We start from the raw sequence: 71642 nt of genomic DNA, 5'->3' as shown, positions 1-71642 counted from the left end.
GGTTAAGTACTTAATTCGTTCCTGAGGTCCGTTCTTAACCTGAAACTGTTCTTAATCTAAAGCACCACTTTAGCTAATGGGGCCTCCTGCTGCTGCCGCGCTGCCAGAGCCCAATTTCTGTTATTATCCTGAAGCAAAGTTCTTAACCTGAGGACTTACGGAGGCGGCACGAAACAGCAATGGCGGTCCTCTTCGCGCTGTGAAGAGGGGCTCCGCAGAAAAGGGTCGTCCGCTGCGGCAGAGTGGAGACCCATCAAGAAAAACCACAGGCAGAGTGAGCCTGTGGCCGTGGGACTCGGCGGGCACCAGAAGCCCCCCCGGAAACAAAGAAGGAACCCCGTAAGGGGCTCCGGAACGTGAAAGGGGGAGCGGTGCTGTGAGTTCATCGCTCTTTCTGCGGAAGCGAAGCCGCGCGGCTGCTGCTGATGAGCGCTGACCTTTCTTCTTGGAACAGCAGATCCTAAACTACAAACCCGTGAGTAGGGAACTTAAAATTACCGGGACTAAATTGCTTAAATTTGGCTGAAAACGGGAGACGCAACCAGGAAGTCCGTCTTCCGATCGTGCTTAAAAGATCAAAGCAAAACCTTTGACAAGCGGGAAGCGCTTTAAAAAAGACTATAAAAAGTTTGGATTATCGTGCAAATAACTGAGTTTATTTCTGAAAAGTTAAAAGAGACAATTCTGCTGTATTTATACTGGACTTTTGATTGGACTCTTCCTTTTCCTTTTGGATTTACAAATAATTAAGAAATCCTAAGCCTCGGACTGCCAGGCTAAAAAAGAACTGTCAAATTGCTGAAACTGTATTTAATTTTGAAAGTGTTACATGCAAGTGCTACAGATTGGATAGAAACAGAAACTGTTTCTTGCACCTTCTTTGAGACTTTGTTTTAATTTGGGGAAAGCTCTACATGCCAAAGGGAAGCTGAAGGTTCTTTTTAAACCTGTTTTGGACTGCAGGGACTTTAATGGCGGACAAACTTCTTTCTCTCTTCTGAATTACAGTTGTACTCCCCCTAGAGGATTTGGGATTTATAATTGTCTGGGAACTGCATTTTGTTTTGACTCTCTGCTGCCTTGCTGTTTACACTCTGGAACTGCCTTTCCCATGGGACTGTATATAATTTGACCTTGACACATAGACAGGTTTGGAATGAGTGGCACAGGCAAAACAAGAATGGCTAAAACGAAAGCAAGACACTTGGTACAAACAACCTTGACTTCTCAATCACGCAGATCATCTGTCCCAACTGTGTTAGGAATACAAGAAGGGGAAGCTGAGCTGACACCTTCAGAGGATATGGCTGCAGGAGGATCTGAAACTGTCTTAAATCAAATTTTGGAACAACTGGCAACTTTAAACAAAAAGGCGGATGAGCATTCGACAAAAATTGACCAAGCTACAGCCTCTATTAACAAACTGACTGATCAAGTTGCTCAGCATACACAAGCAATTGGGAATCTCCAAGTAGCAACTGCAGAAAATCATAAACTGGCTGAGGAAGCCAATCAGAAAGCAGAGGAAGCCAATAAGAAGGCCGAGGCAATCAAAGTAGAGGTGAAGCCACTGCACAAACAGATTGGTGAACAACAGGCCTACCTGTCTATGGTTGAATTGAGAAATCGGGAAAACAACCTTAGATTGAGAGCTATTCCAGAACTTGAACAGGAAGATTTGATTGGTTATTTGACATCAGAATTTTCAAAGTTCTGGGGTTTAGAAGAAGACAAAGACTTTAAAATTGTAACTGCGTTTAGATTGGGAAGAGTGGTGAGGAAGGACAGATCCAGAGACTGTTTGATCATTTTGAGATCTAAGCAAGAGAGAGATAAAATACTAGGCCTACATTTTGGAAAATCACTTGTTATTCAAGGCAAAAGAGCAGAAATCTACAGAGACATACCGAAACAACTTTTGGACCTTAGAGCCACATACACAGAACTAGCAAGACTACTGAGAGGCAACTCAATTCCTTACAGGTGGGAATTCCCCCAAGGATTATCCTTTAACTTCAAAGGAAAGAAAGTTAAAATTAAAACAACAGAAGACCAACAAAAGTTCTTGAACGAGCACGAAGAAGACCTTCAAAAGGGAGCAGCAGCATCTTGGCCACCATCTCTGCCTGCACCTGTTCTGACACCTGTACCCTCGGGACCAGAGGACCAAAAGGAAGAGACGCCACCACAGAACTAACAGATTGATCCAGGATGTCCCTGCAGCTTCTTAGCTGGAACATTAATGGCGGGAATTCCCCAGAAAAAAGAAGAAGAATCTTTCATATATTGAAAAAAGAACAATTGGACATTATCTGCTTGCAAGAAACACATGTGAATAGGCTCCATAGAAAGGTGCTAATTAATAAAAGATTAGGCCAAGAATTTATTTCATCGGATAGAGTTAAGAAAAGAGGAGTGGTGATCTACGCAAAGGAGAACCTGTCACCAAAGTTTTTATTCAAAAATGAGCAAGGAAGAATTTTGGCAATTGAGATACAGACACAAGGAGAAAAATTCCTAATATTAGGAATTTATGCACCGAATGAGGGGAAATCAGAATTTTATAAGAAGCTGCATGAGATAATGCTGGACTATCTGGACTATACTAACATCATCATGATGGGAGATATGAATGGGGTGGTATCTACAAACATGGATAAGTCACAAAATCAAAATTTAACAAAAGACGGCAGACTACCGAAAACTTTCTTTGAGCTAACTGACAATATGGATTTGATTGATATATGGAGGACAAAGAACCCCTTAGGTAAAGAAGGAACCTTCTTTTCTGAGGCCCATTTGTCATGGACAAGAATCGACCAAATATGGACAACTAGAGGGCTGGCACCTAAGACTAGAAAAGTGGAAATCTGCCCAAAAACTTGCTCCGACCATAACGCCATGAAAGTGGAATTGAGACTTACTCCAATCGGTTCCTTCAGATGGAAAATGAATGACACCCTATTAAGAGATCAGGAGATTGTGAAGAAGGCCCCAAAAACTTTAAAAGACTATTTTGAAATAAATTTGAACACTACGGTGGAAAAGAGAACAATCTGGGACGCAAGTAAAGCAGTCATGAGAGGGTTTCTGATACAACAGAATACGATTAAGAAAAGACTCTGGAATGGAAAAAAGGATAAGATCCTAGAGAGAATAAGAGATTGAGAGAAAAAATTGAGATCAAAACCAAAATCGAAAGAGGTTCTGAGAGAAATTAAATTCCATCAAGCACAATATGCGAAATTGATAAATCAAGAAGTTGAATGGAAAATTAAACAAATGAAACAAAGATCATTTGAATCAGCGAACAAGTGTGGGAAACTGCTAGCATGGCAGTTGAAAAAGAGACAAAAATTGAATACTGTTACTAATTTAGAGGTCGAAGGGAGAAACATTCAGAAACCAGAAGAAATTAGAAAGTGTTTCCAGAGATACTTCAAAAAACTCTATACGCAAGGGCCGCAGGAAGAGACTGAAATAGACAAATTTTTAAAAATTAATGGATTACCAAAACTAGCTCAGGAAAAGAGAGCAATCCTGAACTACAGAATAACACAACAAGAAATTGAGGGTGCCATTCAGAATATGCAACTAGGCAAATCTCCAGGCCCAGATGGACTTACCTCCAAGTACTACAAGATACTGAAAGACTTTTTGATACAACCATTAATGGAGGTATGCAATCAGATTATGGAGGGGAAGAAGGCACCGGAATCGTGGAAAGAAGCTTTCATCACATTGATACCTAAAGTGGAAACTGAAAAGACTCAACTTAAGAACTACCGTCCTATCTCACTTCTAAATGTGGATTACAAAATTTTTGCAGATATTTTGGCAAGTAGACTCAAAAAAGTACTAAATGAAATAATTCATAAAGACCAGGCAGGCTTTCTCCCAGGTAGACATCTGTTTGATAACACCAGGAATATTATTGACATTTTGGAACTTTTGCAAACTAACATCAATACAAAAGCAGTATTAATTTTTATAGACGCGGAGAAGGCCTTTGACAACATTTATTGGAATTTCATGAAAAAAAACTTGGAAGGGATGGGAGTGGGATGTGGGTTTGAAAATGGAATAGAGGCAATTTATTCAGAGCAAAAAGCTAAATTGATAGTTAACAATGTGGTGACAGAAGAGTTCAAAATTGAAAAAGGAACACGACAAGGTTGCCCCTTATCCCCTCTGTTATTTATTTCTGTCCTGGAGGTGCTTTTGAATATGATTAGGGAGGACCGGTTGGTGCAAGGAATACAGGTCGGAGAGAAACAATATAAATTGAAAGCTTTTGCAGATGATTTGGTTTTAACATTACAGGAGCCAGAATCTAGTACAAAGAGAGTTTTAGAATTAATTTATGAGTTTGGTCGGGTGGCGGGATTTAAATTGAACAAGCAAAAAACCAAGGTTTTGGAGAAAAGTTTGACACCATTAGAAACAGACGGGTTTCAGAAAGAGACAGAGTTAAATGTGGTTAAAAAGGTGAAATCCCTAGGGGTTAATTTGTCTGCTAAAAATTTGAATTTATTCAAAGATAATTATGAAAAATGTTGGTCAGAAATCAAAAAAGATTTAGAAACTTGGTCAAGATTGAAACTTTCCTTGTTGGGTCAAATTTCAGCTATAAAGATGAATGTATTGCCAAAGATGTTGTTTTTGTTTCAAACCCTACAGATCGTGGACAGAGTGGAATGTTTTGGAAAGTGGCAGAAAGATATCTCTAAGTTTGTTTGGCAGGGCAAAAAGCCCAGGATAAAATTTAAAATACTAACTGATGCAAAAGAAAGAGGGGGATTTGCCCTGCCGGACTTAAGGTTATATTATGAAGCTGCAGCTTTCTGCTGGATGAAGGATTGGTTACTTTTGGAGAACACTGATGTCCTAGATCTGGAAGGGTTTAATAATGCTTTTGGATGGCATGCATACTTGTGGTACGACAAGGTAAAGATTCATAAAATGTTCAAAAACCATATAGTCAGAAAAGCAATATTTATTGTCTGGACAAAATATAAAGACTTATTAGAAGGTAAGACCCCGAGATGGCTATCACCAATGGAGGCTAAGGCTCGAAAAAGACCCAATATGGAGGCTGGCTGGCCGAAATATTGGGAAATAATAGAAAAAATTGGAGACAATTGGAGGTTGCAGAGCTTTGAAAAATTAAAGAATAAGGTGCAAGATTGGTTTCATTACGCTCAAATTCAAGAGGTTTTTAAATTGGACAAAAAAACAGGATTCCAGGTTTAAAAATCGAAACTAGAGACAGAACTGTTAGAACCTAAGACTAAGGTACTTTCAAGAATGTACAACTTGTTGCTTAAATGGAACACTCAGGATGAGACAGTCAAATCAGCCATGATAAAATGGGCTCAGGATATTGGGTATAACATTATGTTTGAAGACTGGGAAAGGTTATGGACCACTGGAATGAAATTCACGGCATGTAATGCCTTGAAGGAAAATATTATGAAAATGATATATAGGTGGTACATGACCCCAGTCAAGCTTGCAAAAATATATCACCTGTCTGATAATAAATGTTGGAAATGTAGGGAAGCTGAAGGGACATTCTTTCACCTCTGGTGGACATGTCCAAAAGTGAAGGCCTTTTGGGAAATGATCTATAATGAGTTAAAAAAGGTATTTAAATATACCTTTACTAAGAAACCGGAGGCCTTCCTCTTGGGCATTGTCGGCCAGAGAGTGTCAAAGAAGGACAGAACTTTTTTATGTATGCGACTACAGCAGCAAGAATACTCATCGCAAAATATTGGAAGACACAAGATTTGCCCACACTGGAAGAATGGCAGAGGCAATTGATGGACTACATGGAACTGGCTGAAATGACTGGCAGAATCCGAGACCTGGGAGAAGAAACAATGGAAGAGGACTGGAAAAAATTTAAGGACTATTTACAAAAACAATATAAGTTATATGAATGTTAAAAATTTTCACGATTTGGAAACTATAGCTTCAGCAACTAAAGTTGGGAACTAGGAAATTACATTTCAAGTAAGAAAAGGTTAAATTTTAAGGTAATACTATGTTTAATTTATGATATAAATAATTGATGGAAAGTATGAAAAAATTGAGGCATAGTATTTGAAAAGTACAAAACAAGGTACGAAACAAGGTAATAATTTGCTGATAATTTTATTATAAAGAATGCAGGGTAGGGGAGATGGGAGGAAGTCCAGTTGGTTATTTGAAAAACGTGTTGGATGGTTGGTTTTTCTTTTTTATTTTCTTCTTCTTTTTTTTGTTTCTTTGTTTCTGACTTCGGTCTATGTCTATAATCTTTGTATCTGAAAACTGAATAAAATATTTTTTTTAAAAAAACAAACAAAGTTCTTAACCTGAAGCACTATTTCTGGGTTAGCGGAGTGTGTAACCTGAAGCGTATGTAACCTGTGGTACCATTGAAAGGCAATGATCACAAAGAGGCAGGATAATGCATACAGTAGATTATCTATTTTGAAACGTAAAATCAGCTGTCCTTACAACACCTTTCAATTATTACTGCTGAGTCTGGATCTATTTAATCTATTTATTTCTCCTACCATCCTGGTTTGCAATCTTCCCCTCTGCACATGGGATGCAATCGTAGCAGCAAGGTGGCTGTCCCTCCTTCACTTTCTTGCTGGATCCTGGAAGACATCTCTCAGTACAGACAGAAAGAGGCTGAGTCTATACCATAAATGAAAAAGCAGAAGGTAACTCTTTTTTAAACTTTAAGAAGATAACTCTTTTTTAAAGACTAATGTATCCATTCCTAATGCCCAGGCAGTTGCTCTTACACCTTTCTTCTCAGCTCTCTCCTTCACTCTCTCAATCTTCACCACTTCTCCTGCTTCCTCCCCTTCCACTTATGAACTTAGAAGACTAGCGGTCTCCTGTACCTGCTGCTGTCGGTTCCCATTTTCTTCCTCTGGTATTATTATACCTCCCTTTCCCAACCAGCTCATTCCTCCACCTTTTAGCAAGAAAGGTGAAATCTTGGGGCTTATCTATTAATGCATCCTCTTTAACTCAGTTTGAAATCAGTATTTTGTAAATGTAAAGATATCCTAATTCTTATGTTTATATTAATATAGATTTCTATTTTTACTTAAAATTCACATTGCAGTCTTCCAGAGGAAAGGAAAACCCATTAGTTACTCCAACTAACCATTTATGTGCACTCTCTGATGTAAGATTGTTTCAAGGTCAAACAGATCATCCACTTCATAGTTTCCTAGTCTTTTACCACGTACACCCTCTTGTGCAGGCAAAATAAATGCAGAGGCCCTGATTGGCTGGGGAAAAACCCTGCACTCCTATCTCCAGGCCTTTTCATAGAAAAACTGGTATTTGACCTAGATCAAAGCACCCATATTCACATGAAGGCGCTCTGTGTTCTGTTTTGTATCATCCTTAATAAAATATATTTCCTTAATAAAATATATTCTCCTGTAGTGGCTTGTAGCAGCAAGCTTTTGGCTCTTAATCTGGTACTTGGATGCATTCGTCATGTTCTACACAGTAACTTGCAGTTTAAAAGACAGTGAGTAGACCTGCAGGTGAATGATCATTGCTTATGCAAGATTGAATCTCTTTTGAATTAGCAAACAATGCAACCCTACCTGGTTAAACCAACTGTGCCATGTGATGGCATCTTCATCAAGGAGTAATGATTGGTTTGGAGGAGCCTGTGGATCTATCCTCCCAACTCTCACTCGGTGCAAACTTTGGTTGGCGAATATAATGTAATTGACAATATCCAAGCTAGATGCCGCCTCTCCGTTCTGGTTGATGAAGACCACATCTCCTGCCGTATTGTTAAATGAGATACTTCTCAGAAAGTGATGAATCTAGATTGAATACAGAAGAGGCAATTGTTTGGAAAAGACTGCAGTTCTAATACAAGACTGAGGTATCTTTTTTCCTGTGGGCAGGACCTAGAGCAAGAGGTGGGTGGTGATACAATCAACTGTGAGTAGAGTCAGGTCCAAGGATCGAGAGACCACCAATTTTCTCTCTCCCACATCCCTCTCTCTCCCTCTCCCCTTATTTACAACCTTTCTTTATCTCCCCTGCCCCACACCAATTTCCCTCTGTCCCTCTTCATCTCAGGAGACACAACAGTGGTATGTGACCACCTGCTCTGAGGGAGGATTTGGTGTATATGGGATAGAGAGAATGCTGATCATCTCTCTCGGCCATGACTACTGCTTGTTATCTGTGAATACAGTGGCATCTCAGTGACCTCCAAACTTCTGTCATACAAAACCTTTTTTTCTCTGAGAGGAATGAGCAACATTTTGGAAACCCATACTTTATCAGAGAATAACAGGTCTCTTCCAGTTGAGGATGTTCAGCCTATTACCTGCCAAAACTGTAGATTCGGATTCTTCCCTCTCCCTCCATACGCCATTCCTCTGTGCCTGAGTCTGGATGTGAACATGGCATGTAAAGCATGGGCCATGGCATAGACAGCACTGTGGATGCTGTAGCTGTGGCCTGTCATGCTCATTTCAAAAAATGATCCAGGAAGGCTCTCCAGCTTCTCTTCTCCGGTGCAAATATTCCCCTCCACCTTGTCTGAAGTCATATCTGGGAACACACATTCAAAGGCCTGTTGCCAGAAGTCCCTGATAAAACCGTCCCCATCTGTGCTGGAAGGGTTTCTGTGCACAACATACTGATAAAATCCTGGAGGGTTTCTAAAGTGAATTTCAAAGGATATAGCACCATTGAATACTCTTGAATCCCAGCTCCTTTGAAAGACAAATGAAGCAAACTCAATCTGGGCAGTTGTTATCCATACTTTACTTTTTATATTGTTTATCATGTCATCATGTTGTGATAGGTATGGAAGCCATCTAAAAGTTGCCATGGAATAAGATTCTCCATTTGCCACCATGACATTAGCTTTGCTGCTAAGAATTTTATGGTTTATAATTGCCCCCTGTTCTAGCATGCCATTAATTTCAGAAATAAAACTATAATTGGGGATTCTTTCTAGGAATGCAAAACACACACCACTCTTGGTAAACATTGGGAAAATGGTTTGCACAAATCTTTCTCCATTCTCATTGTCCATTGCAATGACTCCAATCCACGTCCACCTGAAATGCAGAAGCAAAGAGAGAATTCCCTCATACTGAAGGGCTTCTGAGGCTGCCATCTGGTAGAAGGGAAGTCCTGGGCTTTTATCATTCATCACTGGAGCAGAGCCATAAATGAGCTAAAAAGTAAATGGAGGAAGAGAAGAGACAAAGTAGATTCCTTTCACAGTATTCATAATCATTTTGTGGAGATCCCTGTTAATCAAATATGCCCTTTCCCAATGTTTCAGTGTTTGTTTGCCTCTCTCTCAGTTTTACAAAAAAGACCCATGCATATGGGCTGAAAACTGGGATCATCTCCCTTTTCTCATTTTTCAACCTTTCACTTGATGACTGGAGAGGGGACTGTGTATGTTTTAGTTTTGGAAATTTTGTTAACACTTTGATGACTGGAGAAGGGCATTGTGTCTATTTTACTTTTAAAAAACCAAACATTTTTTGAGTCGTTGCAAAATTTGGCAAGGACTTGTACAATGGATAAAACTGAATGGGGAACATACCATGCCCCAAGCAGCAGATTACCTAAACATTATCTGGCTTTGTCAAAATCGCAAGTTGGATCAGACACAGATTTCTTCTCTAGAGCTCTGCTGCACATAACCCACCCCACAGCAAAACTGTGCTGATTCGTCTCAGACTTTATTTATGAACATTTATTTCACTTGTAACTCAGCTGCTTTCTATTATTATTGTTCTTCTGCAGAACTGGATTGTATCTTCAATTTTCCATAATTTCTTTGGTGCAATAAATAATAATTATGGTACTGGCACCTACCTGTCAGTTGTTTTAGCTATAAGCAATTCCCCCCCTCTTCCCCAGTAGCTTTTTTGAGATGCCCTGATCACTAATTTTACTATTGGCACCTACCTGTCAACTTTTATCCTGTAAGCAATTTCCCCTATACCCCAGTTATTCAATTCAAATACCCTCCGCACTAAGCAGAAAGTACTGCTTAACCAAAAAGCAGCTGGTGAGGGAGAAGCCCACTTCCCCATCACTGGCCTTTGGGATAACAGTGTTTTAGATGTGTGTGTAAGACGGGGAAGGGGGTGACATATCTTTTCTGGTATTGCACATTTCCCCTTATTGATGTTTGCTTGTTTATATTAAAATTATGTACCACCTTTATTTTCAAAGGATCTCAAGGTGGTGTACATCGTTCTCCTTCCAATTTCATCTTCACCCTGAACTGATGCCGAGGAACCTGCCTCTTCCTCTGCGCAAGCTAATAGAGGTATTGTACATAGGTGTCCTACCTGCGGAATCTTATAGATATCCAAAACAGTAGCCACATAAAAGGAGATTTCAGAATCCAGTCCCCCAATGACCCCTGCCAGATTATTTTCAACATCACATATATAGTTAGGGACACATTTCTTCACCATGGATAAAAGCAGCAGTGTGGCGAGATATGTGCTCCTTGCATTCTTATAGCTGTCATATAAGTGGAAGCCCAAGGTGATATTGGGTAGGATGTGAGGGTCTTCGTTGACCTCCTTGACTGCAAATGCCAAGGCTAGGATGTGCTGGTAAATCTTAGGCACCACCCTAGAATGAGAGTTGCAAACGGTATCAGCAGAAACATCAGCAGATCTATCCTGTTACATAACAACACAGCAATTAATTATATTGTGTTCATTTGGATTAACTCACAGTCCATTCTACTATTCAACAGCTCTTATCAATGAAAAATTCTTCCTGATGTTTAGTTGAAATCTCCTCTCTTGTAACTTGAAGAAGCTAATTTGATTCCTAACCTCCGGAGCAAGAGAAAACAAGAGTGTTACATCTTCCTGGTGACAGCCCTTGAGATATTTGAAAATGACTATCATTCCTCCCCTCATTCTCATCATAAGTGTTCCTCATCTTAGATTTCTGCATTTGTCCCTATTGGAATTCTTGTGTCATTTTTGTCCCAGTTTTCCAATATTTTAAGGTGTATCTAGAGCAGGGGTTGCTAATGGGGGGCCCATGGGACATCTTCCCTTACATGACTGAGGTCTTTTTCTGACACTTACAAAGTCTCTGGTCTCTCCCTGCAGTGACTTCTTTTTCATGAGTCAGTGATGGTCGCTGGAATTCACTGAATTGTATACTTCATAATATACAAAGCTTAGTCTAAGTTCAGAAAATGAAAGCATAAGGATATTCAGCAACAGATCAGGTTTTTCAAAAATGCGTTCTTACTAACACTAGTTCAGATAAGGTCTATAAAAATTAGCTGATCAAATGGTTCTCCCAGACACATAAACATTCATACATTTCAATACACTTATATTTATTTTTCCTATTGAGAAATGGGAGCTTCTTCAGTATTCTCTTAATTCACAAGACATTCTTATGCATTTTTACATCAGCCTACGTCCCTCTGATTTGCAAAGTTGTTATTCCTAGGTAAATGGGCAGAAGTTTGCAGCCTTAGTCATTATTTTGAGGCTGCAACTCTAGGTTTGATCATTCCACGGATGTAATAAATGAGTGGCTTAGTTCTTACACAAGCTCTTCAGGCAGCGCTGGTGGGGGTTCCTCAGTGAATGTTGCTGGAGAGGCGATGAAGCCACCATGGGAAACAATGACACCAATGATGAAATCTCCTGGCTGATGATACGTGTGAAGTGGATCGTCTGGACCTTGGAGCCTACATTTTTCTATGTGAGCCTGACATACATTATAAGAAATCAGTTCCAGCAGCAAGAACACTAAAACAAGCATTCTAACTAAAAAACCAACTGTTTGTTCTACACAGAACCCATGATTTCTCAACCAATATTATAATTAGCTTATCCAGGATAAAATTGTATCATTTGAATGGTAGTAACGTTTCCTGAGACGATGCAATCTGGGAGTATGTAAGAACAGACTTGTGGATCCCACACCCTATTAAAATCATTCTGGTTAATTTTGGTTTCTTTTATGTTACTTTTGCAAGTGGCCACTGAAAGTCCACAGGGTTTTTTGAGAAGCAGCAGATTTAATTATAGCCCTGTTAATAACCAAGCTGGAATTTAGTTATTTATTCAATGCTTGTGAACCCCTGTGGAATTGCAGAAGAAAATGTGTTTGTCACATATTCGGAACTATTGTGTTAAATTCCCTTTCAGTGGATAATAAGGGGCCAGTAGTGTATTGCTGAAGTTAGAAGTTCATAATAGAAGACCTTGTAAACAATGGAGACTCCAATAATGTAGTACGGTGTTGTCAGCATCTTGAAATTTGACTGAGTGGACCTGGATCCACATCAACCATGTGGCAATGACCCCTCACCACTCTGGGGGGTGACTGTTACATTTCCTCACTCTCAGCTTCCTTCCCCGATGGCCTAGGCACACAAATTTGCTGGCCATTGGAGGGGACTTCTTCTTTGCCATTGGATCTCAAAGGCGAGGGGTCTTTCCAACCCAAAAGGCACCATAAATGGGCCAGTCAGTGGTGCCTCCTGGAGTGCAATGCCTTGCTGGCTGTGGCTATTGGCTGCTGCCTTGTCTGGCCTGGCAGTGAGGCTTAAAAGGGTGGTTGCAGGAGGCTGTGGCAGTGCTTCTGGGTGAAGAGTGACACCCTCGCACCCTCCCTTTTTATTTCCATTCACAATTCAGGCCAATTAATTATCATGCTTGTGAAATGTATTTTCCTTTTCAGGTCATGATCTAACATAGCTTTTCTCCCTAAGGGTCATTCCATCTAACCATTTCATTTTTCTTGTACCTGCTGACCTTGCTATGGTTGATAACGGTTGCCGTATTTGGAGCTGGGAAGGTATTTGCCTGTAGACAAATTGGCTGGCCTTGAAGTTTAGACTCCCTAATAGCAAAACATCAAAACTTTTGGTGGTTAAGCCATTGGGTGGAATCTCAGTCTTCAAGCACTGGGTGAAGTAGCGCCTCACCCAGTACCAAACCAGTGATGTATTCTGGGTACCCCATTAGCTCTACCTGCACCCAAAATTGGCTTGAGTCCTGGCTGGTTGGTCACCCCAGGTTGAGGGTGATGGAACTGTGCAAAGCCCTCCTATTTGTGCCATTTTCTGCCCCTATTACCCAAATGACTTCACCAGCCACTGGTGCCTAAAGCTCTTTACAAACTGGGACCCAGAAACCTGAAAGATTGTCTAATGTTGTTTTAAACTGTTTTTAATAGGGTGAAGGATGAATGATTAATACTTAAATATCCCTGCTGTTGTTGGGAAACTGCCAGGGAGATATAGTCCATCATGGCCCCAAGCCGGCTGCCGGACGTCCATCGATCTCCCGTAGACAGGCAGATCCAGCAGTTAGTGACACGAAGCCTCAGAAATAGATTGCCACATTCTAGGCTTGTGCACACTGTTTATCAGCAGAAAACACAGCCAGAAAGCTTGCACCGCAGAAGAGCATAATTTACAGACTTTATTTAGCGTTGAACAGAACAAAGAAAAACATGACTGTTCTGAGTCAGCATCTCTGACCGACTGCCAAAATCGAAAGGAATAGCAAACACTTAAACATCCTGTGAACAGGACATGCGCAGACTCTGTGACTTACAAAGCCTGCTCCCTTTTAAGGTGGAACGGAAATATCCTAACTGGCAATTGCAGGTACAGGGAACCTGTGGCTGTTTAGACAGAACACTCTCCCGGAATATGGAGAGGCAATTGTTTTTGAATAAAGGGAGAATGATATTATAGCTTAACACACACATATTCTAAAAATTCAATCTGTGCACAGCAATCAAAATTTGATTTGTAATATTTTTGTGTTATTTCATATAATAAAAAAGGAGATGATGCGTCCTCTTCCTCCGCCCCCAACTGAGAATAGAAATTGAATCCTGATGAGTGCTGCTTGCATAGGAGCACCCTGGAACCAGCAGGATCAAACCCTGCCCTAACCAACTGCTGAACAGAGGTTTCTGCAGGGGACATGGTGGTGAAATAGACCCTGGCAGCCTTCCCATCCACCACTCAACCATTCAAAACTCCAGATCACTCCACTTGGCCCATCTCAAAATGGGACAATCTTCACTTGACTTGGCCCAAGCTTTACATGATCCAGTTTGGATTGGTCTTCATCCAAACCGCTGACAATCCCTTGTGACAGCAAAGTCTATTGTTCAAGAATGTGCAATATTTCAGCTCCATTGGATCAGCCTGGGTTATACAATCAGGAGACCGGGGAAATTTCTCCTTATTAACTTTTTCCACCATGTATAAATGCATATTAAATAACTGACCATTTGCTATTATTCTGTGACAGACAAAATCAGCTGTTAGAGGTGGCCTCCTCATGCTGTCTAATGTTGGGAATGTCCCTGAGTGGAAATCTGCCCAGAAAGCCTTGCTGAAAGGCTTCTAATGGCAGCCTTTATCTCCTTGTTCTTCAAAGCATAGATGGTTGGGTTTAGCAAGGGGGTGACACAGGTATAGAAGACAGAAAGCACTTTATCAATCATGAACCGGGCTGATGGACGCAAGTAAATAAACAAACAGGGCCCAAAGTACATGGTGACCACAATGAGGTGAGAGGTGCATGTGGAGGCAGCCTTGGTGGTCCCTTCAGAGGGACCCCTGGAGTGGATTGTGTAGAGAATGAATCCATATGAGATGAGCAGGCCAATAAAAGAAACTAGTGACAAAATTCCACTGTTGGTGACCATCATGACCTCCAAGGGATTTGTGTCAATGCAAGCCAACTTGATGACCAATGGGAGGTCACAGAAGAAACTGTCCACTTGATTGGGCCCACAGAAAGGCACATTAATAATGAAACCCAGTTGCACAGTGCCATGGAGGAGCCCACCAGCCCATGAAGCAAGGAGAAGTGCCATGCAATGAGGCCGGCTCATAAGTGAGGCATAACGGAGGGGATGGGAAATGGCCACATACCGGTCAATTGCCATGGCTACCAGCAGGAGCATTTCACTCCCTACAAACACATGAAGAAAGAATATTTGTGCCATGCAGCCCTGGAAGGAGATGATCTGATGTTGGGCAATGAAATCCAAGAGATATCTTGGGATGGCAAAGGAGGACAGACAGAGGTCCAGGAAAGCCAAGTGACCTAGCAGAAAGAACATGGGTGAATCTGAAAGACGGTGATCCCGGAAAATGACTGAGAAAATGAGAGTGTTGCTGAAGACAGTGGCCATGTGGAGGACGAGGAGGAAGACAAATAAGAAGAGTTGGATTGCCCAGGTTTCAGAAAGGCCAAGCAAGACAAACTCACTCACCATTGTCTGGTTTACACCCAGCATTCTTTTTTTGCGTATCACTGTGAATATTGGAAAGGGAGAAAGGAGACAGTAATGAAATGCTTCCATCACAGTCTTTGGTGAAATCAGCAAAAAGTGCATCTTTGTGTTATCTGTCATTATTCTTTTTTAATTAGTCGTCTTTTATTTGATATTCTTTTGTTAGACAGTTACATATTCCGATCCATACTTTAACATATATTAAATATAAAACAAATCCAATCAATATCCACATTTCTTCACCCGTGACATCCCACTACCTCATTGCAGCTTCTTCTTGACTGGGTCCTGAGACTCCAATCCCAGTGGATCATACATTGTTCATAGGAACACCTGAAGGTGACTTATACGGATCAAAGCCATTGCTCCAACTAGCTCACTAATGTTTGCAGTGGAGATGGGAAATCTGAAAGCCTTGTTCCCTTTCCTACACCCACACACCTGCCTTTCATTGAGGGAGACCTCCAGTCTATTTTACTCAGCACCATAGAAGCCCACTCCTGGGGGCTGTGGGGGCTTCAGCCCCCACAATAAAATATTTGAGGGTGCCATTCTAACACAAAGTTGATGGAAATTGCCATTCAAATGGTTTGTGAGCACTTATGCAAGATGGGGCTTACCTGGGCATCCTCAATATTTTATTCAAGTTGGCAGTTCTGCTCAATACTGTCTACACTGACTGATAGTTTCTTTTCCGTGTTTTAGACACAATAAATTCACAAACTTACCCAGAGATGCCAGGAATCGAACTGCACCAACCGAATGTAAACAGATGCTCTGAACCCCCTCTCCATTTTATCAACTTGGCTAAGATATGCTGCCCTTCTGCCCCAACTCTTGTACACACCCTAACCCACCACTACCCCCACCAATTATTTAAATGATCAAAGGTTCCCTATCCTTGATTTAGACACAGGGTTACTGTTTTTTAGGATGATAGGAACCTGCTTTATATTGAATCAGAGTTGGAGTGACAAGGAAATCAAATATGCCACAAAAAGGCCAAACAATCCGAGGTACAGTTTGCTTAAGTTCATCAGTCTATGTGTCGAAGAACCCACTAGTTTTAGGGACTGGGTAAGAAAGAAATAGCTTCTAAATGGGGACCATATTGAGAGACTTGCAATCATACTCCCTCTTGTTTTGAATAAAAGAAGGGAATTGAATTTTTAAAAACATCTCTACTCAAACAATAAGAGATCAAGTACAAATGGGGCATAGCTTTTAAGCTAATTGTATATTGGGATGGAGAATGGAACGCCATAAAATCTATTCAGAATGCTTATGGATTCAAAGAGGCTAGACATTAGTGTATGCAGGGGAAATATGAGAAGGCACTCTGTACCAGGTCTTGTAACTTTAATGGAGAAAAAAAAGATGTATGTCAAATCAATATTTGAAGAATCTGGAAATAATGTTGCAGAAAGTAGATGAACAAAAGAAATAGATGCAGGTTCAAAAAGGAGTCAAATTGCAAAACTTAAACACAAAAACCTAAACTGAGATACAATAACTAACTAACTAACTGAACGGAGTTTCAGAAGTGAAGTAAATTCTCAACAGTTTTCTTTTTGCCCCTCTTCCTTTTTGTCTTTTAAAATTATTTTCTTTTCAGTTATTTTCTTTATTTTGAGTTATCTAAGTTAATTATGAAATTATTTTCTCTGAACACAAAAGTGTGAAATTCCCCTAATAAAAGTTGCTGGTATGCATGTTCATTAGCAAATGAAGAAGCTGGTTTTATTATTTCTTCAGAAACTAGTACAATTCTTGTGTGCGTATGTGTTTGTGTGTGTGTTTTAGCAAGATAGGAAGCTCCTTATACTGTGTCAAACCATCGATCCATTTAGCTCAGTCAGGGTGTCAGACAGAAGAACATCCACAACCCTTTCTTGAAATGCGGAGGGATTGAACCTGAGACTTGATGCGTGCAAAGCAGATGCCGTCCCCTTCTGCAGCTCATCAACTCCTCTAAAATATGCTATCCTTCTGCCTAAAGTTTTGTATGCTCACCAACTATTCCCTTCAGTTCATATTCCAATACGCAATGTGAGGTGCTTGTAGCACAGCTGTTTGGGGTTCCTCAGAGTTACTGTAGAAGGAAATTAGAGGAGATTCTAAGAAGAACTTACCCTCCAGAGGACACTGTAGAAAAGAAAGCTGGAGGTACTCTGTGTCCTTTCACAGCAGGTTCCAGCAGCTGCTCCTTCCCTACTAGGGTGTGTGACAAAAAGTGGATCGTAGCACTGTGTTTGCAGAGAGTTCATCCAGACTTCCTTTTGTGTCACATTTCTAGTCACAGGTCCGGGTGTTAAATCTCTATGCTCGAGGCAGGAGGGAAAACACCAGTGGCAGAATGATTAACAGGCCATATGCCACTATCACTATTTAGTGATTCCCTTCCAAATAAGAATCTGGGTAGGCACTGTCAAGAGACTGAGACCTCAGCTAGATAGTCAGAGTCTGGTGTGGAATGGTAGAGTGGATTTCTCAAGTTTTTAAGTTTTTCCTTAGCAAAGAACACAACTTCTCTAACCTCAGTATTCCAACAACATGCTGGGAATGATCTATTCCAGATCAGGCTCCAGCCATCTGGTTGAGCCTTCTGACAGTGGTTAGACCAGATGCCTATGGTAAACCCATAAAAAGAACATGGGTGCAATAGCCCTCTCCTGCTGTCCCCCCCGCATTTAGAGCCACACCACCTCTGAAACGGAAGGTACTAAATATAATCCCCAGGTTCTTGATGGACAATTGCATCCTTACAATGCTGACCAGTTCTGAGAATACACCCGTGTCCATCAGTAAGCTAGTCACCAAAAGGCATGTGGAGCGCTGGAGTTAGAGAGGGGGAAAGGGAAGATTAGCAGATAGAAACTGCTGGACAGCTCCTTGGAGCAGTCTCCAAAATGTCACTTTTCCCAGAGTTTCGCACCTGCCTGTTGGAAAAATCTAATACACCCCCCTCCATTTTTTTTTCACCCACCTGCAAATCCCAGGAGATATTCCTTGAGGTTTTCTGCAGAAACTTATTCTGTAAAGCTCAGCATCAGTATGGATAACTTTGTTCTCATTCCATCTGCTGTCTATGAGTGGTGACAGGATGAGATACCTGTGTGGATGAGATCTCTGCTTAAAAGGCAGGCTGACGAGCAAATCAAGAGTTAATGAAGTAAGTGTGTGTGTGTGTGTGTGTGTGTGTGTGTGTGTGTAAAATTAATTGCTCATTCTTTTTGAAATGCATTAGCTGGTGCATTTTCTGCTTCAAGGGAGCTAGCAAAAGAAGCAATACTTTGTCACTAAGGTACACAGCTGTCCTCAGGGGTGTATTGCGTGTTGATTTGACTTCTGGTTTGCTTTCCTGGTTAGATGGCAAGGGAGAACAAAAGATGGAGATAAAGAGGGTTTGATTTTCTACCCCTTTCTTGAATGTGTGATTCCACCACCTCCAGCAACTGAATAATGTCCAACTGTACCGATCAAGAGGAAAGGAAGAGCAAGATATTAAGTGGGTTAACAAGATTAGCAAGATGATTTGTGGCTAAACTATTTCCCAGCTGCCACCATTATTACACGTGCCTCTATGAACATGCATCCATGAACCTCAAAACAGGCATGTGTGAGAGGTGGAACTTTTGTGTGAGCCAAATACAAATGCCAGAAATTCACAATACAATTTAAAAATTGAACTTTTTAAACTGTCGTTTTAGAAAATTGAGATTTAAGTTACTACAATGCAATCAATGTGATGCAAGACAATAATGGGTTCATTTTAGTAATAATACATTCACAATGCTTAATCTAAAGAAAAAGAAAAAGTTGTTTTAAAATAGAAAACAAAATGATGGAGCATAACCCTAAGTTACTGAAACCCCAAGAAAATAGGAAAGAATACAATGACCGAACTTGGGCCTTGCAACTATCTTGCTGTATGTGAGTTGTCTCTGGGCTAAGCACTGGTCCAAGTGTTTTTCTGTTTGCTCCACGGCTTTCCCCAAGAAAGTCCACTGTTTACCACTTAGGACTTATCCACCCCTCTGTTTGCCCTGCAACTTTCTACCGGGGAAACCCAATCTTTAGTGCTAAATTGGAACAAACGGCAATCAGATTTTCCAGGAGCAAAGGAAAAACTGCTCAGACACAGGCTTAGAAAGCACTGAACGAGCAGAAAAATGCTCAGACCCATTGTTTCTAGGTCCAGGACAAGCAGAAATGTGGGTGAGACCTCAATCAGAGCGAACGTAAATTCATGGAAAACCTAATTTATGTCTGCTCCAGTTCAGAGGTAAAGATCAGGTTTCCACAAGGAAAAGTGTTGGGACAAGGAGGAAATGTGGGTGAGCCTTCAGTTAGCAAGAAATGAAACCTGAGAACTCAGAGTCTCTGTGTCACTAGAGTCAGCAGGCAGGAAAGAGACCCAGCTCAGTGTGTAGAGAGAAGGAGCTCCCAGCATGTTGGAGGAGAAGCTAAATTTCGCAATTGTGAACCAGCATGTTGCTTAAGACCACTCTCTCTGGGGAGAGAAACTGGACGTAATAGAGCCATCCATAGTAGAAGTGGGGCTTTTTTCAGGGGGAACTCACAGCAACTCTGTTCCAGCACCTCTCTGGGGGGGGGGGCACCATTACCATTCTAAGAGAATAAAGGAAGTGTTCATTGTGAGTTCCAGCACCTCTTTTCCTAGAAAAAACACTGAGTAGTAGCCACTGATAGCCCTATCCTCCATAGATATGTCTAATCCACTAAAGATACCCAAGTTGATGGTCATCCCATATGGTCATAATTTCCATTGTTCAGTTGTGTGATGCACAAAGAAATACATCCTTTTCAGCTCCACTGGTAGATTCTGCTTTCTAGAATTAAAAGGGGAGGGAAATGTCTCTCTATCTACTTTCTCTACACCAGGCATGTCCAAAGTCTGTTTCGGGGCCCTAATCCGGCCCGTTGGTTGGTTTAATCTTGCTCCTGTGGCAATTTATTTCCTGGGATAAATCCTAAAAAAAAACCTCAACAACTTCAATCCTAAAAAAAGGTTAACACCTTTGGTTGGCCCTTTGGTCAGCCCTCACGGCCCTTCACTTCATCAAATCTGGCCCTCTTTGAAAAAAAGTTTGGACACCACTGCTCTACACTGTGTATAAATGCAAGTAATTAAGTAACTAGTGATTTGAGACTCCATAGTGACAGCCTAAATCCAGTGCTAGAGGAGACCATATCAAGCTGCTTAATGGTGGGGATGGCTCTGAGTGGAGACCTGTCCGGAAAGCCTAGACAACAGACTTCCAAGGGCAGCCTTCATCTCCTTGTTCTTCAAAGCATAGATAGTTGGGTTCAGCAAAGGGGTGATAAAAAGGGAAACAATGTCGAGCACTTTATCAATCATGAGCATGGTGGATGGACAGAGGTAAATAAACATAATTGGCCCAAAGTACATGGTGACCACAATCAGGTGAGAGGTACATGTGGAGGCAGCCTTGGTGCTCCTTTCAGAGGCGCTCCTGGAGTGGATCGTGTAGAGAATGAAACCATATGAGAGAAGCAGGCCAATGAAACACACCAGTGACATAATGCCACTGTTGGTGACCATCATGACTTCCAGGGGGTAGGTGTCAGTGCAGGCCAACTTGATGACCAAGGGGAGGTCACAGAAGAAGCTGTCCACTTGATTGGGTCCACAAAAAGGCGCATTAATGATGAAACCCAGTTGCACAGTGGCATGGAGGAACCCACCAGCCCAGGAAGCAAGCCCAAGCCCCACACAATGGTGCCGGTTCATGAGTGTGGCATAACGGAGAGGATGGGCAATGGCCACATACCGGTCATAGGCCATGGCTATAAGCAGGAGCATCTCACTGCCTGCAAAGAGATGGAGAAAAAAGATTTGTGCCATGCAGCCATGGAAGGAAATGGCATGGTGTTTGGAAAGGAAATCAAAGAAATTTGGAATGGCAAAAGAGGGCAAGCAGAGGTCCAGGAAAGCCAGTTGACCCAGCAGAAAAAACATAGGTGACTCTGAAAGGTGGTGATCGCTGAAAATTGCTGAGAGGATAAGAATGTTGGTGAAGACACTAGCCACGTAGAGGACGAGGAAGAAGAGAAATATGAAAAGTTGGACTTCCCAGGTTTCAGAGAGGCCCAGCAGGATAAATTCGGTCACCATTGTGTGGTTTGCCTCCATCATCCACTTCTTGCATATCACTGTGAAAATCGGGAAGTGAGAAAGAAGATGGTAATAAGATACTTCCATCAGAGTCTTAAATCAGTGAAGAGGAGCATCCTTTTGTCAGTTTCTGTTATTCTTGACTGTGTCCTGAGACTACAGTCATAGCGGATCATATGTTATCATAGGAATATAGTGAGTCAGACTGTTGCTCCATCTTACTCAGCAACAACTGCCCAAGGGATAGGGAACCTGTAGCCCTTAGACCACAATGGCTGAGACTGATGGGAACTGTAACCCAAAGGGCCATAGGTTGCCTGTATTTATGATTTACACCCCTACCTCCCACCCCCACCCCCTTTAGGAAGACAGCAAGGTGCCTTATATTGATCATTGGTCCATTTAGCTCAGTTATAGTCTGCAGTAACTGGCAGTGTTTCTTCAGGATTTTAGACAAAAGAAAATTCACATGTTGGGCACTGGATCTGTGATGTTCTGAATACAAAGCAGATGCTTTGCCTCTGAGCTATGATCCTTCCCCATCTTATCAGCTCCTCTAAAATATACTGCCCATTTCCCCACGTTTTATATAGACACATGCAGCTGAAGTCACCAACTATCAGTCCTCCTAAGAAGTAGACCACTTTGCAAAATGCAATGTAATAAGCGTCTTCAGAGCTGCTGCAAAAGGAGATTGCAGGAGATTCTAAGGAGAAGTTATCATCTATTGATTAGTATGAAGAAAGCACTATCAGCTTTGTGTCCTCTCACACCTTTTTTATTTAGCAGCAGCTCCACCACCAGAGACTGCATCTCCGGACTCCTTTTATAGACACAAGGAGTAGTCTGAATGTATCCCTTTGTCTATCTTCATTACTTAATTGTATCTATGAATGCTGTGTTGTTTAAAGGCTTATCTTAAAGTGGAATGGCTCTCCTCTTTTCATGTCTGTCTAAAATCCATCCTAGTCCTTGGTTTCACCCCACCCACCATTTGAATAAGTTTTCCACCCCCACCTCTTTTTCAGGAAATGTGGGCTGCTGGACTGATGTTCCTCTTCCTTACCCATTCTATTCTTAGTGACTCTCAGATAGGTCTAACCATTTCTGTAAATGTTAATGGAAGAGAAGGGAAGATAAGGGAATGTTACAATGAGGAGTGCTTCACTGTCCCACTTAGCCATCTCTTCTTCCTGTAAACTCCACTGTAGTCTCACTCTTCTGGCTCACCATCTTTCCACCCCCACCTTGAAAATAGCAAGAGGCAGTTAGCTTTCTGTGACCACTGGACATGAGCCCAAGAGCACTCTTCTCTGCTGTGGATTCCAGCAACTGGTATTCAGAAGCATACTGCCTCCCACCATGGAGGTAGAGTTTGGCCATCATGACCAGTAGCCATTGATGGCATTGTCCTTCATAAATCTGTCTAATCCTTTTTTAGAGCTATCCACATTGCTGACCATTGCTGCTTCCTGAATTACTTTCCTTCATCCATCCTGAATGATCATTCAGTTTCATTGGTGTTTACTGTTTTTTTATATATATGCTGTAAGGTTCACAGAGTCGCTGGGGTGTCACAGCTGGATGGGCGGGATTATTATTATTATTATTATTATTATTATTATTATTATTATTATTATTATTATTTCCTGAAAGAATTTTGTTTTCACTTTTGATGACCTTGGGGTTCCACTGAGAATGCTGACCCTTCCCTTTCGTTTCTCAGTGGTCCTGTTTTCGCTACATCCCTTTTGGTGCCAAGATCACTATTAGACAGGACCACAGATGTTGCAGCCATGATATTCCATTATGCAAAGTAAAAAGAACCTGCTAGAGAGCTCATGGGTAGCTTGTGAGATTTATTGCTTCAGCATATTGTAATGTTCAGTAATAATGAATTGCACAAATGCACACAAACACACAGACTTTGTAAACCACATTGAGATCTTTTTTTATGATCAAGTAGTATAGAAATAGATATCTCAGTGACTTCCACCCATTGCATCATGTTTAGAGTACCAGGTGTAGGAATTCTGGAAGAATTATTAATAGGTGTTCAGCGAGATGATCACGGTGTGATCTGGAATAGCAGTTCTAATTCATCAAATTATTATATTTTGCTTAGCAAGGAATATCACTTCCCTACCCTCATTATTCCAAAAGCATGCTGAGACTGAACCATTCCAGATCAGGCTGTAGCCATCTAGTGGAATGTTCTGTGTTCTGACAGTGGTCAGCCAGACACCTATGGGAAACCCACAAAAAATACATGTGTGTAATAGCCCTCTCCTGCTGCCTTTTCCCAGCATTTAGAAGCATGCCACCTGTTTCTGGAGGCATTATATATAGTCTTCAGTGTTCTGGGTGGACAATTACATCCTAATAATGCTGACCAGTAGCCATATTACCCCTATCACCAATCTACCCACCAAAAGGCATGTGGAGTGCTGGAGATAGAGAGGGGAGATTAGCAGATGAAACTGCAGGAGAGCTCCTTGAAGGAGTCTACAAAGTAATACTTTGCAGAATTTCGCACTTGCCTTTTGGAGAAATCTAATGCACCCTCAACTGGGTTTTTACTCACCTGCAAATCCGAGCAGAAGTGTCTTGATGTTTTCTTGATGCTGGAGGAGACCCCTGACTATCTCAGAATCAGCGTGAACCTATTTGATCCAGTTTCTTCTTCTGCCTGTGAGTGGTGTGGGGCTGTGAATAGCTGTGTGGATGATATAGCTGTTTGAGAAGCAGGATGAAGAGCAAATTAACAGTCCATGGAATGTGTAGGATTAATTGCTCATTCTTTTTGAAAGGAGACTGCTGAGGCTGGTGCCTTATCTGCTCCTAGGGAGCTAGTGGAAAAGGTAATGCTTTGTCACTGTGGCAAATGTTACATGATGTCCCTCAAGGGTGCATGGTGCTGGTTTAAGTTCTGGCTTGTTTCCCTTGGTAAATGGCAAAGGATCAAAGAAGATGGGAAGAGAGAACGATGCGATTTTCTACCCCTTTCTTGAATACATGATTTCACCAACTCCACCAATAGAATCATTTCAAACTGTTCCATTCTGGGTGGAAGGAAGGATAGGATTCCAAGTGAATAACAAGATTAACAAGATTTCTGAGAGGTAGATCTTTGTGTGAATCAAATGGTCCTTGCCTGAAAAATGTACCTAAACAGTTCTCAATCCAGAAATTCACAAGACAGACAATTTAAAAAACATATTTTTATTACACCGGGGAGGGAGAAAATGAGGTTTCAGTCACAATGGTCTAATCAATGCAATGGAATTTAATTCTAATTTCCTGATACATTTGTACTCCTCAATCTGAAGAAATAAAGGGCCCTTTCCAAGTGGAGAAGAAAGTAGTGAACTGTAACGCTTAGCTATAGAAACCATAAGAAATTAGAATAGATGTCATTGAACTATCTCAGGACTGGAGATGTGTTCCTGAAGCTCTGTGTATGCGTGTATGTTGAAGTCAGTAGTCAAGACCAGGAACTCTGAGTCTTCTGGACTCATAAAACTGCCCTTGCAATTGTTTTGAGTTTCAGGGCTGCAGGACACCCGTGTCTGAAACCCCGGGTAGCCATAACCATCTGGTTTAGACAATACTGTGGAGATGGACTAATGGTCTGATTCAATATAAGGTAGGTTCCTGCCTTCCTATGAAGAAGGTGTGGGATAACCAGCCTCATGTAACCAACATGCTTAAGTCTAATTGATGCATAAAGGGGTTAAAACCATAAAGTAAGCTGTCCTGCCAGGTTTAACTAGAGTCACTCACCATCACCTTTGTAGGAAAGGTTATCAAGCCCCTTGTTCTGCTTTCATTCTACCATGTGAACCCTACTAGTAAAGAGGTCTGAGTTCAAGAAGGACACTGACAAACTGGAACGTGTCCAGAGGAGGGCAACCAAAATGGTCAAAGGCCTGGAAACGATGCCTTATGAGGAAAGGCTAAGGGAGCTGGGCATGTTTACCCTGGAGAAGAGGAGGTTAAGGGGTGATATGATAGCCATGTTCAAATATATAAAAGGTTGTCACATAGAGGAGGGAGAAAGGTTGTTTTCTGCTGCTCCAGAGAAGCGGACACGGAGCAATGGATCCAAACTACAAGAAAGAAGATTCCACCTAAACATTAGGAAGAACTTCCTGACAGTAAGAGCTGTTCGACAGTGGAATTTGCTGCCAAGGAGTGTGGTGGAGTCTCCTTCTTTGGAGGTCTTTAAGCAGAGGCTTGACAACCATATGTCAGGAGTGCTCTGATGGTGTTTCCTGCTTGGCAGGGGGTTGGACTCGATGGCCCTTGTGGTCTCTTCCAACTCTATGATTCTATGATTCTATGATTCTATGGTTGTACCAAACTCAGACCACATGGCTTAAACAATATATATACAAATGATTTATATACAAATGATTAAAAAACACTCACCACTTTGAAACCTAAGTTTTAATGCCCATGTTTTCAGACTGCTGTATGGACAAGCACATGAACTTGACCTCTGAAGTGTTTGTAAGCAAACCATGTGTAACTTAACAAATGTGTGGACTCTTTCTATGCTGAGGGAAGATGGAAACTTTGGGAGCAACTCAAAAGGGGACATTTAAAAAGTCTAACAGGCTATATCACCACATTTTACTTTGCTGCATATCTTGTGATTTTAAAACTCTGTTGGGGTTCTCTAACCAATGAGTATTTGCCCCAAACCTAGATGACTGAGGAATAAAGGTAAAGGTACCCCTGCCCGTACGGGCCAGTCTTGCCAGACTCTAGGGTTGTGCGCCCATCTCACTCAAGAGGCCGGGGGCCAGCGCTGTCCGAAGACACTTCCGGGTCACGTGGCCAGCGTGACATCGCTGCTCTGGCGAACCAGAGCCGCACACGGAAACGCCGTTTACCTTCCTGCTTGTAAGCGGTCCCTATTTATCTACTTGCACCCGGGGGTGCTTTCGAACTGCTAGGTTGGCAGGCGCTGGGACCGAACGACGGGAGCGCACCCCGTCACAGGGATTCGAACCGCCGACCTTTCGATCGGCAAGCCCTAGGCGCTGAGGCTTTTACCCACAGCGCCACCTGCGTCCCTTCTGACTGAGGAATACAGTGAGATAAAACACAAGCTGAACAACTCTGTATGTGGTTTATAAAAGTTCATTAACAGTAATAAATGTCATTTCAGCACCTTCTAATACATGGAATTCTAAATATCTCCAATGCCAAAATAATAATGACATACGCAACTAAATAACTCAAACCCAAACAGTCCAAATACTTCTAAAATAAGTCTGTAAGAACAACTCTACATGTGTATACTTGTGCTGGTGCGATCCAGACGGAACTCCAACAATGGTGTTAACATTCTTGTGTGATTCACCTCATGTTCAACATATTGGTAATTACCATAGAATTTTCTGGATACTGCAGGTAATGTAGCTATCATCAGCAGTAGCCATTGATAGCCTTATCATCCAGGATTTTTTTCTAATGCATTTAAGGCATCCAAAGTGGTGGCCATCCCTTGTAGTAGCAAAATCTATTGTTCAATTGGTTGCTGTGCAAAGAAGCACTTCCTTTCCTCATTGATCAGATAAGCCCAAGTTCTACAATGACAGGAGAAGGAGAGAGAAAATGGACCCTATACACTTTCTCCACATCATGTATAAATGCAACAGGAACAGTAAAATAAACAACTAAAACAATTTACTGCTCTGTTGTGACAATCAAAATCAGTTGCTAGAGGTGGCTGCCTCAAGCTGCCTAACAGTAGGGCCATCAATGAGTGGAAACCTGCCCAGAAAGCCTTGCCAACAGATTTCCAAGGGCAGCCTTCATCTCCTTGTTCTTCAAAGCATAGATAGTTGGGTTCAGCAAGGGGGTGACAGACATGTAGAAGACAGAGAGCACTTTATCAATCATGAACCGGGCATACGGACGCAGGTAAATAAACATAATGGGCCCAAAGTACATGGTGACCACAATGAGATGAGAGGTACATGTGGAAGCAGCCTTGGTGCTCCTTTCAGATGCCCCCCGAGAGCGGATTGTGTAGAGAATGAATCCATAGGAGAGAAGTAAGCCAACAAAAGTCACCAGTGACATAATGCCACTGTTGGTGATCATCATGACTTCCAGGGGGTAGGTGTCAGTGCAGGCCAACGTGATGATCAAGGGGAGGTCACAGAAGAAACTGTCCACCTGATTGGGCCCACAGAAAGGTGCATTAATGATAAAACCCAATTGCACAGTGGCATGTAGGAGCCCACCAGCCCAGGAGGCTAGTACAAGCCCCATGCAATGCCACCGGCTCATAAATGAGGTATAACGGAGAGGATGGGCGATGGCCACATACCGGTCATAGGCCATGGCTATCAGCAGGAGCATCTCACTGCCTGCAAAGAGATGGAGAAAGAAGATTTGTGCCATGCAGCCATGGAAGGAAATGGCATGGTGTTCGGAAAGAAAATCAAAGAGATTTGGGGTGGAAAAGGAAGACATGCAAAGGTCCAGGAAAGCCAGGTTACCCAGAAGAAAGAACATGGGTGAATCTGAAAGGTGGTGATCCTTGAAAATTGCTGAGAGGATGAGGATGTTGGTGAATAATGTAGCCATGTAGAGGAGAAGGAATAAAACAAATAAGAAGATTTGGACTTCCCAGGTTTCAGAGAGGCCCAGCAGGAGGAACTCAGTCACCATTGTCTGGTTTGTTGACATTCCTTACAGTACTTGCGTATCACTGTGAAAATTTGGAAGGGAGAAAGGAGACAATAATGAGATACTTCCATCGCAGTCTTCGGTTAAATCAGCAAAGGGTGTGCCTTTGTATCATCTGACATTATTCTTGACTGAGTCCTGGGATTCCTAGCCTAGTGCTTCATGCATTATCCCAGGAACATATGTAGGTGACTTATAATGAGCCAGACCATCACTTCATCTAGCTCACTATTGTCTTCACAAGGGATGGGGAACCTGTAGCTCTTCAGATGTTGGTGTTATTCACCTCACATCATCATCCCAAAAACTGAGCATGCTGGCTGGAGCTGATGGGAGTTGGAGTCCCGCCTCCTGAGAGGCCTACCTTTTAAGATGAGAGCAAGCTGCCTTATTTCAAGTCAGATCATTGGTCCATTTAACTCAGTATAGTCTGTAGTAACTTGCTGTAGTACTTCAGGGTTTTTGACAAAGGAAGAATGCTGGAGATTGAACCTTGAACTTTCTACAGCTGAGCTATGACCCTTCATCTTATCAGCTCATCTAAAATACACTGCCCTTGTGTCCATAGTTTCATTCATACACCCCAATTCCCTAATTACCCATCTTCCTAAGAAGCAGACCACTTTCCAAAAAAAACTGTGTAAACAGAGGGAACTCGCTGGAACTCAGTTCTGGCACCTCTCAGGTGTGTTCCAGAACAATGACAATGGGTGTCATTGCCATTCTAAGAGTAAGAGTGAGTTCATGGTGAATTCCAGCACCTCTTTTTCTAGAAAAATAGCACTGCCTGGAGCACAATCCCTTTGGGTTCTTTAGATCTGGTGCAGCAGAGATTAGGGGATATTCTAAGAAGTTACCATTCAGAGAAAACTGTGGAGAAGAAAGCATAAGCTGCATGGTGCCCTCCACAGCTCTTTACTTAGCGGCAGCTCCACCACCAGGGTGTGTGGCAGTGACTACATGTTAGGATTTTAGTTGTCACCCTCCACCTCTTTTTTAAGGAAATGTGAGCTGAAGCCCTGGTCTTTCTCTTCCTCACCCATTCCATGGTTCCTTGCACATGAAGTGTAAGTAGAGTTACAGCAATCACCCTGTTATCTCAGTGGCCAACCAGATTCCTGCGGGAAACCTGTAAGCAGAACCTGAGCACTCTCCCCTGTTGTGGCTTCCAGCAACTAGTATGAAGAAGCATATTGACTCTGACCATGGAGGCAGACCATAGCCATCATGACTTGCAGCCTCTGATAGCCCTGTCCTCCATGAATGCATCGAATGCTCTTTTAAAGCCATCCAAACTGGAGGCCATCATTGCCTCCAGAAGTACTTTATTTCATCTGTTTCCCCTTTCAGCTTCATTGGTGCTTCCCTATTTTATTTGTGGCACTTCTGTTAACCTTGGGGTTCCATTGAGGATGCTGATACACTCTTCTTCCTCAGCAGCCCTGTTTGGGCTACAGCCCTGTTGGTGCCGAAATCACTATTAGACAGCATTACAGATGTTACAACTATTGTGTTCTGCTGCGCGAAGTAAGAAGAACTAGCTAGGCCGGTCATACCCTAGGAGTTATTGTCTCAGAATATTGTGATATTCAGTAATAATAGAATAGACTAGAAGAGAAGAGAATAAAACTTATATTCACACACACACACACACACACACACACACACACACGTATCTCAATGACTTCTATCCATGACACCATCTTCAGAGGCAGAAACTGGCAGAATCATTAACAGGTTCAGATGCATTATCATGTCTTATTTTGTTATTCTCTTACAAAGGAGCATCTTGTTAGGCACTGTCGGAAAACGGAGTCCTCATCTAGATGGTCACCTTTTCCAATATTTCTCTAAATGTTAATTTTCACATTATCTTTGAGTTTTCATACATTGCAAAAGGGACTTTCAGACCTACACTAGAATATGGCACAAACTTCAGTGCTAGTTTCTATGTTATTTGCTGCCAAGGGAAAAATAAATCATTGGAAATAGTATTGAAATAAGTGCTAAACCTAGGCTATATTTATCTGTAATTTTGGAAGTGGATTTTGCATCATGTGAAAGCTCAAATGTAATGTAAAAAATAACACTTAGGGAACTGTTGGGAAAGTGGAATAAACATGAATATACAAGCCACAGTCTGATCTGGAATTTCTGATTTCTTAAGATCTTATATTTCGCTTTGCAGGGAGCACCAGTTCCCTAACCTCAGGATTCCAACAACATGCCGGGCCCAAACCATTATTGATCAGGCTGTGCCAATATAACTAAGTGCTTTGCCTTCTGACGGCACCTATGGGAAACCCACAAAAAGGACATGAATGTAATAAGCCCTCTCCCGCTGCTGTTCCCCAGGAATCAGAGGCTTGTCACCCCTGTACTCAATGTAATATATATTCTCCAGTCTTCTAGATGAATGAGTATGTCGTAACGATGCTGACCAGTTCCCACATTGCCCCATATTCCATCAGTAATTCCATCAACCACCAAAAGGCATGTGGGGTGCTGGAGTTGGAAATGAGAAGTTTAGGTGACAGAAACTGCTGAAGAGCTCCTTGAAGGAGTCTGCAATGTGTCATTCTTCCCAAAGGCACTTGCCTTTGGACAAATCTAACACCCCCTCAAATGGTCTATATCACCCACCTGCAAATCCCAGCAGAGATTCTTTGAAGTTTTCTGGAGCAACTTCTTCTGTTCAGCTCAGCATCAGCATGGAGCTGTTTGATTCAGTTTCGTCTTCTGACTATGAGTGGTGTGAGGATGAGTTATCTATGTGGATGTGATCTCTGCTTGAAAGGCAGGCTAAAGAGCAAATCAAGAGACAGTGGTATGTGTGTGTAATTAATTGCTCACCCCCCCCGGGGGGGGGCCTGCTTTAGTTGATGCCTTATCTGTTCTTACAGAGCGGGGGAGGGGGGGAGTAATACTTTTGTCACTAAAGCAAGATTTACGCAGCTGCCCTCAAGGATGCATTGTGCATTGGTTTGACTTCAGGTCTGGTTTTCTGGGTAGATGGTAAGAGATAAAAAAGGGGGATAAATAGGGGTGTGATTTTCTTTCCCTGTCCCAAATGTGTGTGATTCTACCACCTATCCCAATGGAATGATATCCACCTCTAATTAGGGGAGGAGCTTCTTTTTCATTAATGCTAATGCCTCTATAGGAACGCCATCAATTTCTATTTCCTCGAGTGTTGTCCACTGGTTTCACTTACTTGATGACATTGACTTGTCTTGAGAGACAATGGAAGGGTGTGACATCTGGGCTAAAGTCAATCAATCAGAGGCATCTTGTGGTGTGGAGCTCCGGGGTGGCTTCTCTGACCCCAGATTTCTGAGAGGGTGCATCCCAGTGGCCCTACAACAGGCTCCCTTGCCAAGGCTCCCTTTCAGAACCACAGGGAGATGAGCTGTGCATGGGCTGGGCCTTCAGGTCTGTGCTGGCACTGCTTCCCCCTCATGGCTGGTGAGGGGAGGCCTCCCACTTGACGTCCACAAAGACTCCTGGCTCTTCCACTTCTGCACCGGCAAGATCACTCAAGAAGACATGTTAAATTCTTCTCACCCATTCTCTTTCCTCTTCCTCTCTTTCCTCCCCTCCCTCCAATCCCACCATTGTCTCTTTCTTGTTTCAGTTTGATCACTGCCTTCCTGGTCACAATCACCTCTCAGTCAAGCCAAGACAAGCCAGCTGGCTAAATCAGTTGTGGGTAGCCAATCAGTCTTAAGTTCTTAGTAAGCTAGGGACTTGTTACCCACTGCATGTGAAGACATCTGCAGATTGAGTGGATGAGAGCAATAATGGGTCCAATGGGTCAAGAAGGTGATTTCTAAATTTGCTGTAGAGGGAAATAAGGGGCAGACCTGGAAAGGTAGCCCACCCAGGAAGGGGTGGAAGGTTTACAGGGTTTCCAGTAGACAACAAGATCAGCAATAATATTTTTGTTTATACTTTCCCCCTTCTATTTTCTTTTTCTGTTGCAAAATTGTACACATATAAATAATAAAACATGACATGACTGACAAAAAATAGGTAGGTAAAAAATAAATTATGGTGCAGGTAAAAAATAAATTATAGTACATAATGATGACGTGATTACAGTAAACCAGTGCAATGGATTTTTCAATAAATCAATTTGGTAAACACAGAACAATAGGAGTGAGCTAAGGAGTATTGCCTGCACCATCAAGTTATGTCTCTGCTCCTTCACAGGGAGAGTAACCCCCCCCCCCAAAGGAAGCAGTCTCCCATCCATCCTGTCTAGGGAACCACCTACTAACAGTACCTCTGTCTTATCTGGATTGAGGTTCAGCTTACTGGCTCTCATCCAGTCTATTACCAAAGCCAGACACTGGTCTAGCACATCAACTGCCACACCTGTAGATGTAAAGGAGAATAGAATATTTATTAAAACGTCAATAAATACTGATTGGATTAAAAACAATATTCAGGACCTCCTGATAAGATGATGCCCTGGCATAGTAAATAAGGGGTGTGCTGGTCTTTCTGGTATCCTGGTCCCCAAGCTGCATAGGTCTTTGTGTACCAGTGGCTGGTCAAGTTATTTTGGTAGCTGAGGTAGAAAATCAAAGAAATCCTAGGGTGGCACACAACACCCCATTTGACCTGAGGCTACCCAGAGAACATCTGGTCTACATCCAGGCGCAAATCAGTTTAGGGGTGGGTGGAGCTAATGTTGAATGAGGTTTCTTTAAAAGACTTTTAAAAACTTAGCTTCCCCACCCATCAGCTGTGTGCTGTGTAAAGAAGCACTTCATTTTCAGCTCCACTGTAGGAGCCCGGGTTCTAGACTAAGGAGAAAAAACTTCTCTCTAACTGCTTTCTCCACCCCATGTATAAATGCAAGAAGATCAGTAAATTAAATTTGTTGCTCTTTCGTGACACCCAAATTCAATTTCAAGAATTGCCTTCTGCTGCCTAGTGGTAGGTTCATCCCTAAGTGGAGACCTGTCCAGAAATATTTGCCAACAGACTGCCAATGACAGCCTTCATCTCTTTGTTTTTTAATGCATAGATACTTGGGTTCTCCACATGGTGAGCAGTAAATTCAATAACTATTGATTTTGCCTCTTTTGTGACAACCAAAATAAGCTGCCCGAGGTGGCCATCTCATGCTGACTAATGATAGGGCTGGCCTTGAGTGGAAACCTTCCCAGAAAGCCTTGCCAGCAGGCTTCCCATAGCAACCTTCATCTCCTTGTTCTTCAAAGCATAGATAGTTGGGTTCAGCAAGGGGGTGAAACAGGTGTAGAAGATGCAGAGCACTTTATCAGCCATGAATTGACTGTATGGATGCAGGTAAATAACAATACAGGGCCCAAAGTACATGGTGACCACAATGAGGTGAGAGGTACATGTGGAAGCAGTCTTTGTGGTCCTTTTAGAGTGGGGCATGGAACAGATGGTATGAAGAATGAATCCATACGAGAGAAGCAGAGCAATGAAAGACACCAGTGACAAAATGCCACTGTTGGTGACCATCATGACCTCCAGGGGGTAGATGTCAGTGCAGGCCAACTTGATGACAAAGGGGAGGTCACAGAAGAAATTGTGCACAAGATTGGGCCCACAGAAAGGTGCCTTAATTGTAAAAACCAATTGCACAGTGGTGTGGAGGAGCCCACCAGTCCAGCAGGCTAGCACAAGCCCCATGCAATGCCGCCGATTCATGAGTGTGGCATAATGGAGCGGATGGGAGATGGCCACATACCGGTCAATTGCCATGGCTACCAGCAGGAGCATCTCACTGCCTCCAAAGAGATGAAGAAAAAAGATTTGTGCCATGCAGCCATGGAAGGAAATGACATGGTGTTGGGCAAGGAAATCAAAAAGAGATCTTGGAGTGGCAAAGGAGGACAGGCAGAGGTCCAGGAAAGCCAAATGAGCCAGGAGAAAGAACATGGGTGAGTCTGAAAGATGGTGACATCTGAAAATAGCTGAGAGGGTGAGAATGTTGATGAAGAAAGTAGCCATATAGAGGAGGAGGAAGAAGACAAAGAAGACCAATTGGACCTCCCAAGTTTCAGAGAGGCCCAGCAGGACAAACTCAGTCACCATTGTCTGGTTTCCCCATGCCATTGTCTTCTTGCAAATCACTGTAAAAACTGGAAAGGGAGAAAAAGGTGGTAATGAGATACTTCCATTATAGCCTTAGCAAAGGGTATAGCTATGTGTCAGCTGCCATTACAGTGGTACCTCGGGTTAAGAACCTAATTCGTTCTGGAGGTCCGTTCTTAACCTGAAACTGTTCTTTTCTTTTTTTAATAAATTTTATTGATTTTCCATACAGTTATACATTTCTATCCAAAATACAACAAATTATCTCTGTTTTGAACTTCCTTCAGCGTCTCTGACAATCATCCGTATTTATAACTTTAGTTACACATTCCCTTCTTTCGTATTGCCGTGATACTTCCCTGCTCCCCCTATTTCATATTAACAATACTTCTCTGTTTTTACAGTGCCTCTTGAAATCCCACTAGCGTTGTGTTCACGCCACATATGTTTTTCAGATAATCTACGAACTTTCCCCAGTCTTTGATGAACTTTTGGTCTTTGGTGTATCTGATTTTCCCAGTTAATTTATCCAATTCCGCATAGTCTGTCAATTTCAGTCTCCATTCTTCTATCGTCGGTATTTCCTCTTGCTTCCACTTCTGGGCCAACAAGATTCTGGCTGCCGTTACTGCATATTGGAAGAGTTTACAGTCTTTTCTTCTTATATCCTTTCCTACAATTCCTAAAAGAAAAGCCTCCGGTTTTTTTACAAAAGTATATCTTAACATTTTTTTTATTTCATTATATATCATTTCCCAAAAGCTTTTCACTTTCTTACATTCCCACCATAACCTGAAACTGTTCTTAACCTGAGGTACCACTTTAGCTAATGGGGCCTCCTGCTGCCACCGTGCCACTGCCACACAATTTCTGTTCTCATCCTGAAGCAAAGTTCTTAACCCGAGGTACTATTTCTGGGTTAGCGGAGTCTGTAACCTGAAGCATCTGTAACCTGAAGTGTCTGTAATCTGAGGTACCACTGTATTCTTGACTAGGTCCTGGGACCCCAATCCTAATTGTTCATACATTAGTCATAGGAAGATGACATATACTAAGTCCATTCCTCTATCCAACTCAGTATTATCTGCACCAGGAGTTGAGAACCTGTGGCCCTACAGAGTCCAGCTCCTTGCCTGTGACCATTGTCCAAGCTAGCTGGGGCTGATGGGAGTGGGAGCTCAACAGATATCTGAAGGCCTGTAGTGCACACACACACCTCTTTTAGGGAAACAGCAAGCTTATGCTCTACTAGTGGGCTATGAGCCTTCCCCATCAATGCAGCTCCTCTAAAATATATTGTCCTTCTTCAACACACACACACACACACACACACACACACACACACACACACCATCTTTCCAACTATCTATCTTCCTAAGAAGCAGACCACTTTCCAAAGTACAATCTAAATTTGTGGAATATCTGAAGAACTACCCATTTGGGTACTCCAGTTCTGCGGCAGAAGGAGATTCCAAGGAGAATTTACCACAGAGAAGAGCCCATGGAGAAGAAATAAGTAGCTGCCTTGTGCCCTTACACAGTGGTTTCATTTAGCATCAGCTCCACCAGCAGGGTGTTTGACTGAGACTGCATCACAGGACTGTGCACACACACAAAGGTGGATATGATAGATCCATTGTCTATCTTCATTACTGAAGTGTATCCACTTCTTTTTTGTTGTGCAAAGACTTAACTTAATATTGTGTGTTGCTCTGATTGAATTATTAATACGCCAGATGCATTAGCTTCCCCTATTTTGTGATTCCTTTCCAAAGTAACATCTGGTTAGTCACCATAAGAAGACAGAGTGCTCAGTTTGATGTCACAAGCTGAAATCACACTGCAGTTTATTCCATTTTCCCATTTCGCAAACTGTTAATTTCTGCATTCACATGATGCAAATATCACTTCCAGAACTATAGTACCATTTAGTCCTAGTTTCCATGTTATTCCTTTCCAGAAAAAAAAAATCATTTGCAACTAATATGGAAATGAGCACTAAATATTCACTATATTCCCCTATAGTTCTTGAAGTGGCTTTTATGTCATGTGAAAGCTCTAATTACATGCAGAAATTAACAGGGAAACATCAGGAAAATTGAATAAACTGCCATGGGTATGTAGCTGCTTTCTGATGTAGAATGACAGTTCTAATTTCTCAAATGTAACACAAGTGCAGTAGACCTCTCCCACAGCTGTTCCCCAGGATTTAGAGGCCCATCATATCAGAAACTGGGTATAGTATGTAGTCTTCAGTGTTCTGGGTGGACAATTACACGATAATAATGCTGACCAGTCCTCACACTACTCAGCAATCTATCCACCAAAAGGCATTTGGAGTGCTGGAGTTAGAGAATGGGAAAGAGAAGATTAGTTGATGGAAATGGCTGGAGAGCTCTTTGGAGATGTTTGCAATATGGAGATGTTCTTCCCATTGTTTCACACCTGCCTTCTGGAAAAATGCAATACATCCTCAAGTGGTTTCTCACCCACCTCCAAAATCCAACAGAAATTCCTTGAGGTTGCTACAGCAACTTCTTCTGTCCTGATCAGCATCAGCATTGAGCTGCTTGATCCAGTTCCTTCTTCTGCCTGTGACTGTTGTGGGGATGACAATATCTATGTGTATGATATATCTGCTTGACTGCATTAGTTGGTGTGTTATCTGCTCCAATGGTGCTAGAGAAGAAACAATACTTTGTCACTAAGGGATGTGATACACAGCTGTCCTCAGGGGTGCATCGCTTGTTGGCTTGACTTCTCATTTGGTTTCTTGGGTAGGTGGCAAGGGATCAAAAACAGGGTAATCTCTGAACTGTGCGTGTGCACTCAACCAATTGAATGATCTCCAATTCTATTAATCTTCAAAGAAGGAAGGAAGGTTGTATATGATATTAATATTATCAAGGCATTTTGTGGCTATATCATTACCCAGGTGCTCAGGTAATCTGGCAACCCTGTTACATATGTCACTAGGAACATGCATGTACCCATGTACCCAAAACACAGACCTCTGAGTGGTAGATCAAATGTTCACTGTTCTGAAAATGTGCCTAGCCTTAAACCATTTGGTCTGTGGGGAAATGGGGAATCATTGTTGCCCTTCCATTAAATCTATATCAACAAATACTGGACCACTACATTTAAATGATTCCATGTTCTGCCTCCAGAATCTTACCTTGAAGATCTATGTAGATCAGAGTTTTGTTTACCCAAGAGTATGGTTATTTTTGAAGGAGATAAAAAGGTGTAATTCCAGATCCACACATTTTACACAGTCCAGGCATCTATAAGCCATTTGACATTCCAATGTCATTTTGATGCTTTGTAATAATATGCCAATTTATCTTTATCCTTAATGGGGACTCTGGCTACATACACACTATACCTTTAAAGTACATTCAAAGCACATTGTTTCCCACAAATAATTTGGGGCACTGTTACTCCTCACAGTTATAGCTCTCAGTAAAGCCTCTCCTCCTCCCGGAGAGGAGGGGTTGTGATCTGTAGCCATTCCCGCACTTCGCAGGGGGCGTTCCGGCCCCTGCTTGCCGTCATTGCTACTTCGCCATGCTTCCCAGTCAGTCTTCCAATTGGAGGGAAGCTCGGGGGCGGGTTTTAGCCGCTCAAATGCAGCCACAGCAGCTCTTTCCCCTCATTGCGCTGCCAGGTTTCAACAGGTCACCCACCCACCCACCCTTCCCTTTAGTTCATCGCTTCGTGCTTGACCTTACTATGGACCTCTGGTTGGTCGCCTTGGTTGCCCAAGGGGCCTGGTAGGAATTTTTACCCAATTGGCAAATTGGCACCGGCCACTTGGTTTTTCGCCTACCTCGTAGCAAATCGTTGCAACTTTCTGGTATTGGCAGTTAGGCATTGGAATATGTTGTTGGTGTATGGAAGGGCAGGGTGTGGCCATCACCTACCCCTTCACTTTATGGGTATTCCGTTAAAAGAATCCGGCGGTCGTGGATCCTGTATGATGCCCTGCTGGTGGCTGGGGGCCATGGCACGACCCCCGGTGACAACAGGGGAGAGCTTACAGTTGTATTTGCATCAACAGGCTCCCCCTACTGGTGGTTAACCCTTGTTAGACTCACCCAACCCTGAGTCAGGCTCTGCTGTTTATCCAATGCCTAAGCCAATACCTCTCGCATGCTGTAATCAATAAAGTTGTGGCCTTTTCTAGCCCATTAACCTAATATACTGTGTCCTTGTGTCTTTCTTATCCCCAAGCGGGGGGGGGGGGGGAGGGTGTCCTCAAATCACAACTTATTCCCTGTTCTACAGGGCCCATTATTCATTGAGGGGAGAAATGTGCTTTAAATGTACTTTAAAAAATATATGGTGCACATATCCTCAGTGACCAGCTTGTAACTGTTATGGAAAAATTAATGAAATATCACTTTTACCAGTAAAACCTGAGCTGAAAACAGAGCAATACAACAGCCATGTTTAACCTGTAGTGAGCATTGAGACTCCTCCAGCCACATAGCAGGAAATCCTTCCCGAGCTTCCCCTCTGGATTAACAAGTATTGATAACTATCCCCACAGACTTGCCCAAAGAGCAGCTATCTCTGTATGAATGCAACAGGTTCTTGATAATGGATTCTGGAGTCAATGTATTCACTATTTCAAAGGGTATCTCAAACTGGTTTGGAAAAGGCAAATAGCAGGTATTGCAGGCATCTTAATTAACAGACTCGTAAATATGCTGGAGAAACATGAACTCTGAGCATGACCTGATTTACAGGTACAACCCTTTTTGTGCCATTTAAAGCTGCCATTTGGGGGGTAGCTTTTCTCTTACAAGGGTGGGTACTATCTGAGGGTTAAAAAATTGTAACATGTTTTTGTTCTGAGCTTCTTGTCCATCTCCTTGCATGGACAGTGGGAGACTGCTTGCAAACAGAACAATAATGATCAACAGCTTGCCTTGCTTTCTTTGTTTTATCTCTGACTAACATAGCTGAAGTGCACTGCAACACCCCTGCCTTGTGGCAAAACTGTGGGCCAAAGATCTTGCTCATATCACACTTCTGTGGCAGCATGGGCTTACACATGAGTTAACACATAATGTATGTGTGATCAGGGATGCGTGAGTGAGGACAAAATGCTTTTGATTGTTGAAGATCTAGCCCTGAAACCTGAGAAAATAATAACTAACATCTGAACATTGTGAGGAAGGAAAGAAAAAAGAACCAATTCCTTATTCTTCCTCTGGGGTAAAGGGCAGTGAAAAGGGTCACATTCTTTTCCTCTTTGGGAAGAACAAAATACTTCCCTGCTCATCTAAAAGCCTTGGCACACAGACACTGGAAGCTGCCATAGTAAGAGCTCCAGAGACTCAAGGCAGAGACACCCCAGCTATCAGTCTTAAGGGAGCTCATTAAAAAGTTTGCATTGTGCATCAGAGAGAGTGAGAGTGCAGGTGACCTCTGGGATGGGAATGTAAATGGTGAAGCAGTAGGCCTTGATCTGGGCCCTAGTCCAACAACCATTTATCCAAGGAATAAGGCAGAAGAGCGTGTCCATGGAGAAAAATTCACAACCATTTGTGCACTGTTTCAACTAGCCATGCCTTATTTCAGGATATTCCATTCCGTCCCCTTTCCACTCAAAAAGGAATTCAGAATCCCTTGGCTGGTGAACATGCTCAGTACTTATTCAGCGGGGGGGGGGGGTTGGGGGGGCTGCCTTCCCCTAAGGCTATTTTGTATTTTATAGTTGTACTTTTGCAAACGTGGCGGTTCTCCCAGCCTGATGATGATGATGTAAAAACTAGAATTAAACTTGAATGCAAAGCTCACATTTCTTCAGGTTTAAAGTACATACTGTAGCTTCCTGGGAGCTCTAGTTCCACCTCACAGATCTACAGTTCCTATCATCCATAACAAACTACAGTTCTCAGGATTCTTTGGAGGAAGTCATGTGCTGTAGATGTGTGCTGAACGTGCTTTAAATGTGTTGTCTGAATCTATATTCTCAGTTAGGGTTGCTATGTCTCCTCTTTTTCCAGGCCATGTGCTCTTTTTTAGGGGTAAAGTTTCTGTCCAAATGGATTTTTTAAATTTGCAAAAATGTCTTTGGCTATAATTTCTGCATGAGACATAGACTTAACTGGTGCTTGAAGACTTGCTTTCCTCTTCTCTTCTCCTGTCCCCCTGAGCAATGTATCACAGCTTCTACAGCCTACATATAGCAGAGATATTTAAAATAAGAGTTGTTCTAGACAGTGGCGTAGCGTGGGTTGTCAGCACCCGGGGCAAGGCAAGTAATTTGCGCCCCCTAACCCATGGATTTGCGCCCCCTAACCCTAACCCCCAGATGTTGCGCCCGGTGCGGCCGCCCCCCCTGCACCCCCCACGCTACGCCACTGGTTCTAGAGTCCTTTTCTTTGCTCTTCAAAACATGTACTGTTAATCTACTGTCGTCTTTGGAATTCACTAAGCAAAGGGTGTGTAAGAAATCTAATGAATAATGATTAAATGCAAGGAAGCATAAGAATAAAAGCAAGTATAGCAATGCTATGCCATAGTTATCTTTCACTTGTCTGGAAATTTTGTATTTTTTTCAGCAGTTTCCACATAGCAACTTTGATCTCCCTGTTCCTCAGTGTGTAGATCATGGGGTTCATCACAGGGAAGATCACTGTGTGGAAAAAGGCCACCACCTTGTCAAACGGGTGGTCCTGGAAAGGACGGCAATAGATATAGATAGCTGGGCCAAACATATAATGAAGATAATGATGATGTGGGTCATGCATGTAGAGGAGGCTTTGTTCTTCCCTTGGCTTGAGCCCTTTCGTCACCTTGACAAGGAGGGCCACATAAGAAATGAGGAGGAAGATGAAACATCCAGTAGTGACCAGACCACTGTTAACAAACATGACAAACTCTAATGTATTAGTGTTGGTGCAAGCCAGCTTGATGATCTGGGTTATGTCACAAAAGAAGTTGTCCAACTCATTGGGGCCACAAAAAGGCAGTCGGGCAATGAGAATGACCTGGATCATGGAGTGTATGAAACCTGCAGCCCATGCACACACCAGCATAGCCCAGCAAACCACCCTGGTCACCACAGTGACATAGTGCATTGGGTGGCAGATGGCCACATAGCGATCCACAGCCATAGAAATAAGGAGAATGATCTCTGCCCCACCAAGGAAATGAATGAAGAAAAGCTGAGCCATGCAGTCTCTGTAGGAGATGGTTCTGCAGCCAGCCAAGAAGTTGGCTATGATCTTCGGAGTTGTGACACAGCTGTAGCAGATGTCCATGAAGGCCAGGTTGCCCAAGAAGAAAAACATGGGGGATCCCAAATGGGGGTCATGCCTAACTGTCATAATGATGAGGACATTTCCAGGTAGGATGATGGCATAGAAGAGCAGGAGTAGGGTACAGAAAAACAGCTGCACCAACCAGACCTCTGATATTCCCTGGAGAACAAACTCAACCACTACTGCATGAGTCCCATTTTCCATCCTTGCAGATTATAGCCTTGAAGTGGAACAATGATGAAGACATTAAATAGAAAACAATCACAGAATTCCACCCCCCTCACTTGTATGCATACCTCTACATGCAGCCAGTTAGTACGCTGGCCAAGAAAAGATGAACCTTCTAAGCTATGTCTGGATCAACTCAATTTTGCACAGAGAAGTGTAGGTGTTGTGGCACATCTCTGAGGGATGTCATTTATGGAAAAGGAATGGGTGAGTTGGCAGATAAGGAGACCTGTACAATCTGTTTTAGAACTTCCAAAATTTTATGCTTCTTATAACTCCAGAACATATTTTAAAAATAGAGAGAGTTTTGGATCATTAGATCAGGGTTAGGGAACCTGTGGTCCTCCATATGTTGTTAGTCTACAACTTCCATCAGCCATGTTGTGGTTCGAGGACCCGACCCCGGTGAAGTGAAATGAAGACACATGGACACGTGATATAAGGTTAATGGGCTAGAAAAGGCCACAACTTTATTGGTTACAGCATTGAAAAGGTATTGGCTTAGGCATTGGATCGAAACAAGTGGGTTCTTCACCAGTAGGTGGAGCCTGTCGATGCTAATCCGACTATAGGCTCACCCCTGCTGTCACCGAGGGTCGTGCCAAGGCCTCCCGCCAAGCAGGCATCGGACGGAATACACGACCCCCAGATTCCTTTAACGGAATACCCCTAAAAATTGAAGGCATAGGCGATGGCCACACCTAGCACTTCCACACAGCGCAACACATTATTCCAATGCCTAACCTACCCACCAATACCACAAAAGTTGTGACGATTGCTACGAGGTAGGCGAAAAAACCAAATAGCCTAGTGCCAAATGGAAAAACTCCTACCAGGCCCCCCAGCCAACCAGGGCGACCAACCTAAGGTCCATAGCAAGGCCAAAAAACCTGAGCCCTACCTAAAGGGAGTGGAGGGTGGGTGACTCGCGAGGGGCGAAGGAAAGAAGAATGAGGCCAGGGGAAGGCTGGCGTTGCAGCAAAATGCTGCTGAACACGCCCCCACCGTGGCCCCTGGTTGGATGGCCACCGAGGGGGCATGAGCGCCAGCCAGGTGAGCGGGCAGCAGGGGGCCACGCCCCCTGCTAGCCGGAGCTCGAGCCCCGACCACAACCCCTCCCCTCCCCTTCGGGGAGGAGAGTCTTTGTCAGTGAATGACAGGCGTTGTAGTTCAGAAACATCAGGAAGAGCAAACGTTAACTAATGTGGGATCCATAAACTATATGCTCTTTCCTGGCTGTTGGTAAAATTTATTCTCCTCTCTGCAAATGAGCCCTCACCTTCCTCAAAGCTCCATCATAAGTGCCCTTAATTCTTAAACCTGATCATGTTTGTGTGTTGCCAAACAACACTATTTATATAAATCAGTAAGTGATGGCAGCAAGACACTAGTAACACAGACAAAACCACAAATTAACATAGACAAAACCAAAAAGTTGCCACCCACTTCAAATGTTCCCACATCCTCTCAAGGTCTAGATGTGGTAATGAAAGAGTGTGTTCCTTGGCCTTACTCACAGGTACTCCAGTGGTGCGGTTGATTATTCTTTTGTGTGCTCCACCCAGGTGCAAAAGTTGAGAGTGTTGCAAGTTATACCATTCCAGCAAGTGCCAGCAGGAAGCTCTGATCAATTCCCCCCCCAAATTGGGTGTGTTGCGGTACTCCAAGCAGCAGGGAGCAGGAAAAAGGCTCATGTCGATCCGTTTGGTCTCTGCAGCTTTAGCTCATAAATACAGCAGGTGTGATTCCAGCACCCATCTGTGATTCCTGTCCACAGAAATGGACAAACCTTCTTAGTAGTGATTTCAGCCAGAAACAAGTGTGTGATTTCAGTCAACAGGAACTACAGCACAAGGATCTCTATGGCATAACTTAGCAAATCTAGCATTTGAAACAAGGACAGTTCAGCTCTTAGACACCCTGCATCAATACGACCTAACAACAGCCAATGGGCTCCTCATTATAAGGGAAGAAAATGAACCCTGGTTTCCTTCCTGATCAGATCTTCACTCTTGTATGCTTATGCTCTGGGTAACCTAGAAATGGATAGATCTGTTGATTTTTCTCTGCTGCTCATTTTCCCAGTATTAAATTCACTCCCCCAATTTCCACACCAGTACGTGAACTCTCCTTAAAAAAAGTTCACATGAAAATTTGTACACATTTTTCTATGTATTTCTCCCACTTTTCACATTTATGCATGTATTCTCCCCCCTCCAATATCTATGCTTTCTTTTGTTTAAAAACGAGGTGCCAATACTCATATACTGTATGGGTGAAAGTGTTGTGGGTGCTTGTCCAGAAAGTCCTTGTCCAGAAGGGAATGTGCCTGTTCCTTGAAGGGCTATAGTGGCAGAAAGAATGGAGCCAAAAAAACAGTTCACCTCATTCCTCCCCCAGTGACCCAACCTACCTACCTTCCTCTTTAGTTGTGACTAGTGAGAAGGAGAAGAAGGGGCAAGAAGAGCTGCAGAAGAACAAGGAAGGATAAGGAAAGGGCTGTAGAATGGAGAGAATGCTGCCTCTTACCAGTCCCCAATTGCCCTGCCTAATTTTCTGGCAGTCCTTGAGGCACCACTAGGCTCCCTCATCCATCTCCATGGCTATATGGCTGTGGCCCTAGGAGAGCCAAAAGTGGGGAGAAGTTGTTGCCTGTTCAAGGACATCCAGGGCCCTTAGAGAGCCAGTGTGGTGTAGTGGTTAAGAGCGGTGGACTCGTAATCTGGGGAACCGGGTTCGATTCCCTGCTCCTCCACATGCAGCTGCTGGGTGACCTTGGGCCAGTCACACTTCTCTGAAGTCTCTCAGCCCCACTCACCTCACAGAGTGCTTGTTGTGGGGGAGGAAGGGAAAGGAGAATGTTAGCCGCTTTGAGACTCCTGAAGGGGAGTGAAAGGCGGGATATCAAATCCAAACTCTTCTTCTTCTTCTTCTTAGGAGCAGCTCCTTCCATTGCCTCCCAAGGACCTTATTAAAAAGTTAGCATCAATAACTTTATTAAAAAGTCAGCTTTGAAGCTTCAGCTGCCAGGACTTCAAAGTACAATGCGGGGATATTTGGAAGTCCTATAAATTATCAGTTTTTGGAGGTTCGGAAGTAGCATGGGGCTGTTTAAAGCAGGGATTTTAAATAGCTCGTGCTGCCCTTTGAATCTTCAGGCAATATGCTGACAAAGCAGACCCCCAACAGGATTGAACCCCACTGTTCCACCCATCAGGTGATGTCACCCAGTTACATCAGATGATGGACAGGTGGGTGTGGTTTGCAGAATATGGCCTCATGAGTCATCTTGGACTCCCTGGAAGGGCAAGACTGACCCATGGGACAGAGGTTTCCTATCCCCGAGCTAACATTTGCCCAACAACACTAGAGACTGAATAATCCCTGGCTTTGCTGACATGATTGTGATAGCATTTTATCTAAACTGGGAGTGGGTGCCAGCCAACAAAATGGCTGGGGCATGTTCCACAGGGGGGGAAGCACTGGGACAACCAATCTCAGTGATCACGGGTAGGAGGAGGAGTTATGCTAAGACCAGACCATGTCGTTACAGAGGAGGCAGGTTTAGTTGTTGTTTGAGGGCTATCCCTGCCTCCAGGCCTGGTCCTGACTGGATGGATACTAGAATCACATGACCTGAAGGTGCTGCTGTGCAATGCCAGGTCAATGATTCATAAGACCACTGCCATCCATGACTTGATCATGGATGGAGGACTTGACCTGGCATGTGTAACAGAGACTTGGTTGGATGAAGCAGATGGGCCTGTCCTTGCCACTGCTTGTCCACCAGGTTTCTCTTACGCACAGCAACCCAGGCCTTGTGGGCGGGGAGGGAGGGTTGCAGTGATTTTTAGGAAGTCATTAGTTTGCACCAGGCGTCCTATTGGGAAGACCCAGTTCTCTGAGTGCATGTTCTGGAAGTTGGGCAATAGGAGCAGTACAGGATTCCTTTTGGTGTACCGACCTTCCCGCTGCACCAAGGATTCCCTGCCCGAGCTGCTTCAGGTCGTGGCGGATGTTCTCCTGGAGACACCTAGTTTGGTTGTCCTAGGGGATTTTAATATCCATGCCGACATGACCTTACAAGGGGCCGCTCGGGACTTCGTGGAAAACATGGCCTCCATGGGGCTGTCCCTGAATAAGTCTGGCCCCACCCATATGCCTTGGACCTGGTGTTTACCTCTATGGATGTTGGTGATCTGCCTCTAAGTAAAAGCGAAACGAAAGAAGTGCCATGGTCAGATCACTTCCTGGTGCAACTGGACTTCTCCGTGACCCATCCCCTCTGCAGGGAGGTGGGACCGATTCGGATGGCCCACCCCCGCCACTTAATGGATCCAAATGGTTTCCAGGGCGTGGTAGGGGATGCTTTATCCCATGTTGATGGCCTTTCAGCTGATTCCCTGGTGGCCCGCTGGAATGCGGAGTTAACCAGGGCTATTGACTGTTTGGCTCCGAAGCGCCCTCTCTGATTGCATGGAGCCCGGACAGCCCCGTGGTTTTCCCCGGAGCTGAGGGCGATGAAACAATCATTGAGACGGCTAGAACGCCGGTGGCGGAAAACTCATTCTGAATCAGACCGGACACGGGCTAGAGCTCAACGTCGAGCCTACCAAGTGGTGGTAATAATAATAATAATAATAATAATAATAATAATAATAATAATAATAATAATAATAATAATAATAATATAATTATTATTATTATTATTATTATTATTATTATTATTTATTTATTTATTTATACCCCACCAATCTGGCTGGGTTTCCCCATCCACTCTGGGTGGCTTCCAAAAGAATATTAAAATACTGTGATACATCAAACATTAAAAGCTTCCCTAAACAGGGCTGCCTTCAGATGTCTTCTAAAAGTCTGGTAGTTGTTGTTCTCTTTGACATCTGGTGGGAGGGCGTTCCACAGGGCGGGTGCCACTACTGAGAAGGCCCTCTGCCTAGTTCCCTGTAACATGGCTTCTCGCAGTGAGGGAACCGCCAGAAGGCCCTCGGTGCTGGACCTCAGTGTCCGGGTAGAACGATGGAGGTGGAGACGCTCCTTCAGGTATACTGGACCGAGGCCGTTTAGGGCTTTCAAGGTCAGCACCAACACTTTGAATTGTGCTCGGAAACGTACTGGGAGCCAATGTAGGTCTTTCAAGACTGGTGTTATATGGTCTCGGCGGCCGCTCCCAGTCACCAGTCTGGCTGCTGCATTCTGGATTAGTTGTAGTTTCCGGGTCACCTTCAAAGGTAGCCCCATGTAGAGCGCATTGCAGTAGTCCAAGTGGGAGATAACCAGAGCATGCACCACTCTGGCGAGGCAGTCCGCAGGCAGATAGGGTCTCAGCCTGCATACCAGATGGAGCTGGTACACAGCTGCCCTGGACACGGATTTAACCTGTGCCTCCATGGACAGCTGTGAGTCCAAAATGACTCCCAGGCTGTGCACCTGGTCCTTCAGGGGCACAGTTACCCCATTCAGGACCAGGGAATCCTCCACACCTGCCCGCCTCCTGTCCCCCAGAAACAGTACTTCTGTCTTGTCAGGTTTCAATCTCAATCTGTTTGCCGCCATCCATCCTCCAACCACCTCCAGACACTCACACAGGACCGTCACCGCCTTCACTGGTTCTGATGTGAAAGAGAGGTAGAGCTGGGTATCATCCGCATACTGATGAACAACCAGCCGAAACCCCCTGATGATCTCTCCCAGCGGCTGCATGTAGATGTTGAAAAGCATGGGGGAGAGGACAGAACCCTGAGGCACCCCACAAGTGAGAGCCCAGGGGTCTGAACACTCATCCCCCACCACCACTTTCTGAACACGGCCCAGGAGAAAGGAGCGGTAGTGATGGCGAAGAAGACTTTCTTCACCGCCTCTATTGCATCTGCAAAAAACAGCAGCAGGAGACTTTTTCAGGTGGTTCGCAATTTAGCCGAACCACCTGCTACATCGGGGCCCAGTACGGGCCACCTGATCTCCTGCAATGATTTTGCAAAGTTTTTTGCAGATAAAGTCGCTCAGATTCGGGAAGAGGTAGACTCCACCGTGGGAGCAGGGCCGGGGCGGGAGAGTGCTAGAGAGTGCTGGAGTCCTGTCTAGTCAAGTTGTGTGGGATCAATTCCAATCTGTTACCTCCGAGGATGTGGACAGGCTGCTTGGACGAGTGAAACCAACCACCTGTCTCCTTGATCCTTGCCCATCCTTGCTTATAAAAGCTAGCCGGGAAGGGCTGGGCGATGGGCTTCATAGGGTGTTGAATAAACAGCCCTGTTTAGGGAAGCTTTTCATGTTTGATGTATTGCAGTGTTTTAATATTTTTTTTTGGAAGCTGCCCAGAGTGGCTGGGGAAGCCCAGCCAGATGGGCGGGGTATAAATAATAAATTGTTGTTGTTGTTGTTGTTGTTGTTGTTGTTGTTGTTGTTGTTGTTGTTATAAACAATCTCTTCCTTTGGTAGACATGATTGTTGCATTACTGTTAATTTCTCTCATCTACTTTTGATCAGCTTACTGCAACCAGGGCCAGATTTTGGTCTGATGAGGCCCTAAGCTACTGAAGGTAATGGGGCCCTTTATATGTCTAGCTGTCCTTTATCAACAAGAAATTGTTGCTGTTTTATGTGTTGAATATATGGTGATTTATGGACCTAATAGGTCCATACACAACACAAAACACTGTTCCTGTATGTAGGTTTTATTTTATTTGTTTTTTATCTTATATTTTGGAAATGTACATCCAGGTTTTTTCCTTGACATTTTTTGAGAGCCCCAAGAGAGTGGGGCCCTAAACTATAGCTTGTTTAGCTTATACGTAAATCCAGCACTGACTGCAACTGTTAGCTGGATTGTCACTCTTTGACTCCTGCCTTTCTTGATGACTCTGCTTTTGCTTGATGGGCTCTGAAATCCAGTCAGGCCTGCTCTGGATCCTTATCAGCAGTGAAGAAATTTGCTCTTTTCCACATTGGCAGATTGCATTACCCCAGTTATGAGCTGGCACTACAACATGTTCATATAGAATCAGAAGAATCTTTATTTGCATCAGCCACTAGCCAAAGCAATAAAATAAAATGTACTGAAGATAGAGGTAAAAGCTTAACAATAAAAAATACATTTTGGGGGTTTACATCAATAATCAAATAACACATCTTATTCTAATTGCCATATCTTATGTAGCCATATCTTACAAGGAAGTTGTGTGATTGGTTATTTAGATTAGTGTTGCCTAATTTGGCTTTGTGGTGCTGTTAAATAGTAAACTATGACTGGCTACTGTCATGAAATTCTACTCAATATCACCCAGAGCAGAACTCCAATGTATAGTTAGCAGAGTAAAACCTTAAACAAGTTGTCGGATTCCCAGTAAATAGACAAGAGGCAAGAGGCAATTGTATTTCATCCAGCAGAGCTTTACTGCTACTGAAGGCAAATGAGCATAATGGTCACAAATCCAATACATTCAGGACTGGCACTGTCCATAAGAACTCCAGTTGCAGCAGACTTAACTTAAACTTATAATAAAATATAATAAGTCTAAACCTTAACACTAAGCATACTATGTACAGAACACCACACCAAAAGGAAAGAAAGACAGAAAGGAAAGTGAAACCCAGACTCAGCTTCTCTGAAGGAATAACCCAAACATCATGAACCTTCTGCTTGTTTCTTTCACACAAAGAAGCTTCCAGAAACCATCTTGAATTAATTAGAATAGGAAAGATCTCTACATATCAGATCAATACTTTCTGTACTAAGAAATGCAAACTCATGGCTATATGGTAAAAGGATATCAGGGCATTCAATATAGGTAGATCATGAGTTTGGATTACACAGAAATCTATCAGGTTTTTTTTGTTTTCTGTGCAATTTTAATAATACAGGGTTCCTCTATAGGAGGCTTAGGCACATGAACCCTAAATATGTCACTGGACACCAACTCCCATCAGCTTCAACCAGCATGGCCATTGGTCAGGAATGATGGGAGTTGGAGTCCAGCAATGTCTCGAGGGTCACAACGTACCCACCTCTGCTGCATAGATTACACTTGAATATTCTTAGAATGTCTAATGATTGGAACAAAAATGGATAAACTTTACTCTTCTGATAACTTATTACAAATACTCATCATTATTTGGAGAATGTTCTCAACATTTCCAACACTTGTAAGAGTGTGTAAGTAGGAAGATGTGAAGGAAACAAATGTGCTTCAAGTGTTTCCTGATAGTTTTGTACTGTATTTGGTAGAAAATGTATTTTACAAAGCATAAATTGTATTGTTAACTTGTTAACTGCCTTTAAAAGTGTGTGTGTGTGTGTGTGTGTGAAATGTGAGGTGGGGGTGTCTTGCTGTCATTTTGTTGCCTGAGAACATGGGAGTGTGAAGACTTCAAGCAGGCTCTGTCCGGAAAAAATTATGAAGACAGGCAAGCAATGGACTAACAATTTATGCATTGCTATGAAAGTCTGTATTTTTGGAGCAAGAAGACCAAACCCTCTCTTGGGCTCAAGGGAGAGAAATAAATTGTATTGAACTCAATATATAAATAATACAGCTTGTTCAGTTGTTGCCATCCTGACAAGATTCATCTTCAAGTTTTGTTTAAGGAATCTATTTTACCACAAAGGTTTGGGGGTGAAACTGCAGCACAAATCTGAATGACTCAAAAATAGCTAACATTTTCCAGCATGAAGATTGGTTTTGGCAAGTTATTCCAAAGTTATTAAAAATATGTGCTAGCTTTACTACACCATTAATTGGACTACAGTGTTGAAAATCCATTTCATTCACTTATATCACTTTATTTCATAGAAATACTTCATTTCAAATCAACCCTTAAAATTTACCTTTGATGATATGCACTCACTATAAAGACACTACTGTGTTACTACAACATTAATCCAAGAAACTGGGATGATAAAGTAAAATAAAACATAAAGTGATCACTGAAGCACTACACTCTATTTTCCTTTCCGATATCTGCCTAAATTTTATACTTCATCATCAGTCTCCACATAGCAACTTTGATCTCCTTGTTCCTTAGTGTGTAGATTGTGGGGTTCATCAAAGGGAAGACCACAGTGTGGAAAAAAGCCACTATCTTGTCAAAGGGGAAATCTTGGAAGGGACGGCAGTAGATGTAGATAGCCGGACCAAACATGATGAAGACAATGATGATGTGGGTGATGCATGTAGAGGAGGCTTTGCTCTTCCCTTGACCAGAGCCTGTCCTCACCTTGACCAGCAAAGCCCCATATGAAATGAGGAGGAGGATGAAACATCCAGTAGTTACCAGACCACTGTTAACAAACATGACAAATTCTAATGCATAAGTGTTGGTGCAAGCCAACTTGATGATCTGGGTGATGTCACAAAAGAAATTGTCCAGTTCATTGGGGCCACAGAAAGGAAGTGGTATGATGAGAATCACCTGGATTATAGAATGTATGAATCCTCCTGCCCATGAACCTGCAACTAACATCCAGCATACCACTCTGGTCATCACAGTGGCATAGTGCAGTGGGTGGCAGATGGCTACATACCGATCCACAGCCATGGCAATAAGGAGGTTGATCTCGGCCCCACCCAGAAAATGAATGAAGAAAAGCTGTGCAATGCAGCCCCTGTAGGAGATGGTTCTGCAGCCAGCCAAGACGTTGGCTATCATCTTTGGAGGGGTGACACAGCTGTAGCAGATGTCCATCAAAGCCAAATTGGCCAAGAAGAAAAACATGGGGGATCCCAGATGGGAATAATTCAAAATGGTCACAATGATAAGGATGTTCCCAGGTAGGATGATGACATAGAAGAGCAGGAGGAGACAACAGAGGAACAGCTGCAGCTCCCAGATCTGTGATAATCCCTGGAGAACAAACTCTGTCACTACTGTATAGTTCAGTTCCATCTCCACTACTGTATGGTTCCATTGTTCCATTTTTAGAGTGCATAGCTCTGCAGTCAAATAATGATGAAGATATTAAACAGGAAAAATCTACAAGGTGGGTTTCCCCTCTCCCCCTTTCACCTCAAGGTTATATAAACAGTGCATACAGGCCATTGATTGGCTGGTTTGTAAGACACCAGTGGTCCAGTTATCATTTGGGTATCTTGTCGAGCTGCTGCTTTTTCAAAAGGCAAATGAAAAGTCAATTTCAATTGAAAAGAAGTTTATCATACTGGTATAGTTTTCAAAGTGCCAGGAATAGGTGCACTTTCTTGACTAAAGCTTGGTAATCTCTTTTTTTTACCAAACATGCGTTTCCTCTAATAAACACTGGCTTCCTTGTTTTCCTAAAAGCAGAGTTTCAGTGTGATTATATCTGGGGGAAAGTATGCTTCTCCAAGAGGGGTTCAGTATTCAGTTTAGCTTCTGCTGAGAATTCACCTCCAAATGCCAACAACATAGTCTCTGGCCATTGTCCATACTGTCTGGGCCTTGATGAAGACCAGCAACACCAAAAGGACCACAGGTTTTCCCTCCCTGTTCTAGTGAAAGAATTGCAAGGAGGGTTATTCTCTACTGGTTATTGACTGAAATAAAAAAATGAGAAAAATAGAGTGGTGAAATTTCTATTTAATAAGCATCAGTTTGAGGCTCATCTGTGCATTTCATATTTTAGTGCTCTTTCACTTGCTGCCCAACTTAATGCAGTAGAAATAATGTTATGATTGGCTACTAATGTCCTCCTTGTTAGGTTACTGGTGTGCTAATAGTTTAGGCTGAGTGCTCAGTGTGTAACAAACTCTCTCTCTCCTCTGGGCAATATATATGAGTTATATACATCTTTTGAATTAGATACCCATCAGATCAGGAAGAGATAAGAAATATCCAGCTGTGGGCAGAAGTGGGTAGAGAGAACGAGCAAAAATATTTGATTAGAGAGATCCTGTGCTTATAGTGCCTAAATGGAGTTAAGAGAGTACAGAAGTTGTTCTCTGAAGATTTATTGCCTGCTTTAGGAGCGCCTGCTTGCTTCCATCATTCTTTGCTTGGATATTTGTAAATAAAGCAAATATGCTGAACCTTACATTCCATTCCATGTATAAATAATGGGACTGAATTATCATAGGAAATAGATACACATACATAAAGGTTCTCTCTCAGATACCCACATTATGGACCTGTGAAGTAGAAAATATGCAGACACATGAGTTTTCCAGAAGAGGGACCTCAAAATATTGCCTTTCTTTTTCTGAACCCCAGTCCCTCCAAGAGAAAAGGCATGATTGTTCTTCTCTCATTAAAATGGGTTCAAGTTTTAGACTATCTTTTGTAACAGAAAACAATAAATGTATGTTTCCTTTTAAACTACTAATGAGAGAAAAACAGTTTAGATAAAGAATATAAGAACATAGGAACATAAAGAACATAGGAAGCTGTCTTATACCGAGTGAGACCATTCGTCTATCTAGCTTGGTATTATCTGCACTGACTGGCAGTTGCTCTCCAAGATTTTAGACAGGAGTCTTCCCTACCTGGAGAACCCAGGGATTGACTCTGTGGCCTCTGTACCACTTCACTATTGGTAGCAGACAGAATTCAGAACCTTGCCCATCCCATCAAAGACCTTGTGGCTAAAGGAGTGAATACAGTCACTTCAGCTCCCTCACCCTATTCCTTTATCGCTCCTCTTGCTTTCTTGCAGAAGGAAGGAAGGAAGGAAGGAAGGAAGGGGTATGATGGGAGACAGAGAAGGCTGAAGTGTGAAGATGTAGCTGTCACTTACCCCCTGCTTCCACCAAGTGTATGGCAGCCCTTGAGGCAGCGGCAGGTCTGCTCATCCTCCCATGCTATATTACTTCTGGCCCTGGGAGAGCTGAAGGTGAGGAGGTGTGTATCAAAGGATAAGCTGGGCTCTTGGGTACAACCCTTCCACAGGCTCCCAAGGGCCTTATTATAAACCAAACTTCTTTTTCATTTATTTCCAATGCTTCAAGGCTACTTCAAGGATGTTGATTGGAAGCTTGTGGCTGACAACCCCATTTTGCAATCCTAACTACACTTATTGGGAAGTAAATATATTTGCATAAAGATGCTTAGGAAAGTATGGTAAGGTGGGGGTGCCATGATGATTTTCTGGGGGCAGTACACAGGCTATGGATTTTCTCTTCTGCTACATTCCTCAAAGGAGACACATATTTGAGAACAATGACCAAAACACCAGGAGTTCTATTGCTTTTATTTTGTTTTTGTTTTTATATAAAGGTTTTGCTTTCTCAGTGAAAAATGGGTGTTTTTTATTTGGAAATATTTATATATGATTTTATATTAATATGATTTTTGTCATGTTAATACCATGGTTCATCCAAGGAACACGAAACAGTATTCATGTTCCCCAATGTACATTCATTGGAGTGTCAGAAAGCGATGATGTCTACCCTATTTGCATAAGATCTACACATCCATGAGAACCCTGTGCCCCATTAATCTTGGGAAGAGGGACTGATTGTGAAATCACTAATTTCTTTATTTCTTCATCAGTTTCCACATAGCAACTTTTATCTCCTTGTTCCTCAGTGTATAGATCATGGGGTTCATCAGAGGGAAGACCATGGTGTGGAAAAAGGCCACCACCTTGTCAAAGGGATAGTCCTGGAAGGGATGGCAGTTGATGTAGATGGCTGGACCAAACATAATGCAGGCGATGATGATGTGGGTGATGCACGTAGAGGAGGCTTTGTTCTTTCCATGGTTTGAGCTTGTCCTCACCTTTATTAGCAGGGCCCCATAAGAGATGAGGAGGAGGATGAAACATGCAGCACTTACCAGGCCACTGCTAACAAACATGAAAAATTCTAATGTGTAAGTGTTGGTGCAAGCCAGCCTAATGAACTGGGTGACATCACAGAAGTAGTTGTCGAGCTCATTGGGGCACAGAATGGCAGAGGGATGATGAGAATGACCTGGATTATGGAGTGCAGGAATCCTCCAACCCATGAACATACCAGCATACCCCAGCAGACTACTTGGGTCACCATAGTAGCATAGCGCAGTGGCTGGCAGATGGCCACATACCGGTCAATGGCCATGGCAATGAGAAGGAACATCTCAGCTGCACCAAGAAAATGAATGAAAAAAATCTGAGTGATACATCCCTGGTATGATATAGTCCTGCGGCCAGAGAATATGTTAGCCATGAGCTTTGGTGGGGTGACACAGCTGTAGCAGATGTCCAAGAAGGCCAAGTTGGCTAAGAAGAAAAACATGGGGGATCCCAGATGGGGGTCCTTACAGATTGTCACAATGATGACAAAGTTTGCAGGTAGGATGATGATGTAGAAGAGCAGGAGAAGAACACAAAGGAACAGCTGCATCTCCCAGAGCTGTGACAACCCCTGGATAACAAACTCTTTCACTACAGTGTGATTCCCATTTTCCATCCTTGCAGATGTAGTCCTGCAAAACAATTATATTTGGATTGTTAAACAATAAATGATTGCAATCCCACTGCCCCCATTTATACACCTTATTATAAATGCAACCAATTGGTAGGCTGGCCAGGAGCAGATCAAACTAACTCATGGGTTCATGTTACATTCAGGTTCTGTGGCTTTTGCGAAGAGAGATGATGATTGCCTAACAGCACTGTATGGGATAGATGTCTCAGTGATATGTGCTCCAGCTGGACTGGATGGCTATAATATGTTCAGAAAACTAAACCCAGGAGATGAGTCACATGGACTCCTGTGCAATTAGAACATGATGTCACTGATAGTGAAGAGGAGAAATTCAATTCAGTGTGCAGTTAAAGCCAAATTGACCACATTAGCACTTTCAGAAACAATAAACCACAATGCAACTATTGTTTGAAACTTGCACTTATCTGAATGAATTGAGCCTGGGACCTTCTGAAGTGCAAAACAGATTACCACTGAGTTATGGCCCATTTCCAAATCTAAGGATAACAAGACTGAGATTCATCTCTGCTGCTGCTGCTGCTTCTGGACCCTATTCCTTCCTTCCTCCAACCACAGAGATTCTCAAGACCATGATAGAATGATCAGATCTGACTGAAAACCTTTTGCTGCCTGAAATGAGGAATAAGATCTGGCTTCCTCAACCTCGGCCCTCCAGATGTTTTGAGACTACAATTCTCATCATCCCTGACCACTGGTCCTGCTAGCTAGGGATCATGGGAGTTGTAGGCCAAAAACATCCACATTATGGACCTGTGAAGTAGAAAATATGCAGACACATGAGTTTTCCAGAAGAGGGACCTCAAAATATTGCCTTTCTTTTTCTGAACCCCAGTCCCTCCAAGAGAAAAGGCATGATTGTTCTTCTCTCATTAAAATGGGTTCAAGTTTTAGACTATCTTTTGTAACAGAAAACAATAAATGTATGTTTCCTTTTAAACTACTAATGAGAGAAAAACAGTTTAGATAAAGAATATAAGAACATAGGAACATAAAGAACATAGGAAGCTGTCTTATACCGAGTGAGACCATTCGTCTATCTAGCTTGGTATCATCTGCACTGACTGGCAGTTGCTCTCCAAGATTTTAGACAGGAGTCTTCCCTACCTGGAGAACCCAGGGATTGACTCTGTGGCCTCTGTACCACTTCACTATTGGTAGCAGACAGAATTCAGAACCTTGCCCATCCCATCAAAGACCTTGTGGCTAAAGGAGTGAATACAGTCACTTCAGCTCCCTCACCCTATTCCTTTATCGCTCCTCTTGCTTTCTTGCAGAAGGAAGGAAGGAAGGAAGGAAGGAAGGAAGGAAGGAAGGAAGGAAGGAAGGAAGGGGTATGATGGGAGACAGAGAAGGCTGAAGTGTGAAGATGTAGCTGTCACTTAGCCCCTGCTGCCACCAAGTGTATGACAGCCCTTGAGGCAGCGGCAGGTCTGCTCATCCTCCCATGCTATATTACTTCTGGCCCTGGGAGAGCTGAAGGTGAGGAGGTGTGTATCAAAGGATAAGCTGGGCTCTTGGGTACAACCCTTCCACAGGCTCCCAAGGGCCTTATTATAAACCAAACTTCTTTTTCATTTATTTCCAATGCTTCAAGGCTACTTCAAGGATGTTGATTGGAAGCTTGTGGCTGACAACCCCATTTTGCAATCCTAACTACACTTATTGGGAAGTAAATATATTTGCATAAACATGCTTAGGAAAGTATGGTAAGGTGCGGGTGCCATGATGATTTTCTGGGGGCAGTACACAGGCTATGGATTTTCTCTTCTGCTACACATATTTGAGACCAATGACCAAAACACCAGGAGTTCTATTGCTTTTATTTTGTTTTTGTTTTTATATAAAGGTTTTGCTTTCTCAGTGAAAAATGGGTGTTTTTTATGTGGAAATATTTATATATGATTTTATATTAATATGATTTTTGTCATGTTAATACCATGGTTCATCCAAGGAACACGAAACAGTATTCATGTTCCCCAATGTACATTCATTGGAGTGTCAGAAAGCGATGATGTCTACGCTATTTGCATAAGATCTACACATCCATGAGAACCCTGTGCCCCATTAATCTTGGGAAGAGGGACTGATTGTGAAATCACTAATTTCTTTATTTCTTCATAAGTTTCCACATAGCAACTTTTATTTCCTTGTTCCTCAGTGTATAGATCATGGGGTTCATCAGAGGGAAGACCATGGTGTGGAAAAAGGCCACCACCTTGTCAAAGGGATAGTCCTGGAAGGGATGGCAGTTGATGTAGATGGCTGGACCAAACATAATGCAGGCGATGATGATGTGGGTGATGCACGTAGAGGAGGCTTTGTTCTTTCCATGGTTTGAGCTTGTCCTCACCTTTATTAGCAGGGCCCCATAAGAGATGAGGAGGAGGATGAAACATGCAGCACTTACCAGGCCACTGCTAACAAACATGAAAAATTCTAATGTGTAAGTGTTGGTGCAAGCCAGCCTAATGAACTGGGTGACATCACAGAAGTAGTTGTCGAGCTCATTGGGGCCACAGAATGACAGAGGGATGATGAGAATGACCTGGATTATGGAGTGCAGGAATCCTCCAACCCATGAACATACCAGCATACCCCAGCAGACTACTTGGGTCACCACAGTAGCATAGCGCAGTGGCTGGCAGATGGCCACATACCGGTCAATGGCCATGGCAATGAGAAGGAACATCTCAGCTGCACCAAGAAAATGAATGAAAAAAATCTGAGTGATACATCCCTGGTATGATATAGTCCTGCGGCCAGAGAATATGTTAGCCATGAGCTTTGGTGGGGTGACACAGCTGTAGCAGATGTCCAAGAAGGCCAAGTTGGCTAAGAAGAAAAACATGGGGGATCCCAGATGGGGGTCCTTACAGATTGTCACAATGATGACAAAGTTTGCAGGTAGGATGATGATGTAGAAGAGCAGGAGAAGAACACAAAGGAACAGCTGCATCTCCCAGAGCTGTGACAACCCCTGGATAACAAACTCTTTCACTACAGTGTGATTCCCATTTTCCATCCTTGCAGATGTAGTCCTGCAAAACAATTATATTTGGATTGTTAAACAATAAATGATTGCAATCCCACTGCCCCCATTTATACACCTTATTATAAATGCAACCAATTGGTAGGCTGGCCAGGAGCAGATCAAACTAACTCATGGGTTCATGTTACATTCAGGTTCTGTGGCTTTTGCGCAGAGAGATGATGATTGCCTAACAGCACTGTATGGGATAGATGTCTCAGTGATATGTGCTCCAGCTGGACTGGATGGCTATAATATGTTCAGAAAACTAAACCCAGGAGATGAGTCACATGGACTCCTGTGCAATTAGAACATGATGTCACTGATAGTGAAGAGGAGAAATTCAATTCAGTGTGCAGTTAAAGCCAAATTGACCACATTAGCACTTTCAGAAACAATAAACCACAATGCAACTATTGTTTGAAACTTGCACTTATCTGAATGAATTGAGCCTGGGACCTTCTGAAGTGCAAAACAGATTACCACTGAGTTATGGCCCATTTCCAAATCTAAGGATAACAAGACTGAGATTCATCTCTGCTGCTGCTGCTGCTTCTGGACCCTATTCCTTCCTTCCTCCAACCACAGAGATTCTCAAGACCATGATAGAATGATCAGATCTGACTGAAAACCTTTTGCTGCCTGAAATGAGGAATAAGATCTGGCTTCCTCAACCTCGGCCCTCCAGATGTTTTGAGACTACAATTCTCATCATCCCTGACCACTGGTCCTGCTAGCTAGGGATCATGGGAGTTGTAGGCCAAAAACATCTGGAGGGCCGAGGCTGAGGAAGCCTGAATAAGATGGTGCCCCCCACCCCATAATACCACACTCAGCTGCTGACAAAACTGGCAGCTTAACATTGCTTTCCTACCAGAGAATCCTCAACTACACATCAACTACAACTAGCTTAGGATGCAAAGGGAAGACCATATGGAACACACAGTTCTGTCCTCCACATTTCCCACCCTCCAGCATTTGCCACCTGAGGCAGCTTCTTCAATTTGTCTAAATGGTAGTGCTGGCCACACATGCAGAGCTCAGGGACTAGGGAAAGAAGGATTTGTCATTTTCAGTTTCTTGGTTTCTCATTTTTCCTATCTTAAATTCAGTTTCCCACATTTCAATATCACTTTGATATTTGTTTAGAAAAAGAGTCCTAATCAAAATCAATCAGCATTTTAATACAAATTCCTTCTAATTTTTGCATTGAAAGTAATGGCTGTCCCCTTAAAGCAAGAGTAGGGAGCCACTAGTCCTCTAGATATTGCTGCACCACAACTGTCACCATTCCTGACCACTGCCATGGTATCTGGAGCTGGTGAGAGTTGAACAATAGCTGGAGGGCTGCAGTTTAGCCAACTCTGCCATAAAGGCTTGAGGCAGTCAGAAAAAAGCAGCCACCATGCCTCCCATCCTGATCCTCCACCAGACCTCTCCTCTGTGTTCTCTTTGCTTCCTTAGTAGTGATTAGCAAGGAAGATAGGAACATAAGAAGGGTCTGCAGGATGAGGCCAGTGGCCCATCTAGTCCAGCATCTTCTTCTCAGTGTGGCCCACCAGATGCCAGCAAGCAGGACAACTGGTTGAACCAAATGATCAATAGAGGAGCAAGGGAGGAAAACTAAAGCCATGCAAAAAGACAATGTAAAAAAAGCAGAGATGAGACAAACATTTACCCTTTGATCCCTTTCAATTTGCAGACAGCCCTTCTGTCAGAAGAAATCTTCGTCATCCTCATACTTATATTGCCTATGGAAGAAGTGCATCCAAGGATATACTGAGCCCAGAAGAAACACCTTCCAGTGATCCCAGAGGACCTCATTAAAAAGGGTAGCAATTTCTTTTATTTCAGTGGTGCTTCAAGGATATTGATAATCAGCATGAGGTTTGAGAACCCCATTTTCTAGTCACTTCCCCATTTAATTGTTTAGTTTTTTTATTAAACCTCAACACAGAGTAAATAACAGCTCTCCTTTTTTGTACATGAATTAATTATATGATACATATATGGCTATGGACTATGGGTAGTAATAACACAGTTTTGTTAAATGATTATTTTTTAAATATTTTTATTAATTTTCTCAGTAACAAACATCACAAAAAATAAACATCAGGAAAGGACTGTTAAGGGGGAAAGAGAAAAATAGGAAAAATGGAAAAGGAAAAAAAATCTATTTACATATTCAATATCAAATCCAAATATGGCAATGGGAGAGTATCCTGCTCCATTGTACCTGATGGCAGCAGACTAGTTTAGTGACTGTGTAGAAACATGGGAATCTGCCTTGTACTGACTCAGATCTACAGGTCAATCTGCCTCAGTATTGTCCAAACTGACCTGCTCGGATCATAATGCAGTGTTGTTGGAAATAAAATTGTCTCTGCAGGGGTCTTACAGATGAATAATAATAATAATAATAATAATAATAATAATAATAATAATAAATAAATTATTTATATCCCGCCCTCCCCAGCCAAAGCCAGGCTCAGGGTGGCTAACAACAATAAAATAATACAAGATTGTAAAATCATTTCATTATAAAATTAATTCAAATCAAATTGATGGCAACCATTGGGCTAGAGTTCTGTGAAGATTGCCAAAGGAGGGAGTCAGGCTGTGCCTTGGCCAAAGGCTTGATGGAACAGCTCTGACTTGCAGTCCCTGTGGAAAGATGTCAAGTCTCGCAGGGCCCTAGTCTCTTGTGGCAGAGCATTCCACCAGATCGGAGCCACAGCCGAAAAAGCCCTGGCTCTGGTTGAGGCCAGCCTAACCTCTCTGTGGCCTGGGACCTCCAAGATGTTTTTGTTTGAAGATTGTAAGTTCCTCTGTGGGACATACCAGGAGAGGCGGTCTCGTAGGTACGAGGGTCCTAGGCCGTATAGGGCTTTAAAAGTTAAAACCAGCACCTTAAACCTGATCCTGTACTCCACTGGGAGCCAGTGCAGCTGGTATAGCACCGGGTAAATGTGATCTCACAGCAAGGACCCCGTAAGGAGTCTCGCTGCAGCATTTTGCACCCGCTGGAGTTTCTGGGTCAGTCTCAAGGGCAGCCCCACGTGGAGCAAGCTACAATAATCCAGTCTGGAGGTGACCGTCACGTGGATCACAGTGGTTAGGTCAGGGCGAGAGAGGTAAGGAGCCAATTGCTTAGCTTGGTGGAGATGAAAAAATGCCGCCTTTGTTATAGCTTCAACCTGCGCCTCCATGAAAAGGGAGGTGTTGAAGATTACACCCAAACTCTTAACGGACGGTGCTGGCACAAATTGCGCCCCCACAAGAGATGGGAGTTGCCCCCCCAATCCCATATCGTCCCGACCCAGCCAAAGGACCTCTGTCTTCGAAGGATTTAACTTCAACTGGCTCCCACGTAGCCATCCAGCCACAGCTTCCAAACATCTGATCAGTGTGTCTGGGGGCAAGTCAGGATGGCCATCCATCAACAGATAGAGTTGGGTGTCATCGGCATACTGATGGCAGCCCAACCCAAAACTCCGGACAAGCTGGGTGTGGGGGCGCATAAAGATGTTGAAAAGCATCAGGGAGAGTATCGCACCCTGAGGCACTCCACACACCAGGGAGTGGCGCAATGACAGTTCCCCCCCAAGCGCCACCCTCTGTCCCCGACCAAAGATAAACAAGCGCAGCCATTGAAAGACTGTGCCCTGGATCCCCACGTCGGCAAGGCTGTGGTCCAGGAGTTCGTGATCGGCCATGTCGAAGGCTGCTGACAGGTCTAGAAGAATCAGCAGCCCCGACCCGCCTCGATCCAGCTGCCTGCAGAGATCAAGAATGAACGATGATTTATTGAGCAATGAGCAGATGATTAGGAAGGCCCAAAAGACTCTAAAGGATTACTTTGAGACAAATGTTAATTCTGAGGTGGAAATAAGAGTCGTTTGGGATGCAAGTAAGGCAGTAATGAGAGGATTCCTCATACAACAAAATTTGATCAAGAAAAGGATACAGAATGAGAAAAAAGACAACATTCTTTCTCAATTAAAAGATAAAGATAAGAACTTGAGATCTAATCCGAAGAACCAGCAGATTCAAAAGGAAATTAAAGCACTACAGATCCAATACTCCCAGATTATAAATCAGGAAATAGAATGGGGGGGGGGAATGATGAGACAGAGAAACTTCGAATTGGCAAATAAATGTGGAAAATTGCTGGCTTGGCAGTTAAAAAAGAGACAAAAACAAAGTACTATTACTAATATTGTATCAGAAGGAAAGTCTATGGAGAATCCTGCAGAGATAAGATGTTTTTAGAAATACTATAAACGACTGCATAAAAATGGAAAAGAAGATAATGGTAAAATCGAGCAATTTATCCAAGTACATGGATTGCCAAAAATTCCCGAAAATAAAAAGATCCTACTTAATGGATTGATCACAAGACAAGAGGTTGAGAATGCAATAAATCAGATGCAGCTTGGTAAAACACCAAGGCCAGACGGTTTGTTAGCAAAATACTATAAAACTTTTAAAGACTGGCTTATTCAGCCATTGATGGACGTATGCAATAAGATATTAGAGGGGACAAAGCACCTGAAACCTGGAAGGAAGACTTTATAACCCTGATTCCAAAACCAGACCAAAATAGGTCCACTGTGAAAAATTATAGGCCGATCTCATTACTAAATGTGGATTACAATTTTTTTGCTAACATTCTGGCCAACAGGTTGAAGAAGGTACTAACAGATTATATTCATAAGGACCAGGCAGGATTTCTACCTGGGAGATCTATGAAAGATAACATTAGGAATATAATCGATGTGTTAGAAAGATTAGAAGTTTAAAAAAAACCTCAAAAGTGATGTTAATGTTGATAGATGCTGAGAAGGCCTTTGATAATGTTTCATGGAGTTTTATGAAAAGGAATTTAGAAAGTATTGAGGCTGGACAATAATTTTTAAATGGTATTAATGTGATCTATTTTGAGCAAAAAGCTAAACTCATGTTTAATAATGTGGTTTCAGAAGAAATTAGAATTGAGAAAAGAACCAGGCAAGGGTGCCCACTTTCCCCTCTGCTTTTTATTACAGTCCTGGAGGTTTTGCTAAACATGCTAAGGAAAGAGGAAGAGGTTAAAGGTATAACAGTAGGATCCAAACAATATGAGTTAAAAGCCTTTGCTGACAATTTGGTATTAACATTAGAAGACCCAGATTCCAGTGCAGTGAAACCACTGGAGTTGATTCAAGAGTTCGGGCAAGTAGCAGGATTTAAGTTAAACAAGAGCAAAACCAAAGTGCTGGGGGGGGGGGATTAGATAAAGAGGTGAGAAAAATCCTTCAGGAAAAGACAGGCCTTGTTTTTGTGAAAAAAGTAAAGTACCTGGGTGTGAATTTATTGGTGAAAAACTTGAATTTATATAATGACAATTATGAGAAATTATGGAATGAAAGAAAGAGAGATCTTGAGATTTGGTCAAATTTAAAATTGTCATTAATGGGCCGAATATAGGTGGTTAAAGATGTTGTTTTTATTCCAAGCTTTACCAGTTACTGATAATGTCAGATGTTTTAAAGAATGGCAGAAAGCATTGTCTAAATTTATCTGGCGAGGGGGAAACCCAGAATTAAATATAAAATATTAAAAGATGCAGAAGAGAGAGGGGGATTTTCCCTGCCAGATCTGAAAATATATTTCAAGGCAGCAGCTTTCTGCTGGATGAAGGAATGGATTCAAATAGATAATGCTGATGTGTTAGACTTGGAAGGATTCAACAGTGTATTTGGTTGGCATGCATATTTATGGTATGACAAGATATCGGCCCATAAAGGTTTTAAAAACCATGTAATTAGAAAATCTCTATATAATGTATGGATAAGATATAAAGATCTCTTGGAAAGGAAAACACCCAGATGGCTTTCACCAATGGAAGCTAAGGCTCAGAAAAAGTTGAATGTGGAGAGTAAATGATTGAAATATGATGTTTTACTAGTGGAAGAAAATGAAGAATTTAAACTAAGACCATTTGACCAAATCAAAGACAAATTAAATGGATGGTTACAATATTATCAGATTAATGAATTATTTAAATTGGATAGGAAAAACCGTTTTGCAACAGAAATATCCAAATTGGAAACGGAATTGTTAGATACTAATGTTAAAAATCTCTTTAAAATGTATTTGTTGTTAGAATGGCATACAAAGGATGAACAAGTTAAATCTGTGATGATTGATTGGGCAAGAGATGTTGGACTCAATATAGTATTGAAAGATTGGGAAAGGCTGTGGAAGAAAGGGGTTACGTTTACTGCATGTACGGTATTAAATGAAAACATTATGAAAATGGTGTATAGATGGAACTTAACCCCGGTGAAATTAGCAAAGATGTATCATACAAAGGATAATTTGTGTTGGAAATGTAAAGAAAAAGAAGGTACTTTCTACCATATGTCGTGGACATCTCCCAAGGTGAAAGACCTCTGGGAGAAGATTTATAATGAGTTGAAAAAAATGTTGAAGAATACATTTATTAAAAAACCAGAAGCCTTTCTACTTGGAATAATAGGTCTAGAATTGCCCAAAAAAGATGTTAGAATGTTTTTGTATGCCACTACAGCGGCAAGAATTTTATTTGCCAAAAACTGGAAATCGCAAGAGATGCCAACAATAGAAGAATGGCAGATGAAGATGTTGGACTTTTGGAGCTGGCCGACCTGACTGGAAGAATCCGCAACCAGAAAGAAGAGACCCAAAAGGATTGGAAGAATTTCAAAGAATATCTAGTTAATACTGTAATATAAGATAAAGAGAAATCTCTTGGAAGTAAAACATTAGGCCTAGCATTACAATAAGTTTATGTAGTTAAAAATACAAATGATTGGAATATTAATAATGGAGAAGAAGTTAATAAATGAAAGAAGTTAATATTATTAGAAATATGAATTTGGAGAACTGCTAATTAGGTGATAAAATGAAATTCAGTTAGAGGGGATTCGAGGAAGTCATCAATGTAATGCAATCCGGATTTGGAAATTAAAATTCTTTTCTATGAGTTTTTCTGTATTTTTGTGTATTGTAATGTTTTTCTTTTGTCTTTTTTTCTTTTTCTTTTGTACGTGACTAATGTGAAAATTAATTTAAAAAATTGGGGGGGGGGGAAGTCCACACTGATTGTCAGTGGCTCTCCAGGACTTCCCTACACTTCCTGGCAAACCTGGGAGTGTCTACATGCTCTTTCACTGAGCTATGACCCCCCTCTCTTGCAAGACAGCTTTGATCTACAGAGAAGGGAAATGACTGGTTGCATGGAAAGAAGGGGTTGCCATGATGATTTTCTGGGGGCAGTACACAGGAAAAGGATTTGCTCCTTTTCTGCACTCCCCAAAGAAGACACATATTTTAGAACAATGACCAAAACACGAAGACCTTTATTGCTTTTTGTTTTGTTTTTTATAAAGGTTTTGTTTCCTCAGTGGGGGAAAAAAACTCCTGACACAAAAGAAAAGGTACGCAATGAAGTTATTATGGCAGCAACTGATAGAGGCCTCCAATTCCAGTAACTCATCATTGTTCTGGAGAATCGTTGCTGTACAACCGGATAGGGGTCTATCACAACTATCCTGCTGCATATCAATGAAAGCCTGGGAAACACACTTCCATAATCTTTACGAGGAATCTAGTGATGAGTCCTATGCATTAGACATACCGGAAGACCAGATACAGCCATGGCCAGCAGTTTCAATAACAGAGACCCATCTGCTGATTGACCAACTAAAGAATGGGAAAGGCCCCGGAATTGACTGTATACCAGCGGAACTTTTTAAAACCAATGTGATCTGGTGGGCCCCCTGTTAGCCTCCCTGTTCACATATATAGATAGAACTGCACAGATTCCATACGACTGGGGGACTTCCATCATTATTCCCATTTACAAAATAGGCCTGAGGGATGATCCCTCCAACTATAGACCTATAAGCCTCCTGAATATAATAAGCAAATTATATGCTAAACACCTCAGCGAGAAACTGTGCGAATGGATAGAAAGAGCGAAGATTCTTGATGATGCACAGGCGGGATTTAGAAAGGGGGAGATCCACAATGGATCACTGCTTGACCTTACAGCACCTAGCTGAGAAATACACGCTGCATCATAATCACCACCTATTTGCAGCATTTGTAGATTTTAAAGCAGCCTTTGACTCCATCTCAAGACCCCGACTCTGGGACAAACTCAACAAATCATCCATAGACCGACGTCTCCTGCTATTAATATCCAAACTGTACAACAACACACGACTTCGTATAAGATGTAGCCAAGAAGGTCAACTCTCTAATTCCATTAGAACAACAAAGGGAGTTAAACAAGGATGCATCTTGGCCCCCTTTTTGTTCAACATCTATATAAACTCCCTAACAGACCACCTACAAGGAGCAGATATACACGCCCCAAAATTAGCAGATAAAAAACTGCCTATCCTACTCTATGCAGACGATGCGGTTATACTGTCCCAGACTCAGAAGGGCCTTAAAAGAGCTCTTAACAGCTTATCACAATATTGTAAAGAAGAGAAACTAGTAGTGAACTATCAAAAAACAAAAATCATGGTCTTCTCTAACAAAAGAAAAATATATAGATGGAAATTAGACAATCAGGAGATTGAACAAGTGACATGCTTTAAATACCTAGGAGTTATATTCCAAGCATCAAGGAAGAAGACTGCCCACATAAATTACAGTTCCGCTACAGCACAAAAAAGTACAACAGCAATTCTAAGATACCATCTTACAATGGGAGGAAATTTTATTCCTGCCACAATTAAACTATTCACTGCAAAACCAACAGCACAAATACTATACGGCGCACCACTTGTCTCCCTCTCCAATCTAGACCCATATGAAAAGATACAATCAGGTTTCCTTAGATCACTCCTACAAACACCTAAATGTGTCCCAAATGCCGCCCTACGACTGGAAGCGGGCTTGTACAGCATCAAAACCAAAGTATGGATAAGAACCTTATGCACTTGGCTAAGACTGAACAACTCGCCGGTTGGACTACTTTCCCTGATGCTTCTTGACAAATTCCAATCTAGTTGGTTGAAGGACACTCTCAGAAAATGGGCCACATACGGTCTCTCCCCAGAGTATTTATTAAGTTTAGAAAGGGGAAGGGCCAAGAATATAATCAAAGAAAGACTCAGGGACATTGAAGCCCAAAATGACTTTAGTCAACTTCCGATAACTCATAAACTCCTATTCGATTCCCAAAGCCCCCATCTAGCAAACTATCTTAAAGTTCTACATAATGCCAAACACCGATGGGCATTTACCAGGGCCCGCTTTAACGCTCTCCTTTCAGCTCTTCTAGAGGGAAGATACAAAAAAATAGCGATCAAACAAAGATTATGTCCCTGTAACAGCAACGAAATAGAAACCATCGGGCATGTTATCTTATATTGCCCATTATATCGAGACTCAAGAAAAGAGCTGATCGAGCCGATTCTGAGGAAAATACCTCGTAGTACAGACGACACCTATATCAGACACCTCTTAGCTGACAAAGACCCTGAAATCAACAGGCCTGTGGCGAAGTACTGTTACATCGCAACAAGAATAAGATGAGCAATGATGACAGCAACGGAGTTCAAATTGCAAACATCGAAGGAGCGATAATAAACAGTAATGATATTTGAATTGAATCCTCAAAACCTTAAAAGTCGAAACCTGGTCATAAACATAAGTACCAATTTTGTGATTTGGCCATATATCCACTGCTATCTGTAGTACAATAGTACTTATATTGCCATATTTTATTTTATAAATTGCTTGTTGGTCATTGACAGTATTAAAGATATTTGAATTTTGAATTTGTTTTTTATAAAGGTTTTGTTTCCTCAGTGGAAAAAAGTGGGGTCTTTTTTATTTGGCATTATTTATTTTTTTATTTTATGTTAATACCATGGTTCCTCCAAGGAACACAAAACAGTATCCATGGTCACCTGTTCCCCTATATTCATTCATTGGAGTGTCAGAAAAGGGTGCTGTCTAGCCTGTGCCCCATGAAACTTGGGAAGAGGGACTGATTGTGAAATCACTATTTTTTATATTTCTTCAACAGTCTCCACATAGCAACTTTTATCTCCTTGTTTCTCAGTGTGTAGATCATGGGATTCATCAGAGGGAAGACCACGGTGTGGAAAAAGGCTACCACTTTGTCGAAGGGAAAGTCCTGGAAGGGATGGCAGTAGATGTAGATGGCTGGACCAAACATAATGCAGGTGATGATGATGTGGGTGATGCATGTAGAGGAGGCTTTGTTCTTTCCATGGTTTGAGCTTGTCCTCACCTTTATTAGCAGGGCCCCATAAGAGATGAGGAGGAGGATGAAACATGCAGTGCTTACCAGGCCACTGCTAACAAACATGACAAATTCTAATGTGTAAGTGTTGGTGCAAGCCAGTTTAATAATCTGGGTGATATCACAGAAGAAGTTGTCAAGCTCATTGGGGCCACAGAATGGCAGAGGGATGATGAGAATGACCTGGATTATGGAGTGCAGGAATCCTCCAACCCATGAACATACCGACATACCCCAGCAGACAACTTGGGTCACCATAGTAGCATAGCGCAGTGGCTGGCAGATGGCCACATACCGGTCAATGGCCATGGCAATGAGAAGGAACATCTCAGCTGCACCAAGAAAATGAATGAAAAAAATCTGAGTGATACATCCCAGGTATGATATAGTCCTGCGACCAGAGAATATGTTAGCCATGAGCTTTGGTGGGGTGACACAGCTGTAGCAGATGTCCAAGAAGGCCAAGTTGGCTAAGAAGAAAAACATGGGGGATCCCAGATGGGGGTCCTTACAGATTGTCACAATGATGACAAAGTTTGCAGGTAGGATGATGATGTAGAAGAGCAGGAGAAGAACACAAAGGAACAGCTGCATCTCCCAGAGCTGTGACAACCCCTGGATAACAAACTCTTTCACTACAGTGTGATTCCCATTTTCCATCCTTGCAGATGTAGTCCTGCAAAACAATTATATTCGGATTGTTAAACAATAAATGATTGCAATACCCCTGCTCCTTTTAAAATCGGGCTCCGGCGGCACGGCGGCAGTAGGAGGCCCCATTAGCTAAAGTGGTGCTTCAGGTTTAGAACAGTTTCAGGTTAAGAAGGGACCTCCGGAACGAATTAAGTACTTAACCTGAGGTACCACTGTACATTATTTATACAATGAGTCCTGTCTGAATGGCTGATTCTGCTTCCCTCCTGGAGCCTGATTGGTCTTTTCCTGCAGGCCAATCAATTGTTGCATTCTCGGATCCTACTTGCCTATTGTTCTAGGATCCAAGCTTAGTACATAACACAGAGCCAGTGGTTTGTAGTGATTAGAGTGTGGGATTAGTACCTGTGAGACATTCTGAAAAACTTTCTGACACTAAGAGCTGTTTAGCAGTGGAACAGATTCCCACAAGAGGTGGTGGACTCTCCTTCCTTATGGTTTTTTAAACAGAGGTTGAATGGCCTTCCAATTCTAAGATTCTGGAAACTAAATGATAGCTAGTGCAGTCAGGCCAGGATCAGTGTTAGATGATCAAACCGTCTTCCCCAGTGAACAACCTGACTGTTGAATTCTCCACCAGTTAAAGCTTCCTAACCTTATCCAGTGGCAACTCCACATATAGTAGTAATCTAACTTAGAGGTTACCAGAGCATAGACAACAGAAGTTAGGCTATCCCTGTCCACAGGGTCACCAGCTGAAGATGATGGAAGGCACTCTGCATCACTGAAGCCATCTGAGCCTCAAACAACAGCAATGAATCCCGATGTACCTCCCTCACAGGGTAGTGAGAGCTAAATGAGGTGGGGGAGAACCATGTGTGCCTTCTTGAGCTCCTTGGATAGAAGGTAGAACATAAATGCAAAGAAACAAAACAACCCTTTCCTTGTTCTCCTCTATTGCCAAGTTTGATAACACCTCTGTCAATTATATGCATGTTTTGCATTTATCTAGAAATAGGAATCAGGGACACATCCAGCACTGATGCAAGAGTACAATATTGATACAAGCAAATGTATCATACATACATGTCTGTGTTTGTTTTTGCCTTCTGATGCCACTATTCCTTTTTTTATACTTCATTTTCTGTTCACAATTGGCCAAATTTACACAATGAATATTGTCATGATGATAGGAAAAGTATTTCCAATTCAGGTAGAGATGGGTAGATCTATCAGTTTCAGGTTCTCTCAGTTTCTCATCTTTCCAATCTTAAATTCTCTATATTTACACATCACTCTGTGGTTTTTTAAAAAAGAAAACCACATAAATATTTATCATCATTTTATTGCAAATTTCTCCTAATATACATATTTCTGTATGCAATTTTGCAAAATATACACAGAGTTCTGCAAAAGAATTTCCTTTGATCTAATCAATTTCGTTAAATATTATTTACACTTATGTGCATTTTAATGCACATTTTGCTGTATTATAAGCTACTCTGTACATATTACTTAGGTGTAGGACTAGGATGGTATTCACCTCTAGTCCTATTCAGTGCAGACATGTTGAAATTATTGGACATGGCTATCTTTTATTCATTAATTTCAATGGGTCAACTCTGGGTAGGACTTAGGTGACTATAATTCCTACACTACAAAATTCAAACAGATGCAAATTTCAAAGGTTGTTTTTTCTTTGGTTTGCATATTGTTCAGAAAACTAAACCCAGGAGATGAGTTACATGGAGTCCTCTGTGATCTGAACATGATGTCACTGATAGTGAAGAGGAGAAATTCAATTCAGTGTGCAGTTAAAGCCAAATTGACCACATCTGCACTTTCAGAAACAATAAACCACAAGACAACTATTGTTTGAAACTTGCACTTATCTGAATGGATTGAGCCTGGGACCTTCTGAAGTGCAGATTACCACTATGGCTCATTTCCCAAATCTAAGGCTAACAAGACAAAGATCCAGTGCTGTTGCTGCTGATGGTGGACCCTACACCTTCCTCCCTCCAACCACAGAGATTCTCAAGACCACGAGCAGATCCGGCAGAACCCTTTTGCTGCCTGAAATGAGGAATAAGATCTGGCTTCCTCAACCTCGGCCCTCCAGATGTTTTGAGACTACAATTCCCATCATCCCTAACCACTGGTCCTGCTAGCTAGGGATCATGGGAGTTGTAGGTCAAAAACATCTGGAGGGCTGAGGTTGAGGAAGCCTGAATAAGATGCTGCCCCCCACCCCATAATACCACACTCAGCTGCTGACAAAACTGGCAGCTTAACATTGCTTTGATACCAGAGAATCCTCAACTACACATCAACTACAACTAGCTTAGGATGCAAAGGGAAGACCATATGGAACACACAGTTCTGTCCTCCACATTTCCCACCCTCCAGCATTTGCCACCTGAGGCAGCTTCTTCAATTT

General features: G+C 42.5%; 6 protein-coding genes, 1 long non-coding RNA gene and 2 pseudogenes across 9 annotated transcripts in view; 1 reads left to right on the top strand and 8 right to left on the bottom strand.

Moving 5' to 3' along the window:
- LOC308571953 (vomeronasal type-2 receptor 26-like) overlaps window positions 1–9211 on the bottom strand; it is a gene marked incomplete at its 3' end in the record, with an annotated part of 11606 nt that extends 2395 nt beyond the window's left edge. Inside the window, exons 1-3 of the mRNA XM_081167611.1 lie at window positions 8372–9211; window positions 7629–7856; window positions 6567–6693 (exon numbers count right to left, since the gene is read on the bottom strand). Coding sequence (XP_081023737.1) covers window positions 6567–6693; window positions 7629–7856; window positions 8372–9208 — 1192 coding nt within the window. The 5' untranslated portion in view covers window positions 9209–9211. The remainder of the gene's footprint in view (window positions 1–6566; window positions 6694–7628; window positions 7857–8371) is intronic.
- A 5168-nt stretch (window positions 9212–14379) lies between these two features.
- LOC308570718 (olfactory receptor 4K14-like) lies at window positions 14380–15318 on the bottom strand (the record flags this gene model as incomplete). The annotated part of the gene is made up of 1 exon (XM_081165630.1): window positions 14380–15318. The coding sequence occupies one exon, from the start codon at window positions 15316–15318 to the stop codon at window positions 14380–14382; it is 939 nt and encodes a 312-aa protein (XP_081021756.1).
- Window positions 15319–27265: 11947 nt separating this feature from the next.
- On the bottom strand, window positions 27266–34282 carry LOC308570717 (olfactory receptor 4K3-like; the record flags this gene model as incomplete). The annotated part of the gene is made up of 2 exons (XM_081165629.1): window positions 27266–27768; window positions 33850–34282. 2 exons carry the CDS (start codon window positions 34280–34282, stop codon window positions 27266–27268), a joined length of 936 nt encoding a protein of 311 aa, XP_081021755.1.
- A 6539-nt stretch (window positions 34283–40821) lies between these two features.
- LOC308570609 (olfactory receptor 4N2-like) lies at window positions 40822–41766 on the bottom strand (annotated as a pseudogene). The gene has a single exon. The product of its transcript is annotated as an olfactory receptor 4N2-like (transcript).
- An 8954-nt stretch (window positions 41767–50720) lies between these two features.
- On the bottom strand, window positions 50721–52192 carry LOC308571940 (olfactory receptor 4N5-like). The gene has a single exon (XM_081167597.1). The coding sequence runs from the start codon at window positions 51718–51720 to the stop codon at window positions 50770–50772; it is 951 nt and encodes a 316-aa protein (XP_081023723.1). The 5' UTR covers window positions 51721–52192; the 3' UTR covers window positions 50721–50769.
- A 2060-nt stretch (window positions 52193–54252) lies between these two features.
- On the bottom strand, window positions 54253–55166 carry LOC308571948 (olfactory receptor 4N2-like; annotated as a pseudogene). The gene has a single exon. The product of its transcript is annotated as an olfactory receptor 4N2-like (transcript).
- A 1406-nt stretch (window positions 55167–56572) lies between these two features.
- Window positions 56573–60061, top strand: LOC308571956. The gene is made up of 3 exons (XR_014001617.1): window positions 56573–56692; window positions 56800–56911; window positions 59936–60061. It is a non-coding gene; the product is annotated as an uncharacterized lncRNA (long non-coding RNA).
- LOC308571946 (olfactory receptor 4N2-like) lies at window positions 57313–58227 on the bottom strand (the record flags this gene model as incomplete). The annotated part of the gene is made up of 1 exon (XM_081167603.1): window positions 57313–58227. The coding sequence occupies one exon, from the start codon at window positions 58225–58227 to the stop codon at window positions 57313–57315; it is 915 nt and encodes a 304-aa protein (XP_081023729.1).
- An 8140-nt stretch (window positions 60062–68201) lies between the features above and the next one.
- LOC308571944 (olfactory receptor 4N5-like) lies at window positions 68202–69208 on the bottom strand (the record flags this gene model as incomplete). Its single annotated transcript, XM_081167601.1, has 1 exon — window positions 68202–69208. One exon carries the CDS (start codon window positions 69206–69208, stop codon window positions 68285–68287), a length of 924 nt encoding a protein of 307 aa, XP_081023727.1. The 3' UTR covers window positions 68202–68284.
- Window positions 69209–71642: the final 2434 nt, after the last annotated feature.

This window comes from Podarcis bocagei, assembly GCF_964188305.1.
Source record: "Podarcis bocagei genome assembly, chromosome: 13".
In the NCBI taxonomy this organism is placed as follows: Eukaryota; Metazoa; Chordata; class Lepidosauria; order Squamata; family Lacertidae; genus Podarcis; species Podarcis bocagei.
Note: the sequence above shows the minus strand (reverse complement) of the source record. Positions and strands in the feature narration are given on the sequence as shown.

What these genes read in the sequence shown, in the direction of transcription:
- LOC308571940 (XM_081167597.1), bottom strand. Translation starts at nt 51,720, where the DNA reads ATGGAACAATGGAACCATACAGTAGTGGAGATGGAACTGAACTATACA.